Source organism: Pieris rapae, chromosome 5 (assembly GCF_905147795.1).
Source record: "Pieris rapae chromosome 5, ilPieRapa1.1, whole genome shotgun sequence".
Taxonomy (NCBI): Eukaryota; Metazoa; Arthropoda; class Insecta; order Lepidoptera; family Pieridae; genus Pieris; species Pieris rapae.
The window spans coordinates 3762390-3820674 of NC_059513.1; the positions used below are offsets into that span (position 1 = coordinate 3762390).

The following is a 58285-nucleotide window of genomic DNA, read 5'->3' on the forward strand; positions in this document are numbered from 1 at the left end:
GCGTTTACACGTCTCCATACACGACTTTTGTGAAAAATCTCGGAAAAAACGTGCTGTTTTACAAGCCTTTTCATCATGCCGTGTCCATTTTGTAACTAGAAACATGATGGCTTTTAGTTTTTTTGTAAATATGAAACGTTCCTATTTGTAAAGTATTTAAATGTTTTTCTCTACGAATATTATTATTCCGGTTTTCTTTTAACCAACGATATCAAGTCGTTTGTAAGAACGTATGTAGTTATCCTTTTGTGTAGGTACAAAAATATGTTTATAATTTGTATGACAAAATTTGTGTTCATCAAAAGAAAATAATGAGGACATGTAAAAGAAAGTGCCCTTAGAGTAGGTCAGTGTTTTCTAGTCTCGTCATCACTTGGCAGCTTTGCCGCTTCTTGATACTTTCTCAGAGACAATTTTTGCATACATGTCTCTATGCTTATATTTCACTTTGAATTTAATTTTCAGAATTTAGTTATCTAGATATACACAAAAGTAGGTTGTTGTTAGCATTTTTATATATTACAAAAACTAAGTATCCTACTTAAGGATAATAAATATTGTACATTTTACATGATTAGTCATATGAAATGGTCAATTCTTATATTGTTTGTATCGTAGAGATCATATTATGATACTTTATGAAATTAATATCAACTATAACTAGTCTCACACAAATAATAATTGATTAAATAATACATTTTTTCTAAAAGTAATACACCAAGTCAATTTTTGACTCTAGTCGGAAGATCTTTTAATTATTTTGGTAATATATTGATTATAAATAAAACCACTGGCAACCACAGTATGTGGAGTTACAATTTAATGAAAAAACTGTTTCATACATAAATCTTAGTGGTGCTATTAGTTGATTCCGACATGATAAGCGTAAGTCACAACGTACAAAGACCATCCAATATACACTTCATTAGGGCTTAACTGACATAGAAACGTATCTTCACTCACAGCACAGCCTCTTACAGCCCGTTTATTTTTAAACACATCTTAAAGACGTCTGACGTTCAATGGGTTTTAGAGTGTGCATAACATCGCAATTTAGGATTTACAACAGTGCTGTCATAACCGCTCTAAGGCTTAGTGGTTAGCGTTTAAATTTAACAACCTGGATTGAACCTGAAACCATACAGTGTTTTCGGATAATAATGACCTTAAATGTGCTCAATGGACCAGACATACATGTTTTTGTTTGAACGTCAAAAATTATATTTTCGCAAAATCGTATGTCGAGTTCATTATATGCATGAATAAATATCAGTTTAATTTCAAGTTTAATATTAATTTTAATTAAAGTATTAAAGTTGTCAAAAATTCATGTCACACCAACAAGAGATTTTAACTGTCTGCGGCACTGCTGCGAAAAGTTTTATTTGAATAATTTATAACGAGTTTTAGCTAAATAACGTTGAAACTGCAGTCCTGCTACGGTTTTAACATAATTACTTCACTGCAGATCCGCTGCGGACGTCCAAGGAGTAACCGTTAGATTGGGGTTGTCTCGTGGATTTAACTGTTATAACAACATAAATAACATCTGTTATAGATTTACTTGATGATTCGATTACTTTTGAGTAGTCAGATATCGAATTTTTTAATATCCGTCTTAACCAAAAACAATATGTACATTTTTTTATTTAAATATTTAGTATTAATATTAAGTGGCGTAACGTTATCGGCTTCAGATTTCTGCATCTTTATTTGACCATAACTCTTCATAAGTGAGTATAATGTGACTAACCAGCCTTTTTTGCCTGAGTGTATTTTTTTCGCGATATTTTCCTAACGCCTTAGGAGCAACTGCTAATTGCATAAATAGCAATAAGTATAAATAAATAAATATAGTTATATGATAATGTCAGTTCTATTTGGAAACAAAAGAACGCTCATGAGCAAATAAGGCCGTAAAATTGGTCTGTGCATTATTTGAAGCAGAATTTACGGCTGAGAAATGATAAAACTTTCATGTTTTGTATCCTAGTAACTAAAAACAACCCTTGGCAACTAATCGTGTCAACTGGTGACAACCTGTGATCATAATACGCAATTTAATGTGATCGTTGTAGATTTTTATAATTTTTGTACTAAAGTGAGAAATAAAACGTTTAAAATGTCTGGAATTAATCGTCCGTTGAGCCAGATGCGGAAACTTGAAACGGTAATTTATTAAAAGGTTTTATAACTACCAGATAAAGACAATTTTGACGTGTTCTCTTTGAGAGGTGGCAGTGTTTTGTGATCTTCTATAAGGTTGATTAAAGCGAGTTGTAATTAAACTATTAGAAGACCACAAGAATTTTTAATAAACACGTAACTAGTATATTGCAAAAATATCATTGTTTACTAAATAATTTTCTAAAAAGAAAATTATATATTAGTTTCATTGAAAACTATAGACAAAATAAACAACTTTGTCCAATAAAAAGCTTTTAATTGTAGAAAGAGGCAGTTTTTCGGGCAAGAAAGCGAATACTAAAATATCTAGTGCTTGGATTTCTTAAGCAAGAGGGTCTGATGAACACCGCAGATGTCCTCATCACCGAAGGCGGCCTCACCAATGAGTATGAGCTCTGCGATAATATTGATCTTGATATCATACTACAGGTAAACATACAGGTAACCTGTAGTACGCAAGTTGAACAAAGATTTTGTAAAATAATTTAATCTAAAAATATCTATGGATACTAAATCGATCGCTACCTGTTAAGACTTCTGCAGTCGTCTAAACTATAGATAGTAATAAGATAAAAGTTTAATAATCAGTTATACATTTTATACTATTATTATATTAAACATATTAAAGACCTGTATTCACTTTGATTAGTAATTAGTGCAGGTGTGTAGTGCAAGTAGTGTCCAATTATTGTTTAGTGAGTCTGTTTAGTAAATTCAGTTGGCATATAGTTTCGCTGCGAGTGAGGGGGAAGGGAGGGCGTACGCGACGTCACTCGCAGTTCACTCGCAAAAAAATAGAACATGCTTCTAATCACTTTACTAAGCAGGCAACTAATCACCTGCACTAATCACTTGCACTATAATATTTGTTTAGTAGGTATCATCTTCAAAACAAAAGGCAACTCAATCAGGGTTGTATTAGATTGCTAGCAATAATCGATCATCCACGCTCTTCTATTTGTTTTGTTAGTAAAGAAAGAAAAAGAAAAAAAGACACACATACTATATGAACGAAATCCAAACACACTCAATTTAATAAAAAAAATACTGACTCAACATGAAGTTACTGTCACCAGCAACACTGATTTTTGTGGACTATCTTGGAGTGACAGAAACACATACTGAACAAAGCCATTTTTAACAATAAAAATAAAAATATCAAACTACAAACGCAGACAAACATAACATACGAGACAATGCAACTAAATTGATTGATATTTATATTGATATGTAAAAAATAACTTTTAGACTTTATTTTGAAAGACGTAATGCCTTGGAAATCGCGGTTTAGAGGTGGCAGGTAGTTCCAGCAATTAGTTGCATTGTATCAAAATCTACCGCGACAGAGTTACAGTTATTTGCAACATTTACCTTTCATCCACTTTTAATAAAGACAAAATCGTAGCAAGCTAGTATCTAAATGATTAATTCTAAATACCAATTATTATTTTTGCATACCAAGTGTAATATTACTTTGCTGTAAACGTGAAAGACGAATAACAGTTTAAAACAAAAACCCTTTAAACTGTCGTCACTGAAGTGTTTACGGCAGCCCTTTGTCTCACGGTCCATTAATAAATGTCACTTCAAAAAGCGCTTTCCAAGCTTACAATAGCTGTCACTAAACGCTGAACAATTATCGTTTTGACCGACTATGAAAGTTGGTTAAATCAAATATTATAAGTCCATACGATCTTCGTGTGCCTAGACGCAATTTGATGAAAAATGCGATCTGTATAGAAAGCTTAAAGTACCCAAATCTGTGGTTATTGGATACAAACAATATATTGACTAAGGTACTACAAGCTGTGTCTGTACATACACTTTCGCGCTATTTCTTGCGTCCTTGGCCGATCTCCAATGGTCACTGCTAGCAAAATATACAATACACATATTGCAAAAGACGCAAATCCGTTTAGATCAAAACGAATATAATATTTTTATAATCTATAAGAGTGAGGCAAATTTCTGTATCTGTTTATTTTTTTTTATTTTAGATATATTTCTAATATGTACTTTAAATAGAAGGATTGAGCAATATGTATAACTTAAGTAATTCAAAGAATTTATATTTTTTGACGTTAGTACCTTATCTAATTAAATAACTATATTTATTTATTAATAAGCACTTCGTTGCATACAGAAATATAATACAATTGAAATAGTTAAATGAAAACGAGGGCAACTGGCGGCCTTATCGCTTTCAAGCGATCTCCTTCAGACAATCATTATACTTAGACTTTAGTGACCACTGCATTCAGAAGTAATATTTTTTTGAAGGTAACTGAACAGTATTTTCGGGTATGCCTTACCAACTAATCTACGGAGGCGGTTTTATTTTGATAGATGTTATTAATTCCGCAGTTCTCGGTGTTAAAATTTATGGATTGGAAACTTCGCGCCATTGGCTCGTGTAGTTTATAGCTCTAATTCAACGCTAAAATAGGTCGACGGCGATAAATATAAGCTTATTAATTGATATTTATCGTTTAGTTATAGAAGCGTTTTTACAAAAATACTGACTAATTACGGCTTTGTATCTACTGACTTCATGAATACGCAAATTATATTTATATGTTTTGCATTATCCGCTTTGTTTAATTTTCTCTTGATATCGATTTTGTGATTGGATTGGGTGGCCCGAATCGGATAAGGAGAAATCTGTATTTGTGTAACATTTTTAATGTATAATTTTATGATAGATAAATTTATGTACGCTTACGTAAATAATTTTTTTAGAATGAAATTAATAACTACGCCATTTATACGAATTTGGAAGACATTAGATTGCGAGCCAAGACTCGCGTGTCCAAAATGTCACAACTATTTTAATGGTGCTCCAGGCGAAATATACACCAACCGGCTGTCAAAATTTGTATTTTTTTTTTGTAGATCGTTAAAATAATAGGTATTTGTATATGATTTTGTGTGTTAAAATTAAGATTAAGGCTAAATTGGGAAGTTTAGTATTTTTATTAGGTACGTGGGCAGGTCCTACAGCCTACTGCGTTGGGTAATTGTCATGCATAATTATTACGATTTAGCTATGGTATGGTAATTTTAGTTTCCATATTACGGTAGGCAAGAGTATATCACTTATAAATAAACAAATATAGACTATAATATTAATATATAAGTGGTACTACTAGGTAGCTTTAACCAAAAAAAATATTGTATATAGTTTTCGCCCTACGACCCACGGCCCCAGTGCAAGTCCACCGACCTTAAACCTTTTCAGTTTTCGTAAAATTACATTTTTTTTAAAACTTTATTTGCAAATGATTGTTTGTGACATAATTTTTATGCGATATAATACGTATTGTTGAACATTTATCCCCGTTATCCAGGACGTTGCGCTTACTAAATGCTGTCACCGATACTATCGACATATTTGTGTGTTCGCAGAGTGAATTCACAGTAGCGATATTGTGTAAATTTGTGTCTAATTTTTATGTACATTATTATAATATTTTAATTAAATGTCTCTCCTGTCTGTGTATGTTTGAAATAAATAAATAAATTTATTAAATATAAATCTAGTTCAGATCTATTTCAGCATATGATTATTGACATTTTTATAGAGATTAATTATAGAGGTTTTTCAATTATTGAGGTTAAAAAATAAAAGGTTATATTTACCTAGAAAAAAACACGAATAAGATGCTTTGCTTATTTAAAAACGGTCGGTGAGAATGTTCCCTAAAATTCTACTTGCAACATTGCCACGGGGTCGGTCAAGGTCTCCGAGACCGCAACATCTCATATTTTGTTCATGTCTTATGGATATGGATACCTTCTGCATCGACAATGCTTTAGACCTGCTTCAGCTATATGAATACTTTAGATTACCTTAAACCACCGTTGTTTTCTACAAGTATTATATAGCAAAGTAAAACCGAACCATGTAGACTTACGCCCAAACTCAATAACCTATCTCAATCCATTTTTGACCATCTGAGATAAACATCTTATCGAATTATTGATAAATGTGTGGTAATAACCAATCGACGGATTGTAACAGCCATCTGTCGATACAAGCTATCCGTGGCAGGTCGGATCGGTGTATGTGGATTGTGGATAGACCTTTGTACGAAAATGACTATGAGGGTTATATATAATATATATATAATGAGGGTTCGGGCGCTACGGTCCTTCTAGAAAAGAGCGTAGCAATTCTTAAAACGCCGGCAACGCACTCGCGAGCCCACTGGCATTGAGAGTATCCACGGGCCAGTTTACCCCTCTGTTCTATAAAAATAAAGAAGATATTAAATCTTTATTGGGTATAAACGCATTTTTACATAATTAAATTACGTTCATTCAAATGTTAAGCATTTGTATTGTTATAAATTCACCTTGTTACTTGTTTTATTAATGACGATTAGAAATTTTGGCGTTTATTATATAAGTAAGAGAAGGTGATATATGTGCTTGGTAGAAAAGTGAATACAGAAAATAAAGAGTTGGATTAAAAATATTTAAAATTCGATATTTGGAGTGTTGCCATAACTATCGTATCGTTAGTGAGACGCATGGACGCCAATATCAATTCATATTTATTTTAATATGAAGTCAAGCGTTATTCTACAATATACTAAACTTATTAGTTTTAATATAGGATTCCGTTTGTAGCATCAGCGTCTCTACGAATATATGATATTTGTTAAATCTTCTACAATCTACAAATAAAAAACAGAAACATCTTCTCAACGATATTTCATAGAATTATGTGTATCTTTAAAATATAGTGTCTATTAGAATATTTTTTAAACTGGTTGTAGTAGCTGTCTATGAGCCATTTAAGCGTCTAATAACAAGTTATTCATGTTAATTAAACAAATTGTATTACAAAAAAAATATCTGAGAGGACGAATTTGATGAACATCGGCTTCTGATTTACTAATTTTCTTTAAAAAGTTCGGCTTTTAATTGGTTTTGACGAAATTAACTCAAAACAGCTACACAATGCCACCTACTAGGCTATGAAGGTAGTATAATGATAATAATATAACGTATTTATTGTGGACTTTGCACCTCCATTAACGCCATTTAAAATAAATGTGTTTCATTGGACAAATTGCTTTTAATTAAGCCTTTGTTTATAATATCCATCTGTCTACTGTCGTTATGTATTTAATTGATAGAACTTTCATTTATCTGTATTTTTTTAAATTAGCATTTATACTAAAGTTTACATGTACCTACGTATATAATTACATACATACGTATATAATTAAACCAAATATTGTAATTTTCAGGACTATTGCAGTTATTACCTTATTCGATTTAACAAACAGCCACAGTTCTGTCGGAAGGTAGAAGAACCAATTCGTAGACCACAGACAAGACGAGTGAAGCCAGAGACTGTGGCTGCTTTGCCGGAACCAGCACCACAAAAACCAGACCTACCGTCCAGTTTCACCATAACCAAGCTTTTACAGGTAAAAAGGTTTAAGGAAAAAAAACCAGGGGAGACTTTAAGTTTGGGCCCCAGAAGGTGATTAGTGTTCTGTGCCTGAGATACGCCGTAGACTTTTGAGTGTAGCGCATGCTGGTTTCTTCACGATGCTTGTCTTCACGAGTGAGTGCGCAAATAGATACAAAGTCCATTGGTGTTCCGCCGGGCATCGATCCTGCGATTTTATAAGAGTCCCATGCTAAATACAATAGGAAAATCTACTTTTTCAGAGAACATTCTTTTTATTGAGTAAAATTCTTCATAAGATACTACAAATCAAAAGAAGTATATCTTTATATATATAACTCTTCTGTGAGTGTGTATGTCACTGAACTTCTCTCAAACGACTGGACCGATTTTGACGAAATTTTTTGTGTGTGTTCAAGGGGATCTGGGACTGGTTTAGATTCACAATTTTGTCCGCTGGACAGTGTTTTTTAATTAATTTTTAATTTATTAGTAGTTGTTGATTTTGGAATATTTTACATAGGATCCGACAGACGGCGCTGCGATCAAATTAAAAAAAAAGTTTTGTTATCATTGTGTTATTGTAGACCATGTGCTGGATCGTTAGATATTGTCATAACATTTGAATAATAATTTTCATCAAAATGGTCCAGAATGTTTTAGCTTATTAAAAAAAGTTTGAAATTTTCAAATTAAAGACTGTCGGGTCCGCTAGTAAGATATATATTTTGGTGACAATCTTTTTTAATTTTTAATTTTCAATTTTAATTAATATATCATACTGCGTGTTATGTATTGAAAACAAAACCTGTTTATTTTAATTATGAAAAATACATTTTAGGATAGCCCAGAAAATATTGAACACAAGATACCAGCGATAGAAAGAAAGCCCTTAAAAGCCTTTTTGTCAAGTTTGTCTTCAGATAAAAGGCACCTCGTAGAAATTTTGTACCAGGACATCATAAGACCCTCAGAGGTTTGTTGGGAAGACGTTAAAGGCTTGAACACCGCAAAAAATCTGCTAATGGAGTCTGTAGTTTATCCTGTACGGTAAGGTTATAATGGAATAGTAAAATACTATTGATATTACTACAGCTGTTTCTGTAATTTTAATATAAACATACCTTGATGCTGTACATTAGCTTCTTTGATATAAAATATTATTATTACAGACGAATGTCTACCGTCTGTACCGTCCCCATAAACGAACATATTGTTTTTCTAAAGTATTGATGTAATTACTATTAATTAACGCAAACGCTTTTAGTAATTTGGTATAATTTTTCCGGGTTCTTATAGCTACCCAGAATTATTTACTGGTCTATTGGAACCATGGCGAGGGGTTCTACTGCATGGTCCACCTGGTACCGGAAAGACTATGCTGGCGAGAGCGGTAGCTGCAGAAAGCGGTTGCACTTTCTTCAATGTCACTTGTAGTACCGTTATTAACAAGTGGAGGGGCGAGTCGGAGAAAATTGTCAAGGTATTAACGATGAACATGAACTAGAATTAATTTTCTCATTAATGTTTCATAGTTTGTCAATAAAATACTTCTCTAACGATAAATGAGGCCTGGAAAAAAATAGGGTACGTAAATTTATTCGCAGTCAAGGCTCCAAATAAGGCATCAAATAGTTTTACATAAACACTTATTAACGAGTTCATACAATTATAAAAGTGATATATTAGAATAAAAATTGATTATTTTATTGTTAATTGACAGTGTATTATAAAAGGTACAGTTATGGTTAAATAGCCACTGCCTAATGTAAGAATTTTCTTGGGAAATATCGTAGCTTGTGAAATATAATTTAAATTTTGTAAAGTTTAGGTACATATTTTCAAAATTTTATTAATATTGCATTACTAAATCTTTTAACTTAATTTATATTTTTGTGTTGTTCCTTTCCTTTCCTTTCTTTCACTTTGGTGATTTATAACCTCAGGTGCTTTTCGAAATGGCGTCTTACTACTCACCATCCATTGTCTTCATAGACGAAGTGGAAACCATGGCGTCTCAGCGCTCGACTTCTGGAGAACATGAGGCGTCACGTAGGCTGAAGAGTCAGCTACTCACAGAGCTGGATGGCATTAGCCAAAGGGATGGCATTGTGTTCCTCCTTGCTAATTCTAATATGCCATGGTAAGATTATTAAAATTTATTTACGTTGTGGTAGGAAGGTAAAATATTTTTGGAAGGCGTCCCTAAGCCCCTCCCTTTGCAAGCGGTCAAAAGGAAATAGGTACAAATATTAACAGGTTATTATTATTTAGTAAACACACAAGCAGCAAAGTCCTCACGCGCGATGAGTATTTATGATAATAGCTTTATTTGTTCTTAATAGAATCTTGTGAAGAGTTTAGACTCTAGGATTTCATTCTCAGGTAGTTCATACTTTAAAGAAACAACCTTTTTGGAAAAGACAATTCAATTAAGCATTTTTGTTCGTTAATATAATGTCAATGGTCCATTGAAACTTTTAATTTTAAAACTTTCAAAATGGTAGCGCCTCTCAGGCAGTGGAGTCACAGCGTTGTGTTCGTGTGCTACGCGATTGTAATTAAATCTTTAATCGTGAAGCCAAATCACCATATTATTTATTATATTTTGGTAGTGCATATATTTTATGATATACTAATTTTATATTATGTGTTCCGTTTGACGTCCGAGGTCCATTATGAGAGTACATCGCTTCCGTTTCCGCCCAAATCGCTAGTTACCGACCTTTTCCCACCACGTGACACCGCCGCCAGCGCCCAGCGTTTGAAACTGGAACTAACTTTTTATCGCGCTAAAGCAAGCCGCCAGAATTCTTGTTAATTGTTGCGTCGTTTTTCGTCTAGCACAGTCGCTAGTGCAAACTTAAAAACGAATCAGTATATTTAAAGTTATATCGACCTAAAATTTATTTTCAAAGTGCTTTGCAAATATGTAAATCGGTGAACTCGGTTTTCACGTTATAATTACAAAATCGTTAAGAAAAGTTCTAAAATCGGTGAAAATTGGTTAAGTAAAGTGCTAAAATAGGTGAAAAATGGTTAATAAAAGTGCTAAAATCGGCGGTGTTGGCCACGCGGTCGAACGTGCCTAGCCCGCACTTTACAAAGCCTTCTCATAATGTCACGGAAGATTTTGTCTCTGCAAGTTCTAACAAGCCGGGTTCTTCGCAAAGTTCGCAAAAGCACGAGTGAAGAGGATGAAGAACCGCCGCCAAAACAAAGACGAAATAACCACGTGCGCAGTAATTCACGTGATTCTTCTCCAGATTTGTTTTAAAGGTTTGAGTAATTGTCGCAGAAATTGGTGAGTCATCTTAATAATACTTTCTCCAATTATGTTGCGTTATCTGGCATGTTTAAAAAGTGCCTCAATCTATATATAATAATAATGCAAACCTAAACGACCCGTTTTTAAACCATGCGGCTTAACGCTTCTGATCTGAACTGTGTACGTTATATGATATACAAAAGAAATACGTTGCTTTTTCTGCTTTTACCGATTTCAAGATTAATAAAGACGTTTCCTAGAGGATTCTTTATAATTGTATATCATGGAACGGTTTATGGTTTACGGTTATTATGGAAAGTTTTGCGGTCTTATCGAACACGTTTGTAGCTCAAAATGAGTTAGTAAATAAGGCGTTACGTAGCGTTTTAGAGTGGTATTCTCACTTGAACGTGACGCTTAATTCAATTCTATACATGATCAATTGTACGAATGTTTTGGTTAAAGTATAAAGTGTATAAAGTGAGTAACGGGCTCACGAGGTTTTACAAATTATTTGCGGCAAACGGGCCAAAGTCTTAGAATCTCGCTGTAAAACATTGCTAAAAAACCTAAAAAGAATTTCCTCTCTTCGGTATACATGTTTAATCCGGAACTATTATCTACATATTTACATAAAGTTGGTGGTATTGACAAATTTGGCAGAATTTGCGGGTACCAACCTAAAACAATACGCGTTAAATCACCCGTACGTTCTGAATAGCCTGTAGCTTCAACTTCTCAGGTCAGTCAAAAGCCCTTTCTTTGTAACCGATACAACTCAAAACAAGGACAAAAGAGTCACAACTTTGATGATCACGAAAGGAAGAAAAAAGGGGGGTGCAAAAATAACAGATTAAATAAATACAAGTATAAGTGACTCGATAGGCTTTTCGGGTGGTTGTTTAAGGTACTATCACAAAAATTGGGCGAAATTAAAACCCTCTTCCAACCGCCATTAATACTGCCAACGCGGGAAATCCTAAAAAAGTTGCAAACACCTGTTTCAACTTCGATGTCGTTGGAAATCCATTTCATGATTCTAAACCATAATAAATACTGGAGCCAGCCCTACTGACCCCGTTGTTCATATCTCCTCTTTTATAATAACGAAAAATTAAATAAATAAATAAATGCGATTTATTTTCAACCCAAAATCCTTATTTTCATGAAACCAGAACCTTTTCATCTGTTTCATCACCACCAAATGCCAAATTTTCCTATAATAAAGCAATGGTGAAGGATCTCGGCCAAACCCAGTACCATGTACCGATTTTCCACGAACATCGTTTCTTTCTGTGTACCAGTTATGAGGGAAGGCTCCGTCAAATGACATGTTTTGGCCATAGCTCCGAAAATTTTTTGCGTCGGCGACAACTTGGACAGCCGAGCTATTACGCCGTCAAGGCTTACGAGTAATCGTTTTCTTGGATGATTACTTACTGGTCCACCAGGACAGAACAAGTCTGAACTCCCGGGTTCTCGTAGCCATGCCCTTTATCTTTAAGAACCTGGACTGGACCATAAATCTAGAGAAGTCGATATGCACTCCAATGAGGTCGATCGATTTTCCGGGTATCACGTGGGACACAATATCAAATGCAAAGTCCTCACCTGCAGAGAAAGTAATCAAAATTCGTCAGTGCCAGTTAACACGCCTGTCAGCCGGCAAATTGGACCCTCAAGCAGGCCCAACGCCTCTTAGGGTATGCCAATTTTGCGACCTCCATCACCCACCGGGGGAGGTTGCATTGCCGAACGCTACAGCGATACAGGAATGATTTAAGGAGATCTCCTCTTTGCCCGAGTCCTTTTGCAGAGGAGGTGAATCTAGACATGGTATAGTGGATAACCTATCTCAATTTTGCGACCTTCATCACCTACCGGGGAAGGTGGCATTGTTAAACACTGCAGCGACAAAGAAATTCATTAAGGAGACCTCCTCTTTGCCCGAGTCTTCTTGCAGTGGGGGTGAATCAAGACATGGTATGGTGGTTGCACAACCTCGGTCACAAGACCCCGATTCACTTAAAAACAAGGCATATGCATTACATTGTCACCGATGCCTCGGATCTACAAAAAGGGAGTGCAGGTCAACAACAAACCCCTGAAAGGTTCTTGGACACAGTCAGATGGAGTGGCATTGTAATCTGAGGGAGATGCACGCTCTGGTAGCAGCAATCTGTTTCCTAAAGAACTCGACGTTAGCTGCAAAGCGACAGCAAAACTGTTGTTTAGTACATAAAAAACGAAGAAGGAACAAGGTCCCCAAATGCTGTTAAAATTGACAAAAGATCTTCTGGCACTGACGTACAGTTTGAATATTGTACTTATCCCTCACGACACTTGCCGGGAATGTACAACGTGGAAGCCAATTACCTCTCGCGCAATCGCAGGGGCGCCAAAGGGCATCTCTTAAAAGGGCAACCACGGACATATTCGAACCATATAGATCTTTTCGCTTCTGGAGAGGTTCATGTCGTAGCAAGTTTTGTGTCGCTAAACTATTAGACTCGAACGCTTGCGACTCCTTCATTAAGCAAATACTGGAGATACGATCTAGTGTTGATATTTCCACCGCCAGCGATTCTACCTCGAGTGCTGCACCATTTCATCTTTCCTCTAAGGGAAATAATAGCATAATAATAGCACCCAGGTGGAGGAAGCATTTTTTGGCGCTCGGATTTGATAGCCCGAACACTTGCACCCTCGCTATCAGTACGGAATCTAAGCCAAACCCTGATATATACATACCGTAACTAGTTAACCTCCTCCTTAAGTGCAGAAATTACAATTGGAAACGTTTTTGGCTAGGAATCTTTAACAGACAACTGGCTTGAGACGAAAAACTTCTTTCGTCGTGTTGAAGAACTTCAACAAGGAAAACATAAGCCCCTTTTTGGTATAAATGGGTAAATTAAATTATAACTATATATATAATTATATATAATTAAATATGAACTGAATATGTCGATTCCCGGCTCCTCCTGATGTAGTTAGATACTTAGCAAAACTATTTACCAAATAATCATCTGGCATATGGTTCAATTTGTGAGACTCTAAGCGATGTTAAGATTCCATCTAATAATAATTTATTAAAAACGTACATAGTAAAGCATTTCCTTTCCTCATATCGCTTATAGCTAAACCAATCACGCAGGAATTGCCAGTATGGGATGCACATCCATTATAATTTTATTGGCGTCTCGGCGCAGAGTTCATGATTTGACTCTTGCGTGGCGACCTTCATCATTTTATTATTAGCCGTAATTCCATCACTTTGCATCTGGTTTTCGGTTATAAAACAGATACAGAAACGTATAGACAATCAAGTTGGACGTTTTTATCTTGCCCGAATAAGCATCTAAATCCGTCATTTGTCTTAGGACACTCATAACCGTCTCTAATAATAGGCGTGGCTCCTTGACAAATTTATTTATTACAACCAGAGATCCTGTAAGACTAGCTACCCCCGCAATTATTGGGAGCAAGGTTAAGAAAACCCTTTAGAATCGGGTATCAAATCATCGCCGCGTAGTTGATTAGGTGTAGCTTCGCTAAAGTTTTTAGAAAGATTTCCCATAAATTAAATTATTAAGGCAAAGTGGCGTCATGAAAGTTCATAAATATTATTGTTGAAATCTAGAAAATAATAGTCGGAATGCTGAGACTCGATCGGAAAAGTCTCTTTCGCAGTAGGATTTTCGGCCGCTTAATGAATTAGCCAGGTTTTCTACTTCTATATAAACAATGAAAATTTATTTACCATATTTATTAAATGGTTCTAAAGCTTAGGCTTTAATTAGATTGTATTGTTTATTTCATCATGATTCTATCGAAAATAAATAATTCAAATCACATTGTTGCGTTTTTTAGTTATATTATATAACCTTACAAGCCACCAGGAGATAACAAACACGTCTCTCATAATGGACCTCGGACGTCAAACGGAACACATAATATATAAATTTTACCTAAAAATAAAATTTGTATTATGTTTCCTGAGACGTCCGAGGTCCAAACGAGCTCTTCCTGGTTCTCTAATTATGAGACAAACAATGAACAAGAATTCTGGCGGCTTGCTTTAGCGCGATAAAAAGTTAGTTCCAGTTTCAAACGCTGGGCGCTGGCGGCGGTGTCACGTGGTGGGAAAAGGTCGGTAACTAGCGATTTGGGCGGAAACGGAAGCGATGTACTCTCATAATGGACCTCGGACGTCTCAGGAAACATAATACAAATTTTATTTTTAGGTAAAATTTATATATTATTCATTTTAGGGAAATAGACACAGCTATGTTGCGACGTTTAGAGAAACGCATCTGTATTCACTTACCGGACGCCAAAACACGAGCTGAACTCTTCCAGGGTTATCTAGGAAAAAATATAGAGCTTGTGCCGAAAGTAGATTTTCACGAGTTGGCTATTAAGACCGAGGGCTATTCTGGTAGTGACATCAAGATGGTATGTAAGGAAGCATTAATGGCCAGTGTTAGGAAGATGCTTCCAAGCATGGGGAGAAGTGAGTGCTTTTACTATTTATTAGGTTTTGTATGTGTCGCTTATTTTGTTTTGAAAGTCTATTAGAGTTATAATCATATCAAAACTGAGAGAAGTTGAATGGAATTTTCTCAAGATATTGTTACTTAAAATTTGCTCGTACGGTAAAGGAAGAAATTGTGAAGATGTCAGAATTTTGAACACCAATCGTGAGTGTCAAGGGTGTCTCGTAGTGTTGTTTTATTATTATTTTTAGAACATACGGATAAATGTAGGTCCTTTTACTAAGTTCACACATTATATTTGATATTTATGTTATTTTATATAAATACTAGCTGCCCCCGCGAACTTACTTTCTCTTTAATGACCTACCTTTTCAGTACAAATCAGCGTGGAATCCCAGAGGGTTCCCTGAGATTTTTGTCTATATAAACCTTACAGTTCAAATTATAAGATCTAAACTAACAATTAAATAATAAGGGGTTGATTCTAGAGACTTAAATGTTAATATTTTTCGAGTTATTATCGAGATATTAGTAACAAAAAACACAATATCATTTTTTTCATCTTATTTTGTTAATAACAATTGCAATTTTTAACCTGCACCAAAATCCATCAAAAACATTTTTCTAGAGCCGATTCCGAATCGAACGAGCCATCGCTCATATTTTTAGCACCTTTATCTCTATTTTTCACGTTTTGAACTTGTTGACGACCAGACTATAATTTTTCTAGTAATGAATAAATGTATAAAGTAAGTATTAAAATTTATTAATGAAAATTTGTCACCTATAAATAAAATTTATATTTTGAATATCCGTTGAAGATAAATCTAGAAACCAATCTCGGGAAATGTCATTAAAAATCACAAAGAGCTGTAAAAATTATATTTTTTCATTACTATTGTATTTGCAGGTGCTTCTAACAAAAAGGACAAGCTATGTTTATCAGATATCTTGACTGCTATCGAACGAACCAAGCCCGTAGCAAAGAATTTGGAGAAACGGCATGTGGAATGGCAAAATGAAATGGGATCATGTTGAAGTTTGAGCTTTGACTGGAGTATGTCTCATGATTATTTATTGAAGAGGCATAGTAATTTTAGTAACATTTTAAGTTTTTTTATAAAATAATATATTATTCACTATCGTGTTTGTTATCAATCATTGAAAGAGATACACTCGTTGTATTGTTCTATTATCCACCATAAAATAATTACTTAATATTTTGTCAAGACTAACTCGACTGAATTAAAGATAAACATCCAATAGCAGTTTCAATATTATCAAAATGGAGTTCGAATAAGAAAATAAACTTAATAAAGCTATACAAAGATTCTTAAATGCGCGTTTTTTTTATAATTATTTAATCATATCTTACCAATTCGTACTGGGCACCATGTAGGTACTATGAGGAAAACTGTATATCTTACACCATCTAACATAGACAATAAACACTAAACAGGCTCATAGTTAAAATAGAAGGTAAGTATGTCTTTTTAGTAAGGTACTACGCTACCACAGAGCTACGAATATTGAGAGAAGTTCTTCTTAAAGTTAAAAAATAAAATTCAGTATTTATTTTCACGTTTATTTAGTCTAGTCAGCGTTACGTTTACAAAATACATAGACAAAAATACATATTTACTCTTAACCACCGGGCTAGGTTTTCTGGCACTTTAGAATTGGTTTTCTGTTATTATATACCGTTACGATATCAGTAATTTTTAAAATCTACTGAGAAACGATCGCTTCAGACACATGTTAGAAGTTTTTTAATACAAGTTAATGCTTTTCGAAAACTGTTGGGGTAAAGATATCCCTTATTAATTAATGAACATAGATCAACGAAAAACCTTTTAAAATATAGCAATCGTCTTCCTTATTGCAGATAATCTCTTAAGTCAGTGGAGAGCTATATATATAAAAATTTATACTGACTTAAATAATATGAATATGAATGTGTTTTTAACATGTTTCTCTTCTCTGTAAAGTCAGTGGAGAGCTACCATACAAATCAGTTTCACAATTCCGTCTGTATGTATATACGACTTCAAGTTTTTTATCCTCTATCCATTGCATACATATATTTATAACTTGATAGACAAGTCCCTGAAACTTTATATCTGAAATACGTTTCTCAGTAAATACATAGCTTGAAGAAAACAAAATGTATTATCAGCTTATTACATAAAACAATTTAATTATGGTGGGAGACAAATAACATACAATTTTTTGACTAATCCTTAATAAACTAAATAATTATTTTAGGAATAGAACCTAACCGAAATATTTGAAATTACTATAATACATCTAATTTTACTAAGATACCGTTACAGTTACATGTGATTTGTTTTAGAAAAAAATTTGACTAGACAGCCCAAATGAAGTACTTAAAATGACTTGAAAATTTATTTTTAACTTCAAACTCATAAAATAACGTGTTATAAACAAAATAAAGGCCAGTGAAAAAATTGTTTACAACCTTTTGGTTTAAGGTATTAGATATAATTCAATAGAAAAATTATCATTGGAAACATTGAATACAATTGAGCTAAAAAAATAAATTTACAAATGATTTGCTATCACAGATAATTCTAATACGAGTCTAAGCGTCTTGGTAGTATTTGAGACTAAAAGAAGAGCTACAATAAATTTGAAAAAATAGTATGCTAATTCCAATGTACAAATCTCTTGTCTTTCATACTTAACACAGATTTGAAACTCAACGTTAATTCTTAATCCTGGCAGTTATAAACGTGTCACATTCTGACGTACCGTTCACGTTTCGACTTCAATAACTAATAGCAAATTAATAATAAAAGTTACCTAAAGAATGGTGACAAGCAATTTCATACCGGGGTGGCCTACGAGTACAAAGGCAAGCGGTCTTACATTTTTGATTAGAGTGAGTTTAATTAAATCTTTTCTGTAATCCTAATTGAAAGACTAATCTAAGTATGGCTGTTATTAATAAACGATTGACTAGTCAATTGTAATTTTGACACACTGCATTATTTCCATCGACAAGATAGGACAATTTATTAGCCATTACCTCGGTACGTTTATAAATAAATAGTTATTTCTGTACATTAGAGTTAGCATTAACATACTAATATTTTTAGTTTTGGCTTTGATAAAGTTCCATTTCGTATTTCGCTTGTATTGATATGTGTGTGATCTATTACTTTATCAAATGTGCCCCTGGATCTAAGGTCTAAGACCGAAAGGAATTTATTTACCCTTATTTGTCAATGACACTACCACTACAATTTAGAATAGTATATTCTTAAAGCGAATATTATATCTATATCAACTGGAGGTTACCATCAAAGCTTTTTATGATATAGTCATCGCGAGTGTAAGGATTACAGTAACCAACGTAGATTGACAAAGCAAAAATTTATATAAGGTCATTAACAATATGATTTTAACAACCACTTATAAAAGGACATCTGAGACCCTAACACGAACTTTACGATAGTCAAGTATTCAAGTCGTTCGTCCAATATAATCCTCCGCCCAAAGCATTGGAGGTGGGGAGTGGGGCTGCGGGGGGATTATGCGTAATGCATTTCCCCTCAAGTATTAAATTTTACATACAATTCCGTTTAACGTTAAATAGTTCGTGCTAAAGGTAACATCAGGTGAGAATGTAAAAAGCCGATAAGACGCGCGTTTTATTTGGTCGGATGCTATGCTATCGATAAAACATAGTAAAATTAAACGCGCCATAATTTCGTCTTTTGTTTTTAAAATTGAAAAGATTTAAATTGGTAGACATGCAAAATACATACTAAAAACCACATCTACTCAATCACATACAATGTCACAATTTTACATATTAATGTAATTTAGTACGGTAAGAACACTTTCATGTCTCACATTTTATGAACTAACATCTACTTATCACAATTGAAACGAGAAATATTAAAAGCGAGTTTCACCTTTTCTATAACTTAAGCAACGTTGTTCACGACAGAAGAAACGTGTGATACAGCGATAATTTTGTTCGTTATATTTAAATATTTTACCAGAAATATTCCTTATAGATAAAGATCTAAGTATAGGCAGCGGCACGTAAGTCTAGCGCTGGCCGATACGTGGAGGGGATTGCTGCGCATGTGTACTGTGGTGCGGGGGACGGAATGCGACTGGAGAGCCAATCGACGCTCTTCATTCCGCTAGCCCCCCTCAGGTACCTTATTTTTTAATTCTGCGCAATAACGGTCAGCGCTAGAGTTTCGTGCCGCTACTTGTAACTTCAAGCATGTTTACAATCCAAATAGGGACCCTTGCCTGATAAATAAAAATAATTTCATATTAAAACGCATAAGTTAAAAATTGTGGTAGCTAATTCCAGTCCAGACTATGATCAATATAAATTTGAAAAAAGATTGTTTAATAAGTAGATATCTACACTTAACTGAATTATAAGCATAAGTATGTCCATGCAGATAGTATTGTCTTTTATTAACATAACTTGTACACATTTAAAGAAAAACACTTTTTTAACGGATTGAAGTTATGTATTATTGTAAACTTATATTTATTTAAACATAATTTAAAATTACACCGACGTTTCGCGTGCTTTACAGCGTGCATGGTCACGGTGACTGAAGACAAAAGGTGTTGAATGTCAAAAAAGTATCACAGCATCATGTTTAAATAATTATAAGTTTACAATAATACATAACTTCAATCCGTTAAAAAAGTGTTTTTCTTAAAATGTCCATGCAGATTAGTATGTCTGAACATGATAAATTATAAAATACTAAAAATTATGGCGATTATAGAATATACAAATATAGCATGCCTTTATTTCAATATTAATTAAGGTTAGATTTATCAAAGCAGATTTAATACCTATTTAATACCTATTTAATAAATTATATTGCAAAAATATGTTACCAAACTATCTCACTTCACATTAATTTTACAAAATTTGACATCGCAAAATAACAGACTTATATTCATGTTTGATCTTTAATCTGAAGGAATGTTTCGCCAACTCATTAGATAATTAAAAACTATATACCTAATACAGCGAAAATCGTCCTATTTGGATCTCCTATTCATATTCTTTTTTATTACAGTTACATCATAAAACTCAATTTCTAACGTAAGCATAGGTGCTTACTTGCAAAGCTGAGTGTGTAATCAAACAAAAAATATTTTTAGCTTAACAATTAGTAATCTCAATTTCGCTTTAAGGTTTTCATAATTCATTAACGTACAGGTTTCAAATCAATCAGTATCACTAAATTTTAGCACTTCTTATGTCGAAAGCGGAAACATTTCAACCAAATTGAGTTGTTTAGTTGATAAATTGTTACTATCATTGGTTTGGTGGAAACCAAACTTTCCTAGCACAAGATAGTCATATGACAAAATCCTATACATTTTTTATTTACAGGAAGGAGTCACAATTAGAAGTGTCACCTCGGAATCTTTGTATACCACTATAATTAATTTAAACATCACTTGCAATGTTATGAATAATTTTCTATACTTTTAGTGTATCATAGACATCGCTAAGAATTTAAAGCTAAATAAGTAATATGTATATTTTCTAAACTTTGATTGTTGTTTTATATTTGACACAGTATACAATAGTTTAAATTACTTCCAATATATAAAAAGCGTTTTATTGCAAGGACAATATTTTTATTACTGCTCTTTTAGAAATTGGTGCATGTTTGAACCATTGTCTATCTTGAAATCAAAAAAGCTAAGCTTTCAACTATTCATTTAGTATTTTTAGGGCCTGTTTCACAATGTCCGGATAAGTTCCAAATAAGCTATTTATTACTTATTTGTAGGATAAACACTATTTTTGCGTTTCACGACTGTCAGATAGCGCTATTTGTCATGAAATGCCAAGTATCTTATTCGGAACTTTTATCTTTCTTTTTTAAATGAATAATTTATGTGTTGCATAGCTATTTGGCACTTTATCCATACATTGGGAAACAGGCCCTAAATGTTCAAGATTCTAATGTTAAACACATCATTTTCTAAAGCTGTATCAATCTCATAAACACCTTCCAACTATTACTGGAGTACAATTATTAAAAGTTTATTGTATTTTTTCTTTCTCTCATATTAAACAATTAATCATTATATATTGTTAAATACTTTGGACTTATAAACATTTTGAAAGTTGCTATCCTCTAAGCTACAATATACAGTTTAATTTCACCTTTTCCAAACTCACTTTTTAAAGTATTTCTTAGCCATTGATCAGTCCGTCAAAACCGTATTTACACTTACATATGAATGTTGCCAGTTCCCAAAACAATGGCGACCTTAGCGAGCTTTCCATATAGAATCAGGTCCGAAAGAAGCCTCACGGGCGACGAGGGTTAAATGTAGAAAATTATGGCGGGAATCTGGCCATCTTCAACAGATGTACCATTGTTATTTCCAGCGGCATACGAAAACTGAAACACCACCTTTTCACCATTGTTGCAATCAACTGTTGCGCGACGAACACCTTTTGATCCGTAGTACGAGTCAGTGCCCTAAAAATAGAAGCAGTATAAGGAACAGAAATGGAGGTGTGAGCTTAACACAAGCATCACCTACTTGGCAATAAAGAATTTATGATCACAAAAGAAACAGTAATCTAAGACATCTAGTAAGCTTAGTTAAAGTAAGCAGAGTCAACAAAAGAAAGCAAAGCTCACATAAATAATAGTACATGAAGATATAAATTTAATGTAGGAACCCTTGAAAATGCATTTGGTTTTCAAAATATCCTTACACTCACATTGTATAATGTGATGTAAGGAAAATCAAAGACCCATCCCCAACCTCTATAGTGATACATGAACGGGCCCTTATTAACATTATATACTTAACAAAATCTTTTCCACAATAAATACTTATCATATGTACGCATTTCAAGACCAAGATGTAGCGATTTCAAATTAGTTTCTCATGTTTCCATTGTTTTGTTATTATTGATTCAAATATGTCTAACTAAAATAGCACTTACCTTTAATTTAGCACTAGCAATGTAAGAAGTGTTAGGTAGTATTTCAACTGGTTCTTTGAACATTGCCCTAAAAGTATCATCAGTTCCATCACAGCAAAATGTAGTTGTATTTGATCCACACACTTTCTTTGTTGCCAGATGGATTATCTATAAATAATAATAAAACTATTTATTTACCTCTCCACAACTTTTAATTATATGAGGCTTGTGCCCATAATAGGTTTGAAGAAGCCCTGTCAGCAGTGAATGTTTATTTTAATTTATATAACATTAGTATTTAAAAAATTAAAACATGTATAACTCATAATAGATCTATCTCCTGAAACTAATCTATAGTAATGTGACAAAGAAGAATTTATATATTTGTATGTTTAGGCTTTGTTTATTTTTTTAAATATATAAAAAAAAAAAATGTCCAACTATGCAAAGCTGGGATAGGCCTTTCATTTGATAAAGACTTACTTGCAAGTGCACTTCATATTCACTTGGTCCAAAATATGATCCATACAACCCAAAACCAACAACAAAAATCCTCTGATCCACTGTAAATCTGATTCGGTCAGTTGTCCCACTGTAGCCCCATCTGGATTCTGTTTGTGAGAACCTGTTCACTGTCAACTCTTTTCCAGTCATACAACAGCGGGGTGTATCCAGAAATCCAACATTAGGTTTTGGATTGACAGTGAAATAAAGAAAAACTTGTACAATCTCCCGATCATCTAAAAGACCACTTTGGGCAGGACCCATAGCAAATTCTTCCACTGACATGAGGGGAAACCGTATAGCATGGAAGGCTCTGCCAAGAACAGTTCTTTGGTTAGTTGGGGTCACTGGAAGCTGACGTCTTATACATTCTGCTTCGGACCAACGAAGGACAGCTGAAAAGATTTTAGCTTCTCTGATTCTGAGAGTGTCCCTGAAAATAAATATTGCTTTTATAAATATTTTAAGAACTTAAAATATGATTAGACATTGAATTAATAAAGGTCACAAGTATTTCATAATTCAATTAAATAATAGCAAATACTTACGTTTACTTAACTAAAAATTTTAATGATATGTATACAAAATTCAAACCCAATAATAATGTTTAAAAAATTATACCTTTCTAAGACAGCATTTAAAGTGTCTTGGTCTATATCTGTAAATCCTTCAGCATTCAAAGCATCCGCAGTATTTTTATCAATCATTTCCAAACAAAGTGCAGCTAATTGTGGTTCATCAAACAATCTAGCTTGTGTGAGCAACAAGAAAGCATTGTCTGTACCTAAATTGCTCTTCAGAAAATCTACACAGTGCTCCTCTAAAGCAGCAACAGCATATTTTTTTGCTGTATATAATGTTGTCATCACACTCTCTGGGCCAATTCGTACTTCATCTGAGTACAGGAACTTTAACAAATGTAGGAAAGCCGCGGGTTCCACATCTGGGAGCTCCACCTCGTCAGACTTAGTAGCCAGTACACCATTAAACATGGCATCAAAAACTGCGCTTCCAACCGAAAGTACGAACTTGTGCGCTGGAATGACCTGCTGATTGGCGTCTTTACCAACGATAAAATGCACGTCAGAGAGGATTTCGTTATTAAATAAGAATGATAAACGTTCTTTTACAGTTGTTTTTGTTGCCTGCCAGTTGTGTAAGCGTCCACCTGTGTTATGAGTTGGTAAGTTTTCAATGGCAGAAGAGGAAGGCATAGGGTCAATAGAACGGACCATCTCTTCGTCGTGTCCACTTTGGCGTGCCTGCTGATTTGAGGGAAGCATATTTTGTGGTGGCTCTTCGTCTCCATCGCCGTCGGCATCGGCGATCTTTACATTCGACAGTCTATTAACAACATCATTCTTAGAACCAGAAGCCATTATATTACATGGGCTAAACCACCTTTCAATCTTTGCTTGTATAGTATCTACAATTAATTTTTAAAAATCGTGTAAGAAAATTACAGTATTTAAGCAGTATTTATTATATTACAGTTAAAGGTTTTTCCACTGTTCAGATTTTTGACGTTGACGTTTAAAATACTAATAAGTTTGTCATTCTAACAAATGTCAGTCTTGAACTTGTGAAGGCATACATGAAAAATTCAATTCCAATCACAATTGTGTAATAAGTAAAAAGTAAATATTGTAATAGCTATATTTATAGCAAAAAATAAAAGTTGAATTAGATATCATATCGTAGCAGTCATATTTTTGGAGTTTTACAGATAGATATACAGTGGATTGTGGACTGTGGAAATGATCACTATTATTCTGTGAGTGACGATACCGCCAAATTTTACCAGGTGAAAACTTAAATGGAGTCACTTATTTTATGGGATTTATTCGAGCCCCTTAGAGACATATTGAGTTGCGAAGCTTAGAAAATAAGATTTTTTAAATATAATATATCAAGTATACATTATATAACATTTTTTTCTTATTTTTATCGGTGGGGGAAGCGGCTATAGATTTTCAAAAATGTGGAAAAAATTGTACTATGGTCATACTCGAGCGCGTCAATTATTAATAGCATTCATGTCGTAGTTTTAATAATGTACGAACGTGTTTTTTGGTTACTGTAGTACCCACGTACAAAAGAGTGGTTGATGGTTTGGTTGATAGGAGTGGTCTGATCTGACGATATGCAAATAAAATGACTATTTTTAAGTACTCAAGCGCGTCAGATTAAGATATATGGTTCATCTTTATGACATAGACGTGGTGTCTCATAATTTGACCACTATCTGGAGGAATTAGCCTAATCACATAAATATATATTTTTTAAAATCGTACTTAATCGATTGATAATCTATGGAAATGGCAAAAAGCCTCTGTTGTTCAAGTAGAACTTGTATTTATTATATAATAATGTTTAAAAATGATTTTAATGACCCGGTTTACCGCGACGATATCCTAAAATATTTTTTACATGTTTCTAATATTTCTAATGTAAATTTTACTGATTTTTGAAAGTAGCTTCACCACAAAATATACACTTCATGTTAATATTACTCATAGTAAATATTTTTAAATTATTGTAGGCATCGTGTAGCCGCACTTGTTAAACTTTATCGGCGATTTTTTCTTACTTCGGCTTGTGGAAATCGTCAAATTATACATTTTTATATTGATAGTCTATCTGTATTCCTTTCATTTTCCATCAAAGTTCTTTCATAATATTTTGTAGGACGGCTATAAATATCTTGGGTGATAAGGGCCAAAATTTTGCTCCAAGTCTGTCTAGTTTTACTTTACTGGTACTCTTCTTATCTATATATATTACATACATAATGTTTGTATGCATTACATGGTTGGTATGCCTTGATATAAAAGCACCATGTGAAATGCAGTCAAATGCTTTATTAAAATCGATAAGGATTGATAACTATCAAATCTAACGTGTTTATGTGATCAGACGTTCAATACCCAATCACCTCTAGATGTTGGAGCTTTTCAATAAAAATTCTTTTTATTGAAAAGCATAATTAGCATAACGCATATTACGAACAGTTTTTACAAATTTGGTATACGACTATACGGCGGTAATTGCCAATATCATAAAATAAAATATGTTATTTTAGTTAGTTAGTTAAAATAATTATTTTAAGGAACTTAGAATTAAGTTTCTTGGAAGAGCTCGGAACCCTGACACAGGTATTTTTTACTTAAAAGGGTTCCCAAATCTTACACATAGGAATGTACTTAAAACAATAAACTTTTTATTATTATCATTTATTATTATTATATTAAGTTTATAAGGAGTTTTTAGGGCTTCGTTTGAAAAACTGTCAGGACCTGGACTTCTATTATTGTTCAGCTTATTTATATTGGTTACAATTTCATTAGAATCTAAGGGTAAGACTGATAGAGTTTGTTGTAAGTCAGGCTTCATCTTCCTGTAGGTCCCGCCCTCGTTGGTCCATCTTTTATCCATACACCTTACAATATCGCCTGCCAATTTCAGCTGTAAAGCGTGGGTAAGCTTGTCTCTGATATGCAATATGCATAATAATAAAAAAAATAGATAATATATTCCTATGAATAATCTCAGAGTACGCCTTAAGTGTGAGTAAAAATATGTCAGTAATTATGCAGTGGTAAAAGTAACGGTGCACTAAAACTTCTTTAGTGCACCTAAAATGTATGAAATAAAAGGCAATAAGGAAAATTCGTTACGCTACTTTACCTTTATGCTTCGTAAAATACATTTTATGGATGAGAATTTTCTGGTAAACTTACAGAAACAATTTTCATTCCTCCTCCCTTACACATACAGCCCATATTTCTGTGTAGAGAATGCAACATATTGCTACACTGTTCATGATACTCCTATGTGTGTATTATTGTGTGTTCAGTAAAGGGCACCTTATAGTATAAAAGGTCTTTTTACACTATACTATCTTAATTAAAAATAACGTTATATTTCTATTATGAACGTAAGTTTATTTGTATATCACGCTCATTGTGATGAATCGATTTCTTCTTGTAAGTTTTATTGATTATGCTGAACTCACTGTAAAGTTAGTTATTTCGCTCTATTTTTTGTTCACACACTTTATTACTGATAAGCAAAAGCAGTTATTTTTTATAAACTTAAACACCCCTATTATTTAGAACATTTTAACCGAGTTCCGGACAGTGCGTCGTAGGTATGCAATTGTTACGACAACAGTACACATTACAATTGGGGGTAGGGCCTTTCCCTTAATAAATGCTAATGCTGTTGTATTACAAGTAGCACATAGAAATCAGATTATTTTACATAATTTCACCACCAGAAATCTATATGTAAATGGGTATATAATAACTCGCCGAATGAGTATGTACATGGTATATATACATACTCGGTTGGTGGACTCACTGTTCCGAGGATTTCTGTTAGGAAATCACAGCCACGCATTCCAGGACTACGTAGATGACACATTTATGCTCTGAAACAATCGCACAAGGGACTATCAGTCACGCCAAGTTTAAGACAGTGGCCCGGCGGCCTCATGATTTAGCAAGGGGTGGGTAGAGGTTATTCTCGTTACAGAATGTTGCCAATGTAAAGTCTTCCTAATAAACGAAATTTGACATTATAGGCATTTAGTGTATGTAATTTTAACAATATACCTACGCACATTTTATCATTAAAAACTAACTTATTTAAAAAAATAAGGTATTGGTGTATTTTTATCTCTAGCTAATATAATTAAAAAATGAGAAAATGGTAGTCAGTTTATAGCCTATTGAAAAACAGGTTTTATAACGCAGTGTATACACGCCTTTATAGCGCGTGTCGGCTGAAGCCTAAAGATACGGCTGGGCCGCTTATTGCTACTGAAACTGCGTCCCGTCCCGCTTTCCCACAGACCTATTAACACTTAGAAGAAAATAAAAAAAACTGTTTCCATGCCATTTTCATGATGTTTAAATAATAGTTGCATTTATTTAATAAATGAAAAAACTTTATCATCATTTTTGAAGTTATACTTCTTTTGGCGCGATGGAGAAAAATGATGAGAGTGAATTTTTACGATGCGCGCGGACACCAACAACTAAATTCCACATCGTAAAGTTAGTTTATTTTTGCATAATAATCGATAACTATGTTTAAGTTGTATATTCTAGTATTTTTATATTTAGAACACGTGTTTCGTATTAGTACAATTAAACAGTGTGAATAAATAGATATGATTTTGGTGTTTTAAATAAATTTCATATACGACGGTGATAGTATTTACTAGTAATTTATTATTTAAATAAAATCTTTTTGATTAATTTCAATATTTATCGTAAATCACTACTGCATTTAAGTTATATTTTCCATACGCCAAAGAAGTATAACTTCTAACGCGTGTACATAAGTACACACACTCTTTTTTATGTAAGTGATATGTACAATAATGATTAATTCCCAATGCTGATACAACGAGTGGTACTCAATTTAATAAAAAATAAAAAACCTAACGCGGTTTACATAAGTCTTCAACATATTTTGTACGTCATCAGACACGCAAGCGCGGCACGGTCGATTCAGCTAACAGGTGCTCTCCCAGCAGTCCCTCTGTCGTCCTCGACAGGGAAACACCTCTCAATCCTCAAATAAAAATAAAAAATCTCAACCCAAAACAGCCAGTAAAAAATCGCAACTAAAACCTCCTTTCGTAACTAACTATTTAACGCCTGCACAGATTACAAAGCAACATAAATTAAAAAGTTTGTGTTTATATTCAACAGGCGTCTAGAATAAATATATTTTAATGTTGATCCCTTTTCTATACTATTGTTGATGTTTCTAATGTCTAATGACTTGTTCTCAGTGCTTAAAATAAGTGTCTTTTATTGTTGAGCTTAAAATCGATATTATAGATGAAAGATTAGAATGAAGTATTTCGTGAAAGTTACATGGTACTAAAAAAGTAAGTTTTATAATTATTTTTAAGAAGGTATAACACCAACTTTGTTCTGTGAATATACTTAAGAATATTTAGAAGTTTTATACTGAAAAACAGTTATGGAATTTTAGTTAGTAATGTGTAAGAATATCTTATAAAAGAACTCTAGTGATATATTATTGATTGCTATTAACTTTGCAAACTAAAATTACAAAGTTTTCATACATAATTTTAATAATGATAGTATATCTTCTATTTAAAATATGTAAAGCAGTGCCAGTCTTGTCGCGTTAATTTTTACAGCGCCCCTAATTAAGGCGTATTCCTTTTAAATAATATTCCAAACTCTGTACTCATGTATATACTACATGTATATAATGTATTCTTTTAAGGGGTCTTTGTGTGTATTTCTTTAGAATCTCGAATCGGTAACCCTACCACCCAAAAAGTGTGAGCATGGCTCTTTAAACTATTAAAGGCGATGCCGAGGGGGCCATGCCATGCCATGTATGTAGTACACCTCCGTGCCAATACAAATGATATATATCATAATAATTCGATTATTTTAATTAATACATCCTAGGTAATCATTATGCTTAGTCCGAAGATACAACGCTCTATACGCGTCAATGATGGCCAACTCATTGCATTATCGGAACGTGCTCAGTATGACCATTCGCAGGTAAGTTAATACGTATATTATCTTTAAATTAAAATATATTTATGACATAACCTGTCGGAACCACGTAAACATATTGTTCTTTAAAAAAAACTTTCACAAATAAATAAAACGTTTGGGCACAGTAAAATGTTTTGCAATTCAAAATATTCAATTCAAATCTTCTTTAAAATTATCAATGCAGGATGCAAAATATAAAACTGTAACAATGAATAAATTTTTAATATATTCGGGTATATACATATACGATTTCTAAAGCTCACCCTTAAACCTGTTACATTTTAAAAACAAACTGTTTTTATTACATTCATTCGGCATTTATCAGTCAGTAATTAACCGCTTCTTTAGTTCAGTATAAGACGACGCTAATTGCGTTTTAATTAAGAACGTGGTTGAGTTCTATGGTGCAAATTTGAGTTCCGATTTTGAAGAGATAAAGAGGTTATATTCCCGACTTAAGTATTTGGTCTTTAGGTACTGAAAAAAAGGATACATTTAAAATAAAAATCTTTTCACAGGCAGGGTACTTGCATAAACGTAGCTCGGACAACACGAAATGGCAACTGCGATGGTTTATTCTTTATCAGGTAACTGGAAATTAATTATTCAGTACTACGATCCAATTGTATGCCGCATCTATTGCATTTTTAATATAGTAATTGGCAAAATTCTCTGTTGTGACTTAGGCTTGCTACGTTGTGCTACAACTTGCTATTAAGTTATACGAACTGCTACGATGTTGCTACATAGAGGTAGCAAGATCAAGTCAGTTCTACCATTTTCGTCCGCATATTCATATGAATTTATTACAAATGTTTTACCATACTTAATAATATTTCAAAATTTCATTGTTTATATTAATCGGTTAATTTTTTTATCTAATTGTAGTAACCTCACTTAAGAAACGTATATCGCGTTTATTATTACAATAAATATTATTTATAGTGGAATACAGCTCAGACTAAATAAGTTGATGCCGTATATGTTTTAAAAATTCATTGTGACTTCGGCTCTAGAGTATTATAGATTGTCTAGATTGATTGTTTTTGTGTATAGTTTTCAAGTTTATATAGGTATGTATATATTTAATCAGAAAAATCTAATGTTTTAAAAACGGTTAAGACCGCCTTATTTTTGCGTATTTTAAATCTATCCGTATATTTATTTTAAACATGTGAACTCACACTCATTCCGCTGGATCTGCTACCCAAAAAGTGTCTGGGCCTGGGAATCATCCGCCAATTGCAGGCTTTCAGGTCATCCTCCACTTTATCGATCTAACGGTACCTAGGCCATTATACTAACTACTAAATGTGAAAATTTGTCCACAGAACCTGCTATTCTACTACGAATCTGAGAATAATACACGGCCAACAGGCGTGCTGCTTCTAGAGGGTTCATATTGCGAAAGACTCAGCAAATCACCTATAGAAAGAAATGCTTCGGTGAGTAACGTTCTGTTCAATAATTCGATTTTCGTGAAATTTTCGCTGTGTATTTAATGACATTCTTATTTCTTGGTATCATAATGTTTATAATCCTGAGTTTTATAGTTAAGTTTCTTCCAATACGACTCTGTTCTGTTTTTACATCCAAGCAAAGTAAACCACTAAAATATTCAGAGACTCTTTCAATTGCTGTTATTAAAAAGCTATTATTTTTAATTAATTAAATTTAATTATTTAACAGTTATTTAAATAGTAACCTTTGTTAGATTTTAATTACTAATTAAAAATATAGTGTGATTTGGTACACAATTGCTTTGAAAACACGAAATCATTGTACAACCAATATTTCAGTGTTATATTTTTGTGTAGTTTTGCTTCATAATATCTTATCGCCGTGAGAGTCAACGTCAGTACGAACTGAGAGCTGCTTCCGAAGTAGACTGTGTTCATTGGGTCGACGCGATCAGAGAGGCGAGGTTAGTTTCCTGCTTACAATATAATATATATAGTTTGTATTATTTTAAATAATAACTAGTACCAACTAGAGAACGATCTAGCTTCCCACTGTTCCAGGCGTTTTTAGTTTTTCCAATACTTCAGACAATTATCTATATGTCAACAAATATACACAAAACCTTGACAGGTTATCGTACCACATAAATCGGTGCCACAGTTTTTAATTTATTTTGAAGATACGGTCTGACAGATGTTTTTGTGTATATTAATAGCGACGTGCAAACTTGTTTGTACATAGTAAAATCTCACTAATTGTAATAGGTTTGGGTCGATAAAAATGTGTTTATATTAATTGGATTCCGCTAATATTTAACTCCCAAATCTATATGTAGGACTTTTTAGCATACCTACATGTAATCATTATTTAATGAGGAAAAATGAAGTAATACTTGAGAAAATTTGTATCCTCGTAATAAAAAATCGATTCTGGGTGAAATGTATTAAATAAATTATATAATGTGCGTGTGAACATTTCATATTACATAGTCGGTCGCTGACTTGTCTATGTTAAAAAATGGATATGATGATATGTTTTCTGGGCGTTAACCGTAATAGTGACGAAATTATTATAATTTTATTCATCATGCAAAGCTAATTTACTAATATAATACAATACATATTTTATATTACCTTTATTTCTATGGGAATAATTATGACCATCCCTGCCTATGGGAACTAGTCCATTGCCATGGTAACACAAGGGATTAGGGTCGCGGCCTTGACCTGGGGTAATATGGATCTTCGAGAATGGCCAGGAAGGCTCAGTATTTTAAACTTCAGGTTGTTAATGATTTATAATTTTAATTGGCACATTATTAATTAGTTAAACCGACGCAGAAACTGGGTCAACAATTAATTATTCATTAGTTAAAATTAATTATGTGTGTGTAATTTATTTGTATCAAATTACAGTTATTCATATTATTTTATTTTAAATACAATATCATACGATATAATTGTACTTTTTAATTTATAAATCGGCCCAAAGTCTGCCCTTCAAAGCATTGGTAGGTTTAAGTTATTTATTACCATTATGACAGCCTTAACGAGCCAGAATTTGCTTTTTAACATTACGTACATTTTTCTACTTAACTTTTCAAAAAAGATTAAGTTTTTTTTATGAGATTTCGTCTTATAAATAAATGTTAAATAATAATAATAAGGGTTTACGCTTTAAATGCAATTGAGATCACCATTTTTCTTTAAAACAAGAAAGTGTTTTCTATGCCTTACACTAACGGAACGAACACTTAGAGGGACTTTTTTTATAGAACAGGGGGCAAACGGGCAGGAGGCTCACCTGATGTTAAGTGATACCGCCGCCCATGGACACTCTCATCTTTGGTCTTCGTTTCGTTTCTTCTCATTGTGTATTTATCGTAGGAGTATTGCCCACATAGAAAACTATCTCCTTATAAACTTAACCCATTATATTCTTAGCATATAATGTTATTTCATAAAACAATATTTTTGCATTATGCTAAACTTTTTTTTAACGCGTGACGACCTTACACTCCCATTTACATAAAATGAATCCAACTACCTGTCAACAATATTATTTATTGCTACGAATATAGGTCAAGGTTCAGTACAGGCAAAGGATCGTGTTGCCATAGCAAATGACTCTCGGCTTACATCCTACGCTAAACTACACACGCTAAAATACACCCACCCACACACACACTGTTATAGTAATAACTTAAAATAAGAAAAGTTTGATGAACTTAAATGTATCCTAAACTCATTTAGAAATATAATTCACATTACTAACCTCTAATATTTCTCACTAAGTGTATGTAATAAGTTAAATTGTTTATTCATCATAAATGTACACTACATTTTAAATAAAATATAATATTAAAGGTAGGTAAATCTATGTACAATTAAGCATTGTAAAATACCTGCATCATTAAGCTGTACCTAAACCTATAAATTGCAATACTATGAAGAGGCAAATAAACTGTATGATTATTATCAATTCTATACTTCTCATATAATATCGCGTAGGCATTGGAAAATTTATTGCTACATTGTCTTAATGATAAATTGTATTGGTATATGTAAGACGCGGAATCTTATACTTTTTATAAAAACCAAACAATTGAAATAATAACAATTGGAGAGATACTGAAGATCAAATGGCTACATTTAATTAGTTTAGCTATTAAGCGTTTAACTACATAAGTTAAATGAACATTTAAATGATCTTTGGTTCTTGGTATTTTACAACGTTTAAAGTCATTGAGACATGAAGAAAAGAAAAAAAACTTTTTTATAGATAATAAACAAGGATAAATAGTTAAAAAGAAGCGGGAACACACTATTCATTAGTAGTAGTAGAAGATCTTTCGGTCCCTCCAAATCTTCCAGTACGGCCGGCCACCGTGGGAGAAATGGGCCAAGAATGGCCAAGTTCATACATATAGAATCTTTACTCTTTACTACCAACTTACAAACACTTGTAAATAAATATATTCCACAAAAAGTCAAATTCTTATACTTAAATGCAAATGACAAAAAAAGTTTGATTAACTTAAATGTATCCTAAACTCATTTAGAAATATGAATCACATAACACACTAACCTCTAAAATTTCTCACTATGTGTATGTAATTCTTTGAGAAATAAAGTATCTTTGAGCCGAAAAGAAAGTTGTAGTTGTCTAACCGTCAAAAGTTTTCTTTCATTGTAAAATTTCGACATCAATAAAATACAAAGACACATGTAAAATGTAATTTCTATTGCATTGTGTTTTCCAGCTTCAATAAGCTCTTACTCCAAAAGGAAGAGCTGGAACAGAAGCAATTGCATCTTCTTCAGGTAGTGGAGAGCGAGCGTACATCTCGGTGGCAATATGCCCAGCAATGTGAGGAGTTGTCAAATGAAGTGAAGAAACTGCGCTCTGAGGTAATTATTTAATAATTTATTTTCCTATGCTATAGCTAATAGACCAGAAACGGGTTATGCGAGTTTAGGATCGTAGACGGATTTATTTGGAGATATTGACTGCTTAATACGAATACGTTTAATACGATTTCTTGGATCATAGCCTATTTGACGCCAGTTCCTGCAACTTGAACCATATTTTCATACATATCCTAATGCTTATTTTTTACCGTTCAACCCTTGATTATTCTCTCTTATTTCAGCCGCTTTCTCTTCGCTTCTTTGAATAGAAGTGAAGACTTACAGCACCTAAGAAAAGTTCGAAATCTAGTTATTGCTAATGCATCAAAATCTTTCTGGCAAACCAACATGTAATTTTGAATAACGTAATTATTATTACATTGTTGTTAATGTAATTAATAAAGCAAAATTTTATACGTGGGTAACACTGAAAGTGTTAGGACTGGCCACTTAGAAACATTGCTAATGAAAACATTTTTAAATTTCAGTTTTAGAACTCTTTGGTAACCTTATGTAGTATATTACATATATTCATTTGTCATTTGTTTTTGTCAATTGGCGGCAAATCTAAAACTCTTGTTACACGTAAAAATGAACCTAACGCGAGAAAATTTTCGGTCAATGATTTATTATGTATAGCTGCGATTAGCATTTTTTAATGAAGCCCCATCTCGTGCTACTAATTACATTACATATACATAATATAATTGTGACACATGTTTTAAAGTACCAATGTTTAGTTTCCGCCTCACGTTTAAGTCGGTTAATAGTTTACAGTGCACCTAATAAAACACAAGTGCTATTTATATAGCTGTTTGCGAGACTCTACTATAAATATATCCTACTATACACATAGAACTGTAAATATTTTGCTAAACTGAACTTTAAAAATACGTTCCACGAAGAATGTAAGAGTCTATTAACAAAGTTATCGTATTTATCCAAGAAACTATGAAGATTATTAATTAATGTAACAGTAAGAAATTGTGAATTAAAATAAAACATCTCCTTTTAAAGAATTAAACGCCAATACTTAATATTGCAATTGATTTTCCAAATTTGATAAGTGAAATTAACAAAGCCCACAAAATATATAACTACGTTATTAAAATTAGGATTTTATCTTCTTCACTCCTTTAACCAGTTGTCTATACTTAATATATCTTCTAGTTATATGCTTACAAGAAAGAACATGAGCCATCTACACGGGCGACGTCCACTAGTAGCCTGTCTCCGACTCTATCTGATGAAATTGATCCGTCAGAGTTGCGAAAAATTAAAAAAGTCCAGGTAACAATATTAATTGCTTTAATTACTAACGCTATAAAATTTAAGTATCACTTATAATTTTCGTCGAAGAAAGATAATATTAATAAACCACTGCAATACACCCGGTTTAATTTTTTTTATGAAGTTTCACTTTGTTTTGATTTGATTAATTTGTCTTTGTATCGTAATCAATTTATATTAGGACACTTAAGGAGTCTTACTGCTGTATAGATTCGATGATTCTCGCGATTACTTCAGCTCATTATTAAAGAATGGTGAAGTACTAATCTGAGATAATGTCTACAATGAGTACAGTCGTTACTTTTCTTTGTTCGTAGTACCTTAGTACCGTAGTAGATTTTTTATCAACTAATGGTTCTAAATGGTAAACAATATCTAGCTATTTATGCAGAGTTTCTTCCGAGGCTGGCTTTGTCGACGCCGGTGGAAACAAATTGTTGAACAATACATCAAGAGTCCACATGCCGAGAGCATGAGGAAGAGAAACAGGTAAATAAAATATAATTTATGGAGTTGTACCTTATCACAATATTATAAAATAACTTATAAATTTATCAATTTCAGTCTCGTTTTCAAAATGGTGGAAGCCGAAGAAGAATATTTGGAACAAATGGAAATATTAGTATGTTTATTTATTTTATATACATTCGCTGTTCTGAACCTTATTGAAATAACAAATCGTTATACTGACTCGTTAATTTTAATAAAGTAACACTTTTGTCATAATTCAACATTTCTTAAGTAATAATACAACCGAATCCCTTGCCAAGAATTTTAAAATAAAGTAAAAAAAAAACCCGTGAAGGAATAATCGTGAGGATGCATCATACCAAAAAAGTCGTCGGCGCGTGTTAGGCAATAATAATAATAGAAAAACAAGTGATTATTATAGAACATTCGGAATGTTTTTTTAATTAATATATAAAACTGAAGTTTGATTACTTGACTGACTTATGTCCTTGGAAATCTTTTGCGCTAAAAATTAGACTATATTAAAACGCGTTATGATTTATTCTAGAACTTTAAAGACTTTCAACGTTGCAAACTAATGACAAATTTCATGGAACCTTTTTGGTAAAACTCGGTTTACATTTAAGGTGACGTGTTTCCTTCGCCCATTCAAAATGGCCGCCAGTTCTAAGAAGCCGCCGTGCACACATGAAGACGTGAATTCCATATTTCTGAACAGTGAGACCGTGTTATTTCTACATCAGATCTTCTTCAAAGGTCTCACTTCGAGAATGGAGTCGTGGCCCACACTTGTCTTAGGTAAGTATCAGTAAAAAGACAAAAATATATTTTAGGTAAAATAAGTTTCTGAATAAATAAGAAAATATACATTGCGTCATTAAAATCCTATAGGAATTGTTTGTTTCTAATGTAGTATTAAGTTAATATGTATGTAACAGTTATAATAGTCAACGATGCTATCTGATTAGCGCCAATATGTTAAATTTGTATCGGGCGCGAATAGAGAGAATCTTACTACAAACTACGCACGGAGCCATCGCGACATATTTGTATGTAACAACTACGGTTGGCAACGCCAGAGTGAGCGAGCGTGATTTTTATCTGTCGTATTTAATTGCAATTATTTTTTAAACAATTAATTCATTTAAGAATAACACTTTATAGTAACTGGAGTTTGATAAACAAATATACATACTACACTTTCTGCTCAAATTAACAAATAATGAAAAAGCATAATATTACTGCAAACATGTCGAAAATATTTTAATTTTAATAACACAATATTACTAAGGGGCCAAATATTTATTATTTATTTATATTTTCGAGAAGATAATATTTTCTCTACTGCTCTATAAAATGTTATAGGAATGAAAATGCAAAAAGAAAGACGAAACGATGATGTGTATTTGATTGTGTTTCTTTCACCTTATCATTAAAAATTTTACCGCAAAAGAAAAAAAATATCAATTTGATGTGTACCGTATTCCTGTCAGACAGTCGCCACGAAATCAATTGCGCTAGTTTATACTAAACTTCTATTACTAGTAAGGTCAAATAGTGACCTTACTAATATTTTTTTTTCATTAAATCCTACACTGATTGATGACTCATTAAATAAACATTTTTTAGGAAATAATATTTTTACAGGAGACCTATTCGACATGTTACTGCCGATGCTGACAATATACCAGGAGTATGTACGGAATCATCACTACTCTCTCCAAGTACTGACTGAGTGCAAGCAATCACAACCTTTCACACACCTGCTCGCTCGGTTGGAAAGCAAGACAGCATGCCAAGGACGATCTTTGGAAACCTTCTTAACGTTTCCTATGCATCAGGTATTTTCATAATTTATTAAGGCACAGTGCTCAGTTGGGGATATGGAGAAGAAATATAATATATATATATATATATATTATATATTTCTTCCCCATATCATATATATATATATATGTATATATATATATAATATATATATATATATATATATATATATATATATATATATATATATATATATATATATAATATATATATATATATATATCTGTTTATTTTTAATTAGGCATTGCTTATCAAATCGAAAAGGTTAATACGTTTCCCGAATTAACCTTAGGAGATAGAATATAATAGGATAGAATTTCGCAAGTCTTTGTTTTTCCATGTATCTAGTGTTAAAAAGAAATGCCTATTAAGATACATGCTTATATGTTTCTTATTTATTTCTTCCAATATCTTCTTCCCTCTCAAGCGATTCTTTTGTTTATTTCTTTAGACATTGAGTTTTCAAAAGAGATAATTTGCGTATAGTTTTTTCTGAGTGATTAAATCTCCGTCTGATATAGTTCTTCTATAGAATTCACTCCGATGATGAGGTGGCCCGCGAAAAGCATATTTGTGCACCACATTAGACTTAGTAAATTAGGTTTACTTAAATTTTGTTGTTTTTAGATCCCACGTTATATAATAACTCTGCATGAGCTGCTGGCCCATACCCCACATGACCATGTGGAGAGACGTAGTCTTCAACATGCACGGGCGCAGTTAGAAGAACTGTCGCGGCAAATGCACGATGAAGTACGTAAAACTTTGACTGTATCAGACTTTGAATCTTTAAATTTTGATATGCTTATTAAAATTAAATGCAAAATATTGTATGTACTAATCTTGCGTTTCAACAATGGAGGCGCGCGTGATTTGACTTTTTTGGCTCATTAAGAAAAACACGAATGTATAATTATAATAATAGTATTATTGAGAAGCCAGTTTTAAATTGTTTAATATATAATATTACATATATTCACAATACTATAAATCATTTCTCTTTAAATTCGTATTTTGACAAATGTATATTTATCAAAATACGAATAAAGAATAATTTTTATGTCATTTTTTTTCATTTATTTTAATAGGTGAGTGAAACGGAGAATCTGCGCAAGAACTTAGCAGTTGAACGAATGATTATTGAAGGTTGCGATATATTGTTGGATGTGAACCAAGTGTTTATACGTCAAGGTATGTATTCCTATTTGCCGAATATATATTTTCCGAAGCTGAAAAAACTAATATTGAATAATATACTGTATGTTATTAATTATTGCTTTGATATTGGTATTCGTTAAAATGGTATAAGTTTATCGAAAACAAATAGTCACGAAATAAATACAGAAATCTGTTGCCACTGGATTTTTTTAAATTACTGAACCGATCGCATCGCTATTTTCACGATTTTATTGACGTTCACTGTATTTAGGCTTTCAATAATGAGTAAGTGTAAGTATAGTGTTACGTCTTGTTCCTCTTTTCTAACATTGAAATACTTTACCATACATTCAGGAACTCTGTCCCAAGTGGTGGGTAAGGGCCGTCGGGCAACATTGCAGTCAAGACAAGCCTTTCTCTTTAGCAACCACCTTCTACTTACTACAAGGGCTGCTGGTGGGCGTCTTCATCTTCCACCATCAGGGAGGCTACCACTGCATGATGCACTACTCATCGAGGATCCATCCAGCCATGATGATGACGGTCGTATAATAATAGCCTTTTTAATCGGACATTTCGGCGTAATCTTTTTTTTTTATTTTTCGTAGATTGATTCTTTCTTCCATTTCTGCTTGTCCGCTTGCCAGGTGGCAAAGGCCTCCTCCAATCTACTCCATTCTGGCCTTTCTAAGGCCACTCTACCCCATGTTGTTCCCGCGACTTTTCTAATGTCGTCGTCCCATCTTTTTTGCGGTCTACCTCTCTTTCTCTTTCCATCTCTTGGGTACCATTGTGTGACTATTTTACTCCATTTATCCTTTCCCCTGATCATGTGACCTGCCCATTTCCATTTTTGTCTCCTTATTTTCAGAGTCACGATGACGGTCGTATACAATATCATTATTATTTCCTGGAAGCTATTTGCTCAGAGCAAATAAAACATTAAGTTTTGTGTTAATAACTTAAGTAATTTATTCTGATTTCGTTACATTTATACAAAAACAAATAACATAAAAGTTATCAGGAGTGAAACGGGCGGCCTTGTCGTTATCGATCTCTTCCAGGCAACTCTAGTAAAGGAAAAATGAAAAAGGAAATATTATGGGTAAAGGGCTAGAAGTGCATAACCAAATCTTATAAAAAATTATAGAACTTTAATATTATATAATGCAATAAAATATTTATACCAATCTAAAAATCTCTCACGTAATTATGAATTGCAATGCAATATTAAAGAAAAGCTTCATTTAAGAATGAGTCCAAACTATTAATTTCCTAAGACAAATCTTCCTTCTTAATGCTGCTAGATTGTTTGGCGTTCTCCTTATTTATAAACTTTGTGCTGTAATATTTTGTAATGCTTTTTAATATATTTTTTATCAGTGAAACTTTTTATGGATATGTCCAATGTATTTAATTTATGTTTGACTTTTATGTTTTTTACCGTATGTATCTGTTTAGTTTTCTCAATTAATAAATAAAAGGAAATACAAAAATTACAAAATTCACGATTGTGTAAGATAGGATATTTTTAAGAAATGTTTATGCAGAATAGTTATAAAGAAGTTGAAAGTGCGGTAGCCAATAATATTAAGGGTCTGTTTCACAATGTGCGGATAAGTTCCAAATAAGCTATTTATTACTTATTGGTAGGATAAACAGTATTTTTGCGTTTCACGACTGTTAGATAGCGCTATTCGTCATGAAACGCGAAGTATCTTATTTGGAACTTTTATCTCTCGAATAATTTATGTGTTGCATAGCTATTTGGTACTTTATCCCTACATTGTGAAACAGGCCCTAATAGTAATTCCTATTTCAGACACCGCGTCGGTTTGCTCGTCACCCGGTGGTGACTGCTATCAGAGCAAAGACTTCAAAATACTCGTTGAAGTTAAAGGAGAACAGATATGTGCTCAGTTAGGTAATTTATTTTCGATAACTTTAATTAATATTTAAAAATAAAAACAGAAAATTAGAAAACTTAAAACGATATTAATAATGAAAATTAGTTGTTCATTTATATATTTATCGTTTAATACTTATCAGTTAAAACAGGTTTCGGCTATTTAAGAGAGTCTGCCTTATATTCGTTAGCTATATAATTAACTAATAAATATAACTATATATAGTGGCAGCGACAATAGAAGAGAAAGCCGCTTGGACGAGCGAGTTGGCCCAATGTATGGAAAGTGCGGCTTTAACTGAGTTACTAAGAGCCTCAGGGGCTTGTGGTACTGCATCGGCCAGTTTACCGGCATGCAGGTAATTTTCACCATATTTAAATCAAATTTATGCATACGACTAGCACTAAATTGATGATCTCAAGTCGTCTAGGCGAATTCAAAATATTTCTGACTCTGCAAAACGATCTTGCAGCCCAGGCCTCCTGGTGTTAGAAACTTGATGAAACTAAATTTAAAAAATGTCATATTTTACATTGTAATGTATTGATTTAAATTTCTTAGAAATCCTAAAACGTTTTCCCATCCAGATTGTTTGCGATCGATCGAGAATCATATGACATATATAATATTTCAATGTGACATCCCTTGTAAAAAATTGGTCGCTCGGCATGTGGTTTCGTTTTAGATGGTGCCCTTATTTGTGAGGAGCTGTATTACTACTTGAAAACGTGATTACTTATATAAAACATATAGATTTATTGTAAACTCTTAATATTTTGTATACAACGGCATATTAGAGATATTATATTTTGATTTGCATATTGAAAACACCGTTAGCAAAGCCAACCAAATCCTAAAGCTATTTAAAGCTTATACAAAACTGTGGCACGAAATGTTTGGGATATGGGATTGTATATAACTTCATATATGTAGTGTATCTTTACAAGTCAAAACATAATAATGACATGTGTTCATACTTACAAAAATCCCTACAAGAACACGGTTGACTTGAAACAAATAATAAATAAAAATAAAATAAAAAGTTTCTTTATTTGACCCAAAACAGATACCACATTACACATATTACAACATTCATTGTCAACCTTATATATAACATACATCTATGAGCACTAGCGTTTAAACTAGGCCTAGCCTGTAGCTTAAACGCTAGTTTCTTCCAGTGTCATTAAGAAATTGGCCAAACTGTTTGCCATTGGACGTTTATTTTTGTTCATTTAACAAAATGGAGGTGGAATCAAATTTAAATTGTTGTAGTTAGTTAGATTGGTGTGAGTGTGAACTTCGACAAAATATTTTTATTTTAAATCTTGTGAATGAGTGAACTTGGATATGAGATGAAGTTAGTATCGTTGTTGTGTTTAAAACAAATATCAATTTTACACACCTGTCTCACATTTCTGCATATCACTGGTCCTGTAAACAGATTATGTCAGGTTTAGAAATACAACACGTTTTAGCAACCGTCCTACCTAATTGCTTCTATATTCGCGAACGATTAACAGACCCGTGCGACGCTTAGTTCCTTCAGTTCTGCTATGATGGCGAGGAAGTAGCATGAATTAAAGATGCGCCAGATTTTTTTGAGTTCTTTTTGGTTATTTTTACAGGTGTATTTTCTTAAATTTTGCGGGGTGTTTGTGAGTTTCAATAAAATAAAAATAACTTTGCAGGTCTGACCGGGCCCTTTTCACTGACGACGTCGATATCAGATTCAGCAGAACTCTCAACTCTTGCAAAGTACCACAAATACGATCAGCTACGCCCCAACGGTTACTACAGAGATTGACAGGTTACATTTTAATTTATTTATGTTCTAAGAGTTACTTTTAATGTGATACATATATGTTTATTTGGTTTTTAATATTATATTTAAATGACTATTTAACAAATTACTTCAATTACAATAAAGGAAACAATTGTGGGTTTATTACCGGGAATCGAGTAACTCTGCTAATAAATTAGATAGGCAAATGTTAGAAATTTAATATTCATATTAATACCTGAAATTAATATTAAATTCTAATACAATTTCTTACGTCTAAAATTGGTATTTTAATTGTTTTTTTAAAGAATAACTATTTAGCTCCTAAATTATCAATTTTTGAGGGTACGAATCACAGATTGTGTTCAAATGTAAATATAACATTTGTACACAATCTGTGATCCGTAGATCCGTTTGTACGGTGAAGGAAAATTTCTCCATGCATCTATCCATCCATGCATATAGGTAGTGCTATTCACGAAGACGCGTCCAACTAATTTTTGGTTGAGAAGATCGCGGGGTGCGGGTGTTTGCTCTTAGCGTCAGTTGAGAACCGTCAGCGGTTCATTGTAGTGTGCGTGTGTACCGATAACACTCATTGACGGAAGCTTGCACACATATACTATGGACGAAGGAAGGGCGCGTCTTCGTGGATTGCACTATCTATACTCGTCGGTTATGAATACTTTTACTTTGTATTGAGCTAGTTTTTTAATTCCAGACCTTCGCTTTCTCTCCGTGGACTTCTTAAACACATTTCTCCTAACATACCGTGTGTTTACTGACGGGGTAACGGTATTGGAAGCTTTAAAGGCAGTGTTTTATGAACAGTCTCAGCAGGATATGGACCTTCCACCACCACCCGATGCTGCAAGGAAAGCTAGTGGGGCTAGCTCTGTCTCAGGTTAGCTAATATCTATCGTTAATATAATAATAAATATAGCTGTATTAGTTAATAATCGGAAAATTTAAAAGTAGCATAAATGAATTCTAAAAATAACATTTTTGTAAACAAATTTAACAGACTATTTTTAATTGGAAAAATCTTAAACAAATGAGTTTTCACTTTTCATACAATATTGTACATAGACTAAACATTTTAGACTTTTTACACAATGCACATGGCTACAGAATTTTAGAGTATTGTAGTAGTAAGAATACCGAGTATTCGTATACGTAGGTAGGTACTTTAGCATTTCGAGACAGAAACCATAGAATTTCTATCCAACTAATAAATTTGTTTGATTATCGTTATTTCAACGATGGAAATTCAAACAAACAATCAACTAATTTGGAAATATAAACATTTAGATAAGCGGAGCGATTTTGTGTATTTGTTGTAAACAGTAAATACCGTTATTGTTTCGAATATACTCGGTCAAGCCATTATTATACTCGTATATTGTTTAATGTCCTATTTTGAATACATAATCGGGAAAGTTCATATCACGTTGAATACACCGGTTCTCATACGATCATCGGACGCGGTCAGTAGGTACTTGTTGGGTTTCTTTTTTGGAATGGCATAACTCCAACTATGCGCTTAGATAATAATATTTAAGTTTTACAGGTCCACCGTTTTACAGTGGACTTTGTTAAAACCTTGAGTCGTTAAACGACTTATAAATAAATTTAATGTTAACAACCTTTCAGGTTATGGTTCAGAATACGGTGATAGAGATTGGCAGTCAAGATTTTGGCGCGTCCAGCGGGGAAAAAGTAAGATCTTTACTTAGTAGAAGCAGTCGCAAAAAGTCGAAAAAATCCTTTTAAAATTAAAAATATATGAAACATCTATCTATTTTACACAGTTTGTTTATTTATTGCAGGCGAAGAAGAAGATAAATTGTCGCCCTACCTTATGGCACCGTCGAGGCGCGCGTCAGCAGTTGGAAAGGTATTTTTTAGTTGTTGTACTTTTTTGATTGCAAACGCTTGGAACTCAGGAACTATGGGAGAAATTAATTAAAACGCCGCGGTAATAGATAAATTATATTTCTATGAGATTAATTCTTTGAATCAGTGTAAAATAAAAATACGTTTTAATTTTTGCATTCTATATATTCAGCGAGTTTACGGGTTGACTTAGAAAGCACGTTTGACAAAGGAAAGCACCCTAAAGCAAGTCGAAAGGTGTTCAGTAAGGACATATAGCGCTAAATATAAATCGTGTATTTTAAAAATTGAATTTTGACACGCAGAGGGCATAGTTCGTGCTAAGTCTTGACTCCCTTTGACCGAAAACCGACAATGACAGTTAGGCAGGAAACGATGAGCCTACTGACTACTTAAACTACTCATGAAAAAATATCAATGAACATCCAAAAACCGTCTCATTGCCGAGTTATAATGTTTGATACAAAAATGTTTTCTTTGTAAATTAGCAGCCCGAAGAAGAGAATAAAGAAAGCAGTCATCTAACAATTCCAAAAATTATGGCTACCTCCTCCAGTAACGAAACGTTAAAGGGAACTCTTTCGACCGGGACGGGGACAACAGGTCAGATATTAGTTAGAATAACTAGTTTTAAATTAATGGTATTTCTTTGATATATATATTATTGTATACCATACACAGTAGTAGATCATTAAATGTACCTCATTGATCTTTGACTTCTTTTAGAAGTTTAATTACAATATAATTAAAGACCAGACACCAACATTCCTTGTTTGAAGCTGCATTTTACGTACGCGTTGTCATCTATAGGGATCTATAGACATAATAAAGTATCCAAGTTAAGCTATAACAGCTTCATCACATACTCAATATTAATATTAAGGTTATATTATAAGACAAGCATCTACTGTATTATAACTTCACAGCATAATAATATTCCAGAGACATAGAATTCCTTCTAAAACCCGTATTGTTTACACATTCATCGTATAACCGTTGTTATGTACAATATGTTTCAGAATTTAGAAGCCAACCAATTAGTTGTCTCTTTTTGTCACTATGCAATAAATCGAGACAGCACTATTTAGTTTCAATTCAATTGTTTTAATATATTTTTGGACAAATGATAGGTACTTCTCCATCCTCTCCTGGGGCCATTAGCTCTGTAACTCTAGTAGGGAGTCGTAAAGGTAGCCCAGAACACGCTGTTGAAGTCGGGAAAAAAGAATCGCCAACCAAAGTTAAAGACAATGATAAAGCAGCTAAAATGATGAAGGATGAAAGTATCGAACTGGTGGATCAGAGCGATGAAGATATTAAGTACAAGGAAGAGGAACAAGAGAAGCATAAACCTAAAGTTGAAGAGAAGTTTAAGATTTCTCAGAGATTTTCAGAGGTATTTATATATTTTTTACAGAACTTAAGATAATAACAATAAAATGGATAAGACAACTTCTTCTACCATGACTGAGAATAAAATTAGACTAACTCAAATACAAAATAAATTGCCTAGCAAAAACAATAACGGAATATACATTTCTTCATATGCATATTTATATACTGATATAACATAAATATATGATCCATGTGATATTGTTTTACAATTGCATCCCTAGAAGCCCTCAGAGTCACAATATATTCAATTGATTACGTCTTTACCGCTTAGACCTATAAACGTTCGGTCTGTTTTATCGATTTTTACTAATACCTTTCAGGTTAGTATCTCCCATATCCAACGAGTACGTACGATGTCAGAAAGTCCCCGACGGCTCCAACCAAGCGCAGGGCAAAGCGCCGCAGAGCTTCGTCGTCGATCGGAAGGGGCTCGGGAGACTGCGCCTCCAACGCACGAACCACGCCGTGCGTCGGATACCGCAGCACGCATTTCTAGAAGGTCGGTCAGGTATGATGTTACCACAGATTATAATGTAGCATTTTGGCATATTAGTAATAAACAATAAGAATAACAGTTAAGACATTTATGGTCTAAGAGCCCGTGGGAGGTCGTCCTTCACCGATCTGATAACCAGATGAGACGTATTGAAGTGAAACTTCTTTAGAATCGTTGTGATTTCAAACCGGATGCAACGAAAAAGCGACAGTAAAAAGAGACAGAAACATTAATTCATATGATTTAACGTGGGAGAAAATGAGATAGATAAACTTCTTTCGAATCGTCGTGATTTCAAACCGGATGCAGCGGTAAAGAGAGACAGAAACATCAATTCATCATATGATTTAACGTGGGAGAAAATGAGATAGCAGGCATTATACAGCCTCTCTTTACTGCCGCTTTTTCATTTGATCGAATTTCAAACTTTCGATGTTTTAGTTTTTCCCAAATTAAAAATTTATATTAAACTTATAAATTAAAATTTATCATTAAAATATACTGTTTTAAAAGAACACACACATTTAGATAATGGAAAATGATTAATTTATATATGATTAATAATAAAAAAAATGTTTTTGAAGGTTTCACTTCTACCATGTGTGAATTGCACATATGTTTTTTTTTTATTAAATATTTTTTATAAACAAATATGCCTATAATTGCTTGCCTATCGAAAAGTGGTCATGGCTATTTTTAATTAAATAAACTTTTATCGATTTTTTTTCATAACCTTCATACTTTTGATAACCAAATGAAATTTATTTGACTGATAGTTTTTGATACACAAAATATGCCTAGGTATGCTTGCCTACTCATTTCAGTGTATAACTACCTGGCAAGCAGGTGTAAGCAGGTCTGTCCCTTAAAAAAGAAGACCTATGTAGGCATGTAGCGCAAACTTTTAATATTTATCTATACAATATATATCTTTATATAGTGAACGCCGTCCCACAAATTCATCGATAAATGGAGAGAGACGACGTCATTGGGGAGGGTCGGAGCCACGCTCTTCTGTCACCTCCCAAGTTTCACAAATGCAGGTAAGTCTTAGAATTAATCCATAGATCGTATTTAGAATACTAAAATAGTCAGTAGTGTTGACATGCATAGAAACATTGTGCAAGATCTAGAATTAAAGCATCAATAGACATGATTAAAATTGATGTTCTTATGCATTTACCACAGAACTATCGCCGTGAAACTGGTCAACCGAAAGCTGGAGTAGTCATAACTTCATTCAGACAATCACATAGGAGGTGGGGCTCATTCCATCTATTCAGTGTTTCCATGTTCTATAAACTTCATTGAATTTCTTCTCATACGTAGCCTCTGAGAAAGTACAGTCATAGGTGTGGCATGACTATCTTCTATGAAATCTGATAACACATAAGGCTTTGCACGATGTCCATTTTATCTAAATTGAATAAAAAACTGTTTTTATAATGTTGAAAATATTTATTTTAATTTAAACAGCTTTGGAAAAGAACCGTTGTGGTGAGTGGGTGGACGAGGTAAAACGTAGAAGAACTTAGCTCCTAGACCTTTGATTCGCTTTTAGAGCATTTTGCATTACCTTTTCAAGATATTTATAGAATCTATTACACCTACATGAACACAAGGTACCATAACATGCAAACCCCACCTCAAGACACCTTATCGCATTCCAATAAATGATTGACATTCTCAACCTGGTGTTGTAATTCGATGTGATTCCAAAGAAATTTAAAATAGTGACAGCCGAGAAAATAACACATTTTATACACTTTTTTTATAATGCAATAGATTTTGTAGAATTTAAAAGCTTTCACAAAGCAAACGTTAGTATTAGGCTTAGCTTCTATTCGCCTAATAACAGACAAACCGGCAGATGCACTCGCATAGGATTTTACAGGTCACAATAAGAAAACTAGAAGCATTTAGGAAATTATCTGCATGGTGTTCTCATTTACTATTCCTTACATTAAACCTTTTTTAGATTTTTGCATGTCTATTATCCGATATCGTCCAAAACCAAAAATCCTTAAAGACGAGCGCTCCATATTTAGTCTAAAACCAATTTAATAATATAGGAGCAGTACATCAACTGCTGCTGTAGCCTTTGCTGTGGCTACATCTGCTTCGTCAAATCCTCGCTCACCGCCAGCCAACTCTCCCACACAGGCGAGAAGAGATTCTGTCATATCAACCGCTGCAACTATGAGAGTCTTGAATGTACTTCGGTAAGATATAGAATTGCTTTTGTTTTTAATAAATAGGAATGAAAGCAATATATAATATAACAAAACAATGTTACTTTGTGTTTGGCAAAGATGCTCGCAAGAGCGCATTTAAGTTTCTATACAACATTTTTTGTAATTTCTTTTTTGGAACCTAAGATAAAGAAGTACATATTTTGGAAATATTTCAGTGTATTTGTGAAATATAAAATTTACAATTACCTGGTAAGATAAGAATTAATAATATCAATGATGACTTCTTCCTTCGAGCCTACTAGAATTTTCAGGTTTAATACTTATTTACATTTTGGCAAATAACCATAGAGAAAGTCGATTTCTAGGCACTGGATATCGAAACACTCATCAGACTTCTGGTCTGATGAACGTCTTCGTGGTCTGACTATGGATTTCCTGAAAGAGATAGAGAGTAGTCCTGGTCTACTACCGTCTGAACATAAAGCGGCTTCACAATTGTTGCGACTACTTGAACGGTCTCCGGACAGAAATGTGGATTTGAAAGCTATTTTTGCACCACCAAAGGTACTATTTTTATTAGGATGTAACTGGCAACAATATACCTGATGGAGAAAAGTTCTCACCTTAGAGGAGTTAAAGGTTGAAAAACAAATTTGCTTTTCATGCATTCACTGATGACCATAGTAAATATAAACTTTAATGCGAGTCTAATCTGTCTATGGTTCTCGTCATCATGGTATTTTGTTATGAATCACTTTCTTTTTGACGTATTAACATACGCCGCAATTATTAATAATTTAAGTGTGTTTTGTTGGTGTTTAATCTTCAATAAACTTATTTGAATGTTTTGCAATAACTTACCTTGTTTTAGGTACCTACTAAAGAATGCCTTGAGACGTTGTCGGCCCTAGAAATTGCAGAACAGATGACATATCTTGATTATCAGATATTCAGTTCTATTCACAGCGAGTAAGTTTACATATTTATTTGTTTTATTTGCAAGCCTAGTAAAATGTATCGTGTAATGATTTACAACAACATTTACAAGTTTTGTTTAATCATTAATTAATAAGAAAATTAATTTTTTAATTTTCTTTTTCTTACTTCTTGTTACCCTTTTATTATTTTATACTAGCTGCCCCCGCGAACTTCATTTCTCAAACAATTGACCTGCATTTTTTCGATTTTAGGGAGTTCTTAGGACAGGCGTGGACGAAAGCTGACAAAGCAGAACGCGCTCCTCACATATTAATGATGACGGCCCATTTTAACCATATTTCTAGCCTCGTGATCTCAGAGATTCTAAAAAGAGTGCCGTTTCCTGGTAAGTTAATCAATGTTATGTTCAATTTCTGCCTTGCACCACCACTATGTGGAACCAGCCGCCCACTAAAGTATTTCCGAACCAATTCGACTTAGGTTCCTTCAAGAAAAGAGCGTACGAATTCTCAAAAGGTCGGCAACGCCCTTCCGAACCTTCTATCAGTGCGAGTGTCCATTTGTGTCTATTATTTGCTCATACACATTTTCACACCGAAATTATGTCGTCAGTCCATCGCTATCCATAACCTATTATATTTAACCTTTCTAAAACTACGGGATAAACAAAACCTTCTTATTACTTAGACGATATTCAATTTCAAAATCACTTATTCATATATAATGATTTACACTTACACTTATATTAAATGCTTATATTTTTACATTTCCTGCCAGTTCTAAAATCAAGGGCGTAGAGCAGAAGAGAAGAACTGGCAATAAACTCTCCGCCACTTTTTTGTTTTACACAATGTTTTCATTAATCATTAGACCATGTTCTACATGCTATCTTAATTAATTAATAATAAAAAAATTAATTAAAAACAAATATTTGTCCTCTGCTAGCAGGAGGCATGGTAAAATATGTACACGCACTTACATGCTCGTGGGAACAACACGCAAATACATAGTCGAAATAACTAATATCATCGCATACACGAATTCAAATCCGACCATTCACCACAAGTAGCACCCGTTCACGAGTATGACGCATGGCCAGCCATCGGCCCCCTCACCATATTTTAGGAAGAGAGACGACCCGACGCATGGACGACGTCTCACATTAGAATCGATTAGTTTACGTGAAAATACTGTTTCTAGGTACCCCTCGCGACCTCCCAGAACTTCAAGAGCATGCTCTCAAATGCCGTGTTGGTTCTATCGAGAAGTGGATAGCCGTTGCGGATATAGCTCGCTGTCTTCACAACTTTAACGGTGTATTACAGATTTGCGCAGCTCTTTCGAATACATCTATATTTAGACTTAAAAAGACCTGGGAGAAGGTTTCGAAGACGGTGAGTTAATGTTTATTTTTAGTTTGTCGTTTGTAAAATTCATCTGAATTGTAAGGAAATTTATTAATGTTTTTAATTATGAGTTTTTAATATTATTATTAAATAGAAAATAAAAACAATAATTGCAAGATATTTCATAATTTAGTTAATATTTCAGAGCAAGCAAACACTAGAGAGACTACAAAATCTGACTTCGTCTGAATGTCGCTTCAGGAATTTGAGAGACGCTCTACACAGGTCAGAAATTAATAGAAACATTTCATTAAAACATATGTTTTTTAAAAGTTTTCTAAATATCGTTTTATTTTCACTTGTTCCACATATTCTGAGCGTTCAGACAGTCTGTAGGAAACTTTTACGTATAAAAGTTTAGTCAAGTATCAATTTTTCAGTAATTTCACTTTTAGATTAAAATTCTAAAAGCCAACCTCACTGCACCCAAAATAAGTTTAAAATTTATAATTGTTTCTGAATAATTTCCGACCGATATTTTCCTTTAAACTAGATGTTTTATAATTCATCAGATGTGACCCGCCCTGCATCCCATACCTGGGCATGTATCTGTCTGATCTCTCATTCATAGAAGAGGGAACTTCGAACTTCACACCAGAAGGACTACTCAACTTCTCCAAGATGAGAATGGTGAGGACATATTTTCACTTCATTTTTTATAAGTTTTTTTTTCTTTTTTTATATAATAGGGGGGTAAACGTGACTGCTGGACGCTCAAAAAGGTCAGTAATCGCAGTCCATAGACACCCATTTTCAGTGGGTGCGCTGCCGGCCTTTTTTTCTGGCCGTTATTCAATTCAGAATGTATTTATAGTAACATAAGATTTCTTTAGCACTTGAAAACTAGCGGTAGTAGCGGTTCAACCAAAGCGTTGTTTCTTGCCTCAGATTTCTGTATTTGTTTCGGGCTCTTTTGTTTTTTTTTTGAGGGGATCAGGCTTCTGTATCTGACACACGCTGTCTATTTTTGGAACTTAGACATGTCACATTCCTCACGATGTTTTCCTTCACCGTTGTAGTGTTAATTGTAAATTTTTCTTTATTTACACTTCGTTACATTTATAGAAAAACAAAAAACATAATACTAACAAATTATAATGAATGCAACGGGCGGCCTTATACAAGCGATGTCATGCTAGCAACCATAGGAAGGGAAAAAATCTAATAAATATAATGTTGGTTAAAGTGCAAGAAATGCATAACCAAATCATAAAAAAAAATATAGAGTCACTTTAATTAATAATAGTACAAAAAATGATTGATAAATTAAACTTAAACTAAAAAGCTTATCTCAGTGATTCATTAATTGTTGAAATAAAAAAGAATAAGAATTACAAATGTTACAATTGAGCAGGATAGGATATGTTTAAGAAATGAGAGAAGTTTTAAAAGATGTTAATGAGTTCGTATCGTCCACATGATTGGAAACCCGCCCGTGATGCGAACGAACGACGTTAGGTTTTCAGACGCGCATAATTAAGCCAGCCCACTATGCGAACAATAATCAAAAATGCTGGACTAATAATAAACATTTCTATTTGACGACGATACAGTTAAATGAAGGTGATTAATGAATCTTCTCAATAAAGGTATAAATTTAATTTCCACATTACTTCTATTCAGTTTTTCTGGCGTAATTGACATACATAAATATCTACTGTCTGTAGGATTTTTTTAGAGTCTAAAATATAAAGACTACAGACCCAGGCTACCCACCGTCGTTCCACTTTGACATCATCAAATGATTTGAACTACGCTTTCTTGTAGTCACTTTGGCGATAATCAAGATATTAAACTTCATCAAATTTTATTTGTTGCAATTAACGCGTCTTTTTTTTCTTATTCAATCCTATTAATGTATGAAAAATATAAACATCATTGTGTCATTATACAGTGGCCCATGTTGTTACTCAACTTCTACGAATATAACGAAAATAGACTGTCATAATGGGTTTGTATCTTGCCGCTATAATTGTTGGCAATTAAGCGGTTTCAGTAATGATTGAGACTGATTCTCGTGTGAACGAATTCCTTTGATCCAAAACTATTTAAAACATCATAGATTGTATACTGTATGCTCAATTAGACATCGTTTGAACCCCAAACCATGGAATGGACATTTCATTTGCGCAAATAATATCAAGACGATATCTCGAAATAAAAACGATTACAGACACATACAGAATGTATATGTGCCATGGTCCATACAAATTGTATGGGACTTTATACAAATCAAACAATTCCTAGAATATCATGGAGCTGTGTAAACTTTCAGTAAAATAAACGTAAAATATCAAATGGACGATAATGTAATTTATATTTCCGAATTCCTGGCTTATTTTTCAATATGTGTTTGTATTCTTTATTAAGATATTCTATGCCTGTTAATCCTACATTTTACAAAAACTTATTTAAACCGAGTTCAATTTGAAAATATTTTCTTACAGATAGCTCATGTGATCCGGGAAATACGTAATTTCCAGCAAACGCCATATAAAATTGATCGGATTTCAAAGGTAAGTTTTGTTATATTAGATTTAATACGCAGATTAAATAAATTGTAATCCCTATAAATATCTAAGAGATTTCTTCATAATAGAAAATAAATAATTTATTGATCTCTAGTAGGTATATACAGCATCATTCATAGACAATTACTATTACGATTTATTGGTTTTAACAATTAGCAGCTCCCAAGGCTTCTGCAACACCGATACGCGACATCATTGATCGATTTCAATAATCATGACGAAATCCAGTTTCAGTCGTATTTCAAATGCAGTGATCTCGCAAATGTGGAATATTTAATCTCGTAGAGAAAACATAATTTCAACCTGATTTTTTTTTCATTTAAAGGTCAGCGATTTTCTATTGGATCCAGCTCTGGCATACTCGGAAGAGGTGCAATATACATTGTCTTTAGAGCAGGAGCCTCGCGCTTCCCGGGGCTCTGCCAGTGGGATTACAGTGACTCCACCATCGCCTGCCTCACCATCTGCCCAACGCCGGCGTAGGGCTTCCCTCGCTGCATTAGCACCTCTTAGGGCTGAGCGTTAGGGTTTGTTACGGCTTAATTTCAAATAATATTTACATGATTTTTGGGCATTGTAATAATGCATATTTGGATTTAGCTAACACAATAGTTTAAACTTATTTTGCTTTAGTCAAAAATTTTATCTTTCTGTATGTAATGCAATAGGTATAATGAGGAGAAAGCTGTCTTTATAAAAATGAACATATCTGGTTGGTATTAAAACTTGTAAAAGCGCAAACAAAACAGCTATAGCATCTGAATCTTAACGTTGTTAAATTGAAAGAATTCAGGTAATTTATTTTTACGCGCTATACCATCTTACTTTTAAAACATACAAAATAATAAAGGATGCTTTTACACTCCTATAGTACTGAGTACATATATATACTAATAATATTGGTCGGATCCAACATTGAATCATACACAATCGGGACAATAGAACACGTATTAAATGCGCTAAAAAAACTATACAACTGATATTTTTGATTAGAAATCTATATCTTATATCTTAATTTACATATCCATAGAAATACCAAGTACGCTCTTACTGGATTTCAAAACATAAAAACCAAGCAAATGTATGCTTTTTGTGGTTTAGCGTTTCGGCCTTGTTGAAAATAAACATATATTGCCAATTTAAAATATATTAGTGAAATGTCCTAAATAAAAGTCAACCGAACACTCAATTGCTCTATTTTAAGTATATCTGTGGTGACTGACTTTTATATTTGGACATAGGTAAGTAATTTTACCCTTTGCTCATGACTAAGTCATTCTTTCTTGCTCAATGTCAATTTACAAACCTCTATTTAAACTAAACTCTAGGTACGTAGATATCATTAATTGTAAAACAGATACTTAAATACTTTCTTTGTATATAATTTAATGGGTTAATTACTTTTAATTAACTAACATCCTACTTCTAGCTATTACATTTATATATTTTTTATTTATTTGAATTAAATAATAGAAAATTTGCACTTTTTATAAAAGAACAATTTTTAGTTATTTTAGTCTTCATTTTGTTGCGCCATTAGAATAAGAAATAAACTTATGAAAAAGTCTATTCTTATGTAAATTTCTAAATATCAACTTATATAGGCATGTTTGTTGTTTCTATTAAATGTTAATATACTCTTGTTACACCTAGTATAAGGGAAAGTCTTGTTGAATATAAGCTGTGCTCTTCTTTATTTGTTTAAAAAATATTGATTTAAAAAAAGGAATTACCGAGAAGATATTCTTTGCTTCTTGTCAATAAAAATTTGTATAATTTTTTAATTACGTTCAAACATTTGGTGATAGGAAAATAGCGTTCGGCGAACGGTCTCGATTTTGGTATTTTATAGCAAAATATAATATATAACAAAAAAAAAACATATTATGCTCAAATATTTATTTTTTTGTTGTATATAAATACAATTCAGTTATTATGTATTATGTACACAAAAATGGGGAATATATAAATTTGCTATACTCTGATTTTAATACCGTAGAATTCTGACATCTGACATTTTTTAACTTGCCAGAGTTTACAAGTCTCTTAGGCCGGGCATATTTTTCAATTTCAACACGAATCTGAATATCTGAGTCTAGGTACATACATTTAATTTATTATTGAATGTGTCTATTTTATTTAGTAAGGTGCTGGTGCACATTACAAGTGGTTTTACGGCAAACAGTAAAAAACGCAACAAGTAAAGATAACTTTTTATTTTTTTAAAGGTTTACTAAACCTGGAATTAGTATGCAGTGATGTCAGTAATAAAATAATAAAAGTTAATTCTATGAATTGTTCATGATATTGAAAGATATGCTATTTTTGGTCATTTGAGTCGGTAAGTAAATATTTAGGTTTACCTTTTTGTATGTAAAACATAAAAAAAACGTAGCATTTAATTTTTATTGACCTAAAATGGGTCGGTTGAGAACTTTTTAGTAGAAATACTTATGAAATATGAGAATTCTACGGAATGAAAGATCAGAGTTTAGATTACATGCTCAAATATTAAATTGATAATGTCTGAATATAAATATTTTTTATTTAACACACACATTGTGCTAATAAAACGTGCCGAAGGAAACAAAAGGTCACGTCAAATGAAAACCTTCACGAGTTGCGTCTATTTGTTTCCACATTATTTAATTTGTCCGAAACTGATTTTAAAATACAGCAGCTATCCGTGCATTCGAAGCGCTGTGTGCAAATATATTTTTCCGTCAATATTTAGTGTAATAAATCGTAAAGGAACTCGTCTACGAAATTAACGGCAAATGTGTTGACCACAAAATAAATATTAAAGAAAAAAACCGTGAAAACAAAGGAACGTGCGGCTTTATTTTATTTACCCTCTATCATTTGTCATTGAACTGAACGTGATCTCAAGTGAGAGTAGTTGTCTTAGGTCTTTTCTATGTCTTTTCTAGTTAATGTTAGGGGCCTATTGTATCTTGGAACGGGCCTAGTTAACTTATCAAGTATAGATTTTCATCCCTTAATCTTAAAATATTGAAAAAGATAATTCTCGTATTCATAATTATTTTTGACGTTGATGAGGTAACTAGGCCCAAATATAAAACATAAGCCTGACATGTCTTATGATAATTTAAATATATTATAAACACACCGATGTCGGTTGTGTAAACGCTTAAAACATTTAATTAATATTAAACGTACTAAAAATGGAGGTGCAATCTTATAACATCAGAGTGGCACAGTAGATTTAGTTCCCAAATCATTCCCGTTAATATATACAAATATTCCTAAAAACTAAACAAAAGCGTTTTCCTTTCTAGTATTTTAGAACGTACGAATATAATTGTGAAGAGTACTTATAAAAATATCTCTGAGAATGTAATATTAAAATTTTTCGTTTATATTGTACGATTCTACCCGCCTCTCTGACATTATAAGATTATGCTTATCATTCTGTACTTTGTTATAGTATTAAGTAATTGTATGAATTTTAATTCGTATATCCACGATTCCATAAATAATCGCACTTTTATGCCTCTTTTATCTTCCCGTTCATAAATCCGTTATTTTTACATAGTCATAATTTTGCCTCTGTTAACAATTTTTGCATTAAATGCACAAACTCTTATGATCGATTAGAATATCTTAAAAGTGTAAAATTCTCATCTACCTCCTTTTAATAAAAAAATTCTGGAATATTTATATATTTTGACTTAAAAATATTTAATGTTAGATATATCGTAGTTTAAAATGAATGTTACCTTTATTTATCGAGTAGATTTGTAAATAAACTGGATTATTTTTCCGAGTAACAATCAATTTATTTACATAGTAGCTAATGTAATGAAGCAAATCATATATGTGCGATATGCTAAACTATCAATATTTATTTTATGTGTTTCAATTACTGTTCTAAAAGTAACAATGAGTTCAGAGTAATTATTTATTTACGAATTAGTTTGTAAAACAGCTGAACATAAATTATTAAGTATGTATTGGGAATCTCACATAGCACTGATGACGCTAAATTCAGTCTTAGATAAGTATGTCTCTACTATGAGTATGAGTTTGCTTAAAGTACCTATGTACTAGACTTCAGATCATAACGTCCGCGTTAATGCAGGTAAGCGCGTTATTTGGAAGTTAACATTTATAAAGTCTCCAGCCATTACGCAAAACTAAGATTTCTGACATAAATATTTGATACCAAATAAATAAAACATTGCTAAACTCATGACATAGTCCGAATAAAATAATTGAAAACGAATATGAAGCTAACTGAAGTTCCCAATAAAACCTTTCTGTTATGGTTGTTGACTGCATTTACTGTTGTCTCTTCTTAATAAAGTTGTATAAAGTTGTACCTGTTTTATTTAAAATATATTTATACTATAATATAGTTCGTAAGTACCATGCTTTTCTCGAAGCAGCTCTGGCTATTTTCGAACCCCTTTTTGCTTCCTGGTGGATAACCTCGATACAAAACTAAGTTTTTATGCATAGTAAGTGTTGATGTAAGGAACATGAAACAAGGCACGACTACGAGTCTTGTAGACAGAAACATGGAAAGGTAGAATAGGTAGTAAGACTTCTATCTATAGCGCAGTCGCTACTACAGTTACTACAGTTACTACTACTACAGTTAGTAACGAAATTAAGTGTAGCAAATATAGTAAATTAATAAACTGTATTACACTTTTCTACTGTAGAATAGAATACATGGAG

General features: G+C 32.9%; 3 protein-coding genes across 3 annotated transcripts; 2 read left to right on the plus strand and 1 right to left on the minus strand.

The window, feature by feature from the left end:
* The first annotated feature begins 2067 nt into the window (after positions 1-2067).
* LOC111001018 (katanin p60 ATPase-containing subunit A-like 2) lies at positions 2068-16717 on the plus strand. The gene is made up of 8 exons (XM_022270683.2): positions 2068-2170; positions 2452-2616; positions 7446-7628; positions 8454-8662; positions 8912-9095; positions 9559-9755; positions 15155-15396; positions 16290-16717. Exons 1-8 carry the CDS (start codon positions 2123-2125, stop codon positions 16415-16417), a joined length of 1356 nt encoding a protein of 451 aa, XP_022126375.2. The 5' UTR covers positions 2068-2122; the 3' UTR covers positions 16418-16717.
* Positions 16718-21299: 4582 nt separating this feature from the next.
* Positions 21300-24376, minus strand: LOC111001019 (BTB/POZ domain-containing protein 2). The gene is made up of 4 exons (XM_022270684.2): positions 23478-24376; positions 22836-23289; positions 22374-22520; positions 21300-21897 (listed from the first exon to the last, which is right to left on the minus strand). Exons 1-4 carry the CDS (start codon positions 24233-24235, stop codon positions 21739-21741), a joined length of 1518 nt encoding a protein of 505 aa, XP_022126376.1. The 5' UTR covers positions 24236-24376; the 3' UTR covers positions 21300-21738.
* Positions 24377-29326: 4950 nt separating this feature from the next.
* Positions 29327-54941, plus strand: LOC111001012 (ras-specific guanine nucleotide-releasing factor 2). Its single transcript, XM_045628458.1, has 33 exons — positions 29327-29419; positions 29935-30003; positions 30748-30861; positions 31234-31340; positions 34140-34287; positions 35458-35577; positions 35969-36066; positions 36142-36199; positions 36675-36846; positions 37696-37889; positions 38503-38628; positions 38964-39066; positions 39388-39576; positions 40856-40957; positions 41166-41298; positions 42632-42750; positions 43445-43627; positions 44377-44442; positions 44553-44620; positions 45108-45222; positions 45750-46015; positions 46335-46522; positions 47451-47553; positions 47699-47769; positions 48583-48732; positions 49071-49269; positions 49577-49674; positions 49896-50029; positions 50845-51038; positions 51196-51275; positions 51563-51680; positions 53498-53566; positions 53907-54941. Exons 1-33 carry the CDS (start codon positions 29330-29332, stop codon positions 54105-54107), a joined length of 4245 nt encoding a protein of 1414 aa, XP_045484414.1. The 5' UTR covers positions 29327-29329; the 3' UTR covers positions 54108-54941.
* Positions 54942-58285: the final 3344 nt, after the last annotated feature.

Excerpts from the sequence above, each read along its gene's own strand:
- LOC111001018 (XM_022270683.2), top strand. The coding sequence starts at position 2,123 with ATGTCTGGAATTAATCGTCCGTTGAGCCAGATGCGGAAACTTGAAACG. Across the intron at positions 9,756-15,154 it reads GCTAATTCTAATATGCCATG|GGAAATAGACACAGCTATGT; the intron begins GTAAGATTATTA and ends TATTCATTTTAG. Across the intron at positions 15,397-16,289 it reads GCTTCCAAGCATGGGGAGAA|GTGCTTCTAACAAAAAGGAC; the intron begins GTGAGTGCTTTT and ends TTGTATTTGCAG.
- LOC111001019 (XM_022270684.2), bottom strand. The coding sequence starts at position 24,235 with ATGGCTTCTGGTTCTAAGAATGATGTTGTTAATAGACTGTCGAATGTA. Across the intron at positions 22,521-22,835 it reads AATATGAAGTGCACTTGCAA|ATAATCCATCTGGCAACAAA; the intron begins GTAAGTCTTTAT and ends TATTATTTATAG. Across the intron at positions 21,898-22,373 it reads TTGCTAGTGCTAAATTAAAG|GGCACTGACTCGTACTACGG; the intron begins GTAAGTGCTATT and ends TTCTATTTTTAG.
- LOC111001012 (XM_045628458.1), top strand. The coding sequence starts at position 29,330 with ATGCTTAGTCCGAAGATACAACGCTCTATACGCGTCAATGATGGCCAA. Across the intron at positions 35,578-35,968 it reads GAAAAATTAAAAAAGTCCAG|AGTTTCTTCCGAGGCTGGCT; the intron begins GTAACAATATTA and ends CTATTTATGCAG. Across the intron at positions 49,270-49,576 it reads CTATTTTTGCACCACCAAAG|GTACCTACTAAAGAATGCCT; the intron begins GTACTATTTTTA and ends ACCTTGTTTTAG.